This window comes from Nicotiana tabacum, chromosome 11 (assembly GCF_000715075.1).
Source record: "Nicotiana tabacum cultivar K326 chromosome 11, ASM71507v2, whole genome shotgun sequence".
NCBI classification, from domain to species: domain Eukaryota; kingdom Viridiplantae; phylum Streptophyta; class Magnoliopsida; order Solanales; family Solanaceae; genus Nicotiana; species Nicotiana tabacum.
Window position 1 is genome coordinate 81547780 of NC_134090.1, and position 72089 is coordinate 81619868.

Genomic DNA, 72089 nt, shown 5'->3' on the forward strand with positions numbered 1-72089 from the left:
TTTTGGAAAAGTAAGAGCCACTTGAATTGGGAAAGGAAAAGAAAAAGAAAGAAAAAAATAGTTGTATTGCAGTGAAAAAATATTCCTTCATAAGTGGTGACTTTTGATGTAATTGTGCTTAAAGAAGTATGGAGTTAATATATATTGATGTGAAGGTGGAGTTTGATTTGATATAAGTGGAGTTTAAAATGTTAAAATGTATGTATTAAAGTGCTTAGGGAGGTATAGTCACTCTTATATCTAAATGTATCTTAATCGTCTCGCAACCTACATTACAATCAAATAAAGTCCTACTTGATCCTAGACTGAATGAGCTCGATTAGTAGAGTAGTACACTACGGGCAAGCCTATGGTGCATCTTTTGTGGCATATCAATATTATTTCTGAGAGTGAGTGAATTCTTTCTATCCTGAGTTCCTAAGTGTTTTTAAATTTTATTCTGTGGAACTACTCTCTTTTTGTTGTGTGAGGGCACTTGATTCATGAAGGAAAGATAATGTCATTGACCTCTATGTTAGAGTAAGTGGGCGAGTGACTAATGCATGGTACTTTTGAGTCAAATCTTGAGGGTGGGATGTTATGATAAGGTGCTCAGTCTACTTTAATTATTCTTGGCATGATGTATCAGGGAGGTTATTTGATAAAAGGTTATCCCTAGATATAGTGTAGTTCAAATGCTCGAGGACGAACAATTGTCTAAGTGTGGGGTGTTGATGTTAGGCTAGAAACCCGTGTTTCAGCCATAGTATTACATTCCAATTACTGCATTTTTACGTATGTTTGAGCTCAAATGATAGTTAATTACACTTAGTACGTGTTTTATGCCTTGAAGGAAGTGACCCTGAGCTCAAAAGTTAATTTGGAGCTTTAAAGTCCGAATAAAACCCCAATATATTAATCCGGGATCGTGTTTGGAGGTCGTGTACCAAGTCTGGATGTTAAAAGAGGATGAAATAATTTCACTCTGAGGAAATTGCACTACCGTGCCACATGGGCACCATAAGGCGCGGTGCAGCAGTGTAAAAGGCTGCCTGACAAGAAAAGTGGAGGCTGCAGACAAAGTCCACTAATGCGCCGCATGGTGCGGTGCAGCGTGCGGCGCAGCTGTACAATTTTTACAGAGCCAAGTCCTATTTCTCGCAGGAAAGGGTGTTTTGTCTGGGCCCTACCCTACTTGGTATAAATACATATAAAAATGTTATTTTGAGGACTTTTGACATATCTTAGACCTAGGGAGACTATTTCGGAAGGGAGAAAACGTTTAGAGCAATTTCTGGAAAAGATTAGCATCAAATTCTTCATTCCTTCATCTTTGCTTGGTAATTTAATTATGCAAATTATTTGGAAAATTGTTACTATGAGTATGAGTAGCTAAATTCCTAATCTAGGGTTTTGATGGAACCTGTTGAAGGATGATTTTCTCGTTATGTTAATATAAATTAGTCATAGTATTATCTATATTTGTTAAACTATATGCTTATTGGTGTTGATTGAATGGCCCTCAATTAACTATTCCTATTTAGTTTGGATTACTCGGGAGAGAGTTCATGTTTAGGTAGTTGTTGAACATCATCACTCCTAACGTATATGAGGGATTAATACAAAGGGTTTAAAGGTGGGATTAGGGATAACGAAACCTTGGGTGCGATCTAAGTGAGTTGTACTTAAAAGCTAGCTAGCGTAATTCGGGAGAATATGTCTAGTATATTGTTGTAATTACTCGGGAGAGAGTTACGACAATTAGAGTGCTCATGATCGATAAAGAAGACTTAGGCGAATTTATAGCAAACATAGCGGAAAGGATTTCGACAACAGGGGAAATCAGAACCTTAGACCCTTCTAATTCTTGTTTACAAACCGTTCATAGTTAGTTCTTAATTACTGAATTTTTATTACATAAATATTTAGTTAATAAACACCCAAATTGTTGATCAAATATATCTGAAGATTAAATACGTGAATTTCTGTGAGTCTAATAGTTGTGATTGATAGGTTAATTCTCTGTGGGATTCGACACCGGACTTGTTAACTGGAATATATTTGCAGTGGCCATTTTGTCCTTTTTATAAGGCATAGTTGGGCGTGATCACTATACTCCTGACAAGAACCATTACCTCATTCTGAACAACCAAATGGTATTTGATCTTTAATATACTTCATTAATCCAATCACACTGATCCTAGATCCAATAATCTTATCTCACTCAGTACGAACTGCTCAAGCAGCAAGCCACCCCTGATATGACCAAAAGTCTCATATGATGCCACAACATGCCAATATGCTACAAACTTGATATATAAGGGAAACGAACTCTAGAAGGGACTACTCAACTCACGCCACTAATATGAACTTTCCTTAGAAAATTGGAAACGAAACACACAAAAAATCAGAATATAGAAAATTGTACTCATCATCACACTGTTGCGGCGTGCAACCTGATCCACACATAGAACTCATATAAGGAGATACACACTGAGCTAAATTGCTCATTACCACTAAATACCGAATATCGGTTGCAAGCACGCTAAGTGCATAATACCATCCCTGGGGAGACAGATAGAGCCATAAGCTACAAAACTCAAGTACAACTGAGATGCAATATATAATCTGAATCATAAGAGCCATCTTGCTCACATAACACCATTGCTACGCAGAACCTCAATACATAAGAAATTTATTGAACCGTTTTACTAATTACACTGCCCAATATATAATTACATGAAATAGCCGACGATGAGATAGCATCCAACGTCCGAATACTCCTTCATAAGGAGCGCTATGCAGAAATGAAAATATTTGGCCTGATATAAAGCCCACCTTCATGTTTAAATCCATCCAAAGACCTCAAGCTGGTTCTGATCGCACTGCACTAGACAAATAACCTTCCAAGGGTCCATAAATATCCCTTTTTCCTATAACTCACAAGAACAACCATCATAACATGAGTAAGTCTCCACAGTCCGCAACCCCATAAACTGGGTGCCCTTCAGGCATAAATTCTCAAATTAGCTATATTACCACAATCTTTTTACTTGGTTTAAATCTTCAATCAATCAAGTGACTACATGTCACACTATACAGTCTCCCCATGGAATACGCTCCCATGACCTTCCGCATTAGGTAACAAATCTGCACACTCATACCACCGGTCACACTAACTCTGTAAAGCAAATCAAGAATCCATAACCAGGATGCAAAGCCTCTTTCACAAAACACCAATCTCAAATGACGCTGAAGACAATATCAGCTTACTCTAAACATTCCAATCCCCTTCCTGCTCATTCAGGTTCGTGACATCCTCGTTAAACACCAAACTGCAACCTTGATCCTCACTTTAAAATTTCATACCGCTCACTTCACCTAATGTCACGCCCTTTTTTTCCCTCCCCTTTTTGACGGGGAAGAGGTCTGGGTTTCGACATTCATGGGCTGTAATGACTCATTTTCTTTTGGGAATTGGGTATTTGAAGAGTCGCCACCTAACGAGTTATGGTGCGTTAGGGCACCTAGAGTGATGAACTCTAAATTGGTTTGCATTACCAGAGATTAGGGTAAGGGGTCGAAGTAACCTCGAGGGGAAGGTGTTAGGCACCCCTCTTAGTCCACAATTGTGGGTCCTGGCTGAAGTTATATTTACAAATTAGTCCATATAAATAGTTGAATCAAATAAGTTGCAAGTAAATCACATTAGATAACTCAAGTGGCAAGATAAAGGTTTGAACAAGCTTAAATAGTGAGAGAGGATTTGGTAAAGAGGGGTCCTAGGTTTTTTATCCTATAGGATTACCCCACGCAATGTCCGCTAAACACTCCTCAATGAGGGGCTAAAGTGACATTAACGCGTAGTCATCATATCCCATGTCTACCCTTTCCATCCCCTTATTGGTCATGCAAAGCGAGTGTTTGGTCATTGATTCCTATTACGTGCTACTACTCGTCCCTTCATAATGGTCCCAGAGGGGGTTAGGACCCCTACCTATATGTAGTTCTAGACGTATCCCTAAGGTTTAGAAAGGCAAAAACTCTAAAGCGGCAGTCAAAACATTTAGGACTTTCACACATAATGGGAGCAAATAAAAGGCTCACAGTTTCCTCCTCAAGTAAACATACAAGCAGCATGACTCAAACACAATTAAGGTCTTTATTAATTAATATCCTAAAGCAGGATATCTAAGTGAATATGCAGAAACAGACAAAAACCTTTATAGCCAGAAGTTATAACCTAGCAGTTGCCTAAGGTCTCCCTTTTAAAAGCCTATTAGAATCAGAAACGCTAAGCGACAAAGACAACTTCAGGAAAAGGCAGTTTTAAAATCGCCCTAAGGATTGCCTATATGCAGTATACTGGCGTCTATGTTAATGCAGAAACAAGCAGATTTTTCGAAATAGACTCCTTTAATACCTATAGGCATGATATCTAGATGTATTACTGATTTTAGTCAATTTGCAGCAACATACAAAAAGACTTATTAGAACTAAATCGGAATTGAGTCCTATAGGCATGGCATCTACTGATTTAAGACATAATCGTTTGGAACCTATAAAGATGGTTTCTAACATGACAGAATGCATAACTTTATGAACATGATTGTTGTACAAACGAAATTAGAAGTGAGATCCTATAGGCATGATTTCTATTAGGAAAAGCAAACAGATTCAAAGAAAAGCAAACCTATGAGCATGTTTTCTACTTATACAAGCAGTCAAACTTTTAAAAATAATGTCCTAAGTGCAGGATTTCCACCCATATTACCCTTTAAAGCATACATCTACCCACCTTTTTACTAAATACCCCAAATATCTGTTTACAAATTATTACAGGCCAATGAATGAATTACATAAGTAGAAATAGAAAATCAAGAAGCTATTCTATAGGGAGCCTGCAATTAGTCCCAAGTTTCCCAAAGACTCCAATGGTCTCACAAGCCTCAATTCCATAGACAAATCAGAGTTTAGGTGCATCAAAGTTCCCTAAGGGTTTCAAGGACCCCGGGCAATGCTTACACCTAGACTTAGCAAGCAAGCATTGAACCAGTGCAGTGTGGAAAGGCTAGCCTCAGTATGCTATAGTTTAAAGAGCTATTAAGAGGATACCAAGGCAGTACACACACTAGAGGGGGTAGAACGTATTGGCTAAGAGTAAAGTGGAAGTGCAGGACACAAGTTGAAAAAGGTTTATTAAGGACTGGATCAGAAAGTCTATTTTTGAAAGCAATTAGTAAAGCAACAGAGATTGTTTGAAAAGAAGTTGGAGTAGTGAACAAAGCTCAAACACCTTAAGATAGGATCACACACAGCTAGTCTACAGAATCCAAATGAATTCAGTAGTCACACAAGGGTCAAAGGGTTTGGGACACATAGACGTGTGACTACAAACACATAACCCAGCAAGGGTCTTAGGACTGGTTTGGACATGCTCAGAAATAGTTGACACTTGTATAATCACAAACCAGTCAAGAAGAACACAAACACATAGAGGGGGATAGGGATTTGGGGATTCGTAAGATGGTAAGTACACAGTAAGTAAAAGACAAGTGACAAGGCATGTTTTGAAACACACTTAAAGGAATGCATTAATCTAAAGGGAAGGGGAGACATAACAATATGTTGATAATGTAACTTAACTACAAGTTTCAAAACAGAACCACAAGTAGAAGCAGACTAGAAATAAGAGAAACTGAAACAATAAGAAAAGCATGTTGTTGTTGAGGCTTTAAATTAAAACTAGGACATACTAGTGAAGAGAGAAGAAAGCAGAATGAAAGAACAAGAGAGCACAAATGATTAGCCTTGGCTTACAGCCGGCTAATAGTAGCAAATAGCACAAGAGAGAGGGGAGAGCAGAGATTTTTAGCAAGAGAGGTAGTTTTTGAAAAGCAAAATGTTTGTGTCTGTGTTAATGAAAAACTTAAGGTATTTATAGTTTTGAAAATAGGCAGAAAATAAGGTAACAAGTAAAGGTTCAGCATAATTATGGAAGTAATCACAATTAGAATCCAATTAAGACAAGTACTCCCCATTAACTCAAGGAATCACAGCTTAAACGGATACCAACAGGGATAATCAAGGAAAGAAAATCAGTTGAGAAAGACTATTTTTTACCATAAAAGGGGTAGTAAAAATATAGAGCATATGATTGAGTCTAAGTACAGAATACACCAATTAAGGAAAGGATTCAGTAAGAATGAAGTACCACAGCAAATAAGGAAATGAAATCAGTCAATTTAAACAGACGAGTAGAACATTAGGGTTTTGAAAGAAAATCTTGCAATCAAACCATCAATTAAGGAAAATAGAATCAAATCAAGAGAGGGTCATGATTCAATATTGCAACATATAAATAGAGAAGAATGAATAGACGTAGCAAACAGGCAAAGTCAGCCATATCGACAGAAAGAAGCAAGAGATGAACAAATCAAGATGAATAACAATCATACAGAGGTGATACAAATAAGCTAAAAACTCAGTAGAAAAACCCATTTGAAGCATAGTACCTAGCAGAAACATTAACATGATCAAGTAATCATGCTAACACGCAGAAAAAAACAAAAAAGGTCTTAAAAAAATTAGGGCTTTTTAACAGAGTCGAGTTAAAAAGCAGTAGGAACATAAGATCAGTCAAAACTATCAAGGAAAGAGGTTTAATCATAAAGAAAATCGGTTAAAACAAGTGTAGAAGAAACTCCGAGGAACCTTAATTTTTTTAAAGAAAGTAAAATGGTTTGAAGTTGAGGATCTTTCAGAAGACGTTCGAGAATAGTGCAAAACATAGGAAGAAATAGACTTAGAGCATAAAAATAGAATAGATCTAAGAGATTCAGACGAGAGTTAGGGTTTCAAAGGAAACCCAAATAGAAATCGAAAGAACCTGTTGTAAACTTCACCGATCGTAACATATACTGTGTGACTTTACCCAAAATCACACCGGAGAAGCCATTAGTAACAGAAACAGAAACCCTAGATCCAAATCGGCATGACCCAGGACCTTTGAAGGCCTTAGAGATGATGAGCAAGGCGGCGGAGTGACCATTGGAAGCTTGGGGTTGAAAGGTAGTCGCCGGAGATGACTGGAGAAGGAGGAGGTGGTTGAAGAAAGGTTAGGGTTAGGTTAAGAGAGAAGAGAGACGAGAGCATCTGAAGGCGGCGGGGGTTTGGAAATGAGTAGGGTTAGGGGGTCGTTTAGGAATTAAAAAGGAAAGGGTGTGTGCGGACCGTTGATCGTAGGTTTCGGGTTTGGGTAAGGTTTTATAGGGTCTAGATCGGGTTATTTAATAGGAAATTGGGATGGGGAGGGGTCTGATTTGGGCTACAATTGAAAGCCAAATCTGGCTATTATTTAAATAGCTAGTTTTCGCTATTTTAATTTTAATAAATAATAAGTAATTTCTGGAAAATAATTTAAGGTTCTAAAATGATTTAAAATACATAATTAACATTTTAAAAATATAGGAACCAATTTTACGCATATAAAATATAATTATATCTTAAAATGGGCTAACATTGCAATTATATGCAATTTAGCTTAAAAAATACTAAATGTAATTATAAAAATGCATGAAAATTATATTAGCCATATTTTGGCATAAGTATAGAAATAAAATAAATAAATTATCATAACAATAATTTTGAAAATAATTATTGGGAATTTTATGAATAAAAGAGGAGAAAATAAATCAACTTAAACACTTAAAATTATGGGAAAAATTATAAAAACATTGTGCATGCTTATATATGCATATATATGATATTTTGAAGGTATTTATATATATTTAAAATATATAGGAAAAAATTGGGTATCAACAGCTGCCTCTCTTTACCCAGGAAGGATGAAAGAGTTTTCGGGTAAAGAAATGATGACTAATTTTGATCGGATGGGATGTTTTGAAAGACAGAGGCCGAGTTCTGGTTTCCGAGTTGCCTACATATCCCTCATTTTACAAGAATCAAGCCTTGTGTAGTTCTGGATTCACCTGCAGAGTATGCTGATAAAATTATTGTAAGAATGGACATGAGATGTGGAAGCAGCTACGATGAGCGGTTAAGGCTCGGGACGGTTGTAGGGAACTAGAATGAGATCGCTCCTACTAGGATAGCAGTTTTTTGTTGGTTACTTGCAGATAACAGATGCTACAAACGTATTTGCGAAAATTTAAACATAATGCAAATTCTCTTTGGACCATGAAGGTTGTCTTTGGATGGTTAAGGATGATGTCATTGGACCATGATGTCCTGGGCCATGAATTTTTTAGTGAGGGATTCGCAGGCCATGAAATGGTGTTCTCGGGCCATGAAAATGGTGCGTCCGAACCATGATGCCTTTGAATAATTATACGCAAGTTCAAGAGATCCTCGGGCTATGGCATGGTGTCTTCCAGCTATGAGGATGACGCCTTTAGACTATGACGCCTTTGGACAGATTGGTGATATTTCAGCCCATTATATGCAATAATATGATGTAACAAGACAAGGTTTAGTCTCGCAAAGTATAGGGCAGAGTTAGCCCGATTGAAAAGCAAGTAGATAGTAGTAGAAAATAGAGCAATATTAGTGCAAAGAGGGATAGTGTTTAGTCCCGTACAAGCGGGGTGGCAAGGATTAGCCTCATGCAAATATGGAGTCAGGGCTTAGACTCATGCAGGTGTGGAGGCAACGATCAGCCTTATGCAAATATGGAGTCAGGGCTTAGACTCATGCAGAGAGAAGGCGGTGCCTAGCCTTATGCAAATATGGAGTCCGGGATTAGACTCATGCAAATATGGAGTCAGGGCTTAGACTCATGCAGGCATGGAGGTAAGGATCAGCCTCATGCAAATATGGAGTCAGGGATTAGACTCATGCAATATTGGAGACAGAGCTTAGTCTCATGCAAGGAGAAGGCAGCACTTAGCCTTATGCAAATATGGAGGTAGAGCTTAACCTCATGCAAGATTCGGGACAGGGCTTAGTCCCATGCAAATGGAAGGCAATGCTTAGCCTTATGCAAATATGGAGGTAAAGCTTAACCTCATGCAAGATTCGGGGCAAGGCTTAGTCCTATGCAAATGGAAGGCAATGCTTAGCCTTATGCAAACATGGAGGTAGAGCTTAACCTCATGCAAGATTCGGGGTAGGGGTTAGTCCTATACAAATGGAAGGTAATGCTTAGCCTTATGCAAATATGGAGTCAGGGCTTAGACTCATGCAAGATTGGAGACAGGGCTTAGTCTCATACAAATGTGGAGTCAGAGATTAGACTCATGCAAATATGGAGTCAGGGCTTAGACTCATGCAAATATAGAGTCAAGGATTAGACTCATGTAAATGTGGAGTCAAGGATTAGACTCATGCAAATATAGAGTCAAGGATTAGACTCATGCAAATATGGAGTCAAGGATTAGACTCATGCAAATGTGGAGTCAGAGATTAGACACATGCAAAGCAAAAATAGCATATAAGGATAGAGTATATCTTAGCTAGGATAGGTTCAGCGTCTAACGACCGGATGGATGGTGAATTTGCTTTGTGTACGAATGCTATCGTCAAATGTACCTGCATTCAAAAAAATCGTAAGTTTCATGAGGGGAGGTTGGTTCTTGCTTTGTCTGCCGGCCTTACTTTGCTCCACCCTGGAAGCCCCCTTCGAGTTCCCCTAGGTAGAACCTGACTGTTATAAATAATAGAATTTTCAAAAAATATGCGTTCATTGATAAAATAGGATTGTTTTGGAAGCATATTGATATATCAAGTAACTTTTGATGAACTAGCAACTGTGACACATTTCAAAGGCTTTGCAACTCTCTTATGTTGGAATTTTGAGGGTCCTCCTCAAAATTCTGCCCCAGTTGGTAGATGATTCTAACCGTTTGCGGATGGCAGACCTTTTTAAATCTTCTTCAAAATTTTGAGAATCCTTCTTAAAATTCTGTACCAGTTCTTGACTGACGATTGACTTCCTGGCATGTGATGGTGCTGGCTGAACTTGCTCCCGAATTTTGAGGACCCTCCTCAAAATTTTACCCCAGTTTCTAATTTTGGGGAAATAAAAATTTTATTATGATATGACCGAACCCATAAGGCTACCTACGTATCTCCTCTTAAATGGGAATCAGGTCAAGCATAGTTCAATTACATCAGAAAAAGAAATGTGAAATAATTTAGGCATAGTATCTCTTGACTGTATCTGAATTGATTGGTTTTGGCCAAATCTCTCCATCCATCTCTACAAGTATGAGTGCTCCTCCTGTTAGTACTCTGTGAACCATATACGGACATTGCTAGTTGGGAGAGAATTTTTCTTTGGCTTCATCTTGGTGTGGGAAAATCTTCTTCAATACCAGCTGCCCTGGTGCGAACTATCTTGGTTTGACCCTTTTGTTGAAGTCTCTAGTCATTTTGTTCTGATAAAGTTGGTCGTCACATACTGCGTCCATTCTCTTTCTATCGATAAGGGCCAGCTATTCATAGCGGCTCCTTATCCATTCCACATCGCTGAGTTCAGCTTCCTGTATGATTCTTAGAGAATGAATCTCTACCTCAGCTGGGATGACAGCCTTAGTACCATAAACCAACATGTAGGAGGTTGCCCCGATTGACGTGCGAACTGTGGTGCGGTACCCTAACAGAACAAAGGGTAACTTCTCATGCCACTGCTTGTGATTCTCTACCATTTTCCTTAGTATTTTCTTAATGTTCTTGTTGGCGTCTTCCACGGCTCCATTCATCTAAGGTTTGTAGGCAGTGGAATTCTTGTGCTTGATTTTGAAGGTTTCACATATAGCTTTCATCATATCACTGTTGAGGTTGGCGGCGTTGTCAGTAATAATGGACTCAGGAACTCCGAATCGGCAGACAATACGATCCTTGACAAAATTTGTGATTCCTCTCTTGGTTACAGCTTTGTAAGATGCAGTTTCTACCCATTTTGTGAAGTAATCAATGGCTACCAGAATAAACCGGTGTCTGTTTGAAGCCGTGGGCTCAATTGGACCAATAACATCCATTCCCCAGGTGGCGAATGGCCAAGGTGAGCTTGTTGCATTGAGCTCATTTGGTGGCACTTTTATCATGTTGGCATGCACTTGACATTGAAAGCATTTGCGGACATACTGAATACAATCATTCTCCATGGTCATCCAGAAGTAACCTGCCTTGAGTATTTTCTTGGCTAGAACGAAGCCATTCATGTGCGGCCCGCAGGTCCCAGCATTCATGTCCTCAAGTAGCTTAGAAGCTTCCTTTGCATTGACACACCTTAGTAAGCCCAAATCTGGAGTTCTCTTGTACAAGTTCCCTCCACTGTGAAAGAAATGATTTGACAATCTCCAGAGCGTGCGTTTCTGAGTGTGATTTGCGTGCTCAGGGTACTCTCCTTTTGATAAGTACTCCTTGATGTCAGGAACCAAGGCTTTCCATTTGCTTCTTCCCGACATAAGCACAATATGCTGGCTAATTATGGATCCTCACCGGAATGGGATCAATATAGTTCTTATCTGGATGTTGTATCATTGATGACAAAGTGGCTAATGCGTCGACGAACTCATTCTAAATTCTGGGAACATGTCGGAATTCTATCTTCTTGAACCTCCTTTTCAATTCCTGTACATGGTGCAGATATGGCAATATCTTGGAATTCTTGGTAGCCCATTCTCCTTGCACCTGGTGCACAAACAAATTTGAATCCTCGATTACTAACAACTCCTGAATGTTCATGTCGACTGCCATGTTGAGACCTAGTATGCAGGCTTCATATTCTGCCATGTTGTTGGTGTAGGGAAATCTGAGTTTAGCAGATATCGGATAATGCTGACTCGTTTTTGATACCAAAACTGCTCCAATGCCTACTCCTTTGAAATTTTTGGCTCCGTCAAAGAACATCCTCCAACCGTCATATGATTCTGTAATGTCTTCTCCCACGAATGATACTTCTTCATCAGGAAAATATGTTGTCAAAGGTTCCTATCTCCTCCCACTGGATTTTCAGTGAGGTGATCTGCCAACGCTTGTCCCTTGACTGCCTTTTGAGTTACATAGATGATGTCGAACTCACTCACCAGTATCTGCCATTTAGCCAACTTCCCCGTAAGCATGGGTTTCTGAAATATGTACTTCAGAGGATCCATCCTAGATTTGAGGTATGTAGTGTAGGCACAGAAATAATACCTCAATTTCTGGGTTGTCCAGGTTAAAGCACAGCAAGTGCGTTCGAGCAGAGAATACCGTGCTTCATAAGGTGTGAATTTCTTACTCAAGTAGTATATGGCTTGCTCCTTTCTTCCTGTCTCATCATGTTGTCCCAAAACACATTTGACGGCTCCATCTAACACGGATAGATAAAGTAGCAAAGGTCGTCCTAGTTCTGGCGTGACCAGAACTAGCGGTGTGGACATGTATTCCTTGATCTTGTCAAAAGCTTTCTGACAATCCTTGGTCCAACTTGTCTTGGCATCTTTCCTCAGCATCTTGAATATGGGTTCACATATTACTGTGGACTATGCATGAATCGGCTGATGTAGTTGAGCCACCCCAAGAAGCTCATCACATCCTTTTTTCTTTTAGATGGCGGTAACTCCTGAATAGCTTTGACTTTAGTCAGATCTAGCTCGATCCCTCGGTGACTGACAATGAATACTAATAACTTTCTTGCGGGGACCCTGAACGCACACTTTGCGAGGTTCAACTTCAAATTGTACCTCCTAAGCCTGTCGAAGAATTTCCTCAAGTTTGCTATGTGATCTGCGGCCCTCATGGATTTGATAATGACGTCGTCCACATACACCTCTATTTCCTTGTGTATCATATCATGGAAGATGGTTGTCATGGCCCTCATGTAAGTGGCCCCAGCATTCTTTAGTCCGAACAGCATCACCTTGTAACAGTATACACCCCAAGGCTTAATAAAAGTTGTCTTCTATGCATCTTCTTCATCCATCCAAATCTGGTGATAACCTGTGAAGCAATCTACAAAGGATTGGAGTTCATTCTTGGTGCAGTTATCGATCAGAATGTGTATATTTGGCAGTGAAAAATCGTCTTTGGGACTTGCTCTGTTCAAATCCCGATAGTCAACACATACTGTGACCTTCCCGTCTTTCTTCTGAACTGGCACAATGTTAGCTAACCAGGTTGGATATTCAACCACCTTGAAAACCCTGGCTTTGATCTGCTTGGTAACTTCCCTCTTGATTTTTAGACTCATGTCTGGTTTTAATTTTCTGAGTTTCTACTTGACTGGCGGGCACATGGGATTGGTAGGCAACTTGTGAGCTACTATAGATGTGCTCAAACCGGTCATATCATCATACGACCATGCGAAGATGTCCTCATATTCCTTTAAAAACGGATGTACTCTTCCTTTTCTAATGGTGACAAGTGAATGCTGATGTGGGTCTCTTTGACGATCTCGGCGTCTCCCAAATTTACTTCTTCTGTTTTATCCAAGTTGGATTTAGGCTTGTTCTCAAAATTCTCAACTTCTCTGATAATTTCCTCGAGTATCTCATCTTCTTCCTTTGAGTCACTATTCTTATGTTGCGTTGCCTCATTACATGTCACAGTCACTGGTTCATCAGGAAAAGTAATAATAACATTGTAGCAGGGAAAAAGTAAAAAAATAGTAATGAATAATGATAAAGTATAAATGCATTTGATTAAAACTGAGAAAATTGTTCAAACAAGGCTTGGCTCGGTGGATCGAGCATTTATTTTAAAACAAAATTGCTGAAAAATTTAAATATCTAGAACAGCTATAAATTCTGCCAAGCTACCCAGGGACTCGGCGGGCTCGGGATGGTGTGGCGGTCCAGTTTCTGAGAATAGCTCCCTTTGCCATGGTCTGAATGGAGAGGCCTTCTTCCTCCTCCTCCTCAATTATGGCACTGCAGCCCATATCCTCATCTTCCAAGAACGGGTCCTTCATCCCAGCTAGTGCTTTTTCTTTAGCAGTTCCCCATATTGTGTCTGCCTGATGGAAAGCTTGTTCCAAACGGGGTACCGATTGCTCAAGAGGGTAATACGGTCCACGCCATAGAGGCTCTGCATTTTCAATGTTTTCCTTTCGGATTCCACTTAAGTCGACCATATTTGATTTCCCTCTGCTTTTTGTATTGCTTGGAGGAGGAGGTGGTGGAGGGCCTCTGGATCTGGTATGATATGATGATGAGGCCAGTATGGATGAACCAACCTATGGGGATGGGAATAATAATAAAAAATAAACAAAACAAAAAGGTAACAAGTTAGTTGGGATTCTGAAATGTTTGTAGTAATTAAACACATATTGTGAAATGTAAACTCTTATCCTAATTTGGGAGCCTCGTTGTGCCTGAGGTAGGCCTAGCGACAAATAAATTTGGAGAACTTCAAATGCCAATAGATGTTTCATTTAATAATATAAAAATAGTTGAATCCCAAAATGACACTAAGACAAAAAAATAAGTCACTACTGGTAATTTGCCTTATGACATTTGGAAAGCGAGTAAACCTAATCTATTTAGTCTCGAAAGGGCCTTCCTCAGGTTGAATGCTCTCGTTGATCAAATCCTCCAGTTCGCGTAGGTTCACCAGTAAAAATGCCTTTTCCAAATGTTCTCCTTCATTTCCCCCAGCGTTCTGGCAGTCGGTGGCTCTCTTCTTCACTTTTCCTTCCAATTCCAACAGGCTATATTCCAGATATTCCAGCTTCTTGCTGGATTTGGAGGCCCTCTCTTTCCATTCATTGAATTGGTCATTTGTTGGAAGATTCCTCCACCAGTCCAGTAAGAGTGAGGGTTTGCTAGCCATACCGAAGCTGGGGACCTCGTTCCTCATTTTCTGCAAAACAAAAGGGTTAGACCTTACCCCTACCAAACTCGACTATTTATACATTTATGATCAACATATCGGCATTTAGTTCTCCAAAAAAAATGCACAAACATGGTTGCGTCCGTTGAGATTATGGCAAACCCGATGGACTTTGGATAAAGCTGATCTTAAAGGATCATTATGTGGACAACATAACTGATCCAACTAGGTTTGATCATGATGCATGTACAATTTTAACCAGAGTAAGGTTTCCATAGGGTTTTAGACTGGTACCCTCAAGCGGACAACTTGAGGGGGAAGGCACGGAACCATCGACTGCACCGCTGATTAACTAGTTTTACCGCAAATAAGCCTTTCCGAATTTAAGGGTAATAAATAGGAAGAGCGTAACCACTCATTAAAGCATTGATATAGGATTTGAGACGCACGAGTGGAATATGATATGGAGCATGATTTATGCAGCAGTTAATAATATGTAGGCAGGTATTTTCACGTAGAAAAAATAAATACAACATTTAAATAACTGAAAAGATAGTTACAGAAAAAGAAAAACAAGGAGACAAGTCAGTTTTCAGAGTAATAAAGGAATCATAAATGCTTGAAAAATAGATAGTTAAATTCAGATAAGAGAGCAGGGTACGGGATAAGCATGCTTGGACTAATTTGTAAAAGACAAGTTTGTTATGGTAAGAGCCTAAAAATATCCCCAGTAGAGTCGACATGTTGTCGCACTCCCCTTTTTGACGGGGAAGAGGTCCGGTTTTCGACATTCACGGGGTGTAATGACTCATTTCCTTTTAGGAATTGAGTATTTGAAGAGTCGCCACCTAACGGGTTATGGTGCGTTAGGGCACCTAGAGCGATGAACTCTGAGTTGGTTTGCATTACCAGAGATTAGGGTAAGGGCTCGAATTAACCTCGAGGAGAAGGTGTTAGGCACCCCTCTTGGTCCACAACTGTGGGTCCCGACTGAACTTATATTTACAAATTAGTCCATATAAACAGTTGAATCAAATAAGTTGCAAGTAAAGCATGCTAGATAACTCAAGTGGCAAGATAAAGGTTTGAACAAGCTTAAATAGAGAGAGAGGATTTGGTAAAGAGGGGTCCTAGGTTGTTTATCCTATAGGATCACCCCATGCAATGTCCAGTAAACACTCCTTAATGAGGGGCTATACGTGACATTAACGTGTAGTCATCATATCTCATGTCTACCCTTCCCATCCCCTTATTGGTCATGCAAAGCGAGTGTTTGGTTACTGATTCCTATTGTGTGCTGCTATCCGTCCCTTCTTAATGGTCTCGGAGGGGGTTAGGACCGTTACCTATAGGTAGTTCTGGAAGTACCCCTAAGGTTTAGAAAGGCGAAAACTCTAAAGCGACAGTCAAAACATTTAGGACTTTCACACATAATGGGAGCAAATAAGAGGCTCACAGTTTCCTCCTCAAGTAAACATACAAGCAGCACGACTCAAACACAATTAAGGTCTTTATTAATTAATGTCCTAAAGCAGGATATCTAAGTGAATATGCAGGAACATACAAAAAACTTTTGTACCCGGAAGTTATAACCTAGTAACCTAGTAGTTGCCAAGGGACTCCCTTTTAAAAGCCTGTTAGAATTAGAAACGCTAAGCGACAGAGACAGCTTCAGGAAAAGACAGTTTTGAAAACCCCCTGAGGCTTGCCTATATACAGTATACTGGCGTCTATGTTAATGCATAAACAAATAGGTTTTTTGAAATAGACTCCTTTAATACCTATAGGCATGATATCTAGATGTATTACTAATTTTAGTCGATTTCCAGCAACATACAGAAAGACTTATTAGAACTGAATCGGAGTTAAGTCTTATAGGCATGGCATCTACTAATTTAAGACATAATGGTTTGGAACCTATAAACATGGTTTCTAACATGACAGAATGCAGAACCTTATGAACATGATTGTTGTGCAAACGAAATTAGAAGTGAGATCATATAGGCATGATTTCTATTACGCAAAGCAAACATATTCAAAAAAAGCAAACCTATGAGCATGTTTTCTACTTATGCAAGCAATCAAACTTTTAAAAATAATGTCCTAAGTGCAGGATTTCCACCTGTAGTACCCTTTAAAGTATGCATCTATCCACCCTTTTACTAAATACCCCAAATATCTGTTTACACATTATTACAGGCCAATGAATGAATTACATAAGTAGAAAATATAAAATCAAGAAGCTATTCTATAGGGAGCCTGCAATTAGGCCCAAGTTTCCCAAAGCCACCAATGGTCTCACAAACCTCAATTCCATAGACAAATTAGAGTCTAGGTGCATCAAAGTTCCCTAAGGGTCTCAAGGACCCCAGGCAATGCTTACACCTAGACTTAGCAAACAAGCATTGAACTAGTGCAATGTGGAAAGGCCAACCTCACTATGCCAGAGTTCAGAGGGCTCTCAAGAGGATCCCAAAGCAGTATACACACTAGAGGGGGCAGAACTTATTGAATAAGAGTAAAGTGGAAGTGCAGGACACAAGTTGAAATAGGTTTATTAAGGACTGGATCAGAAAGTCTATTTTTGAAAGCAATTAGTAAAGCAACAGAGATTGTTTGAAAAGAAGTTGGAGTAGTTAACAAAGCTCAAACACCTTAAGATAGGATCACACACAGCTAGTCTACAGAAATGAATTCAGTAGTCACACAGGGGTCAAGGGGTTTGGGACACATAGGCATTTGACTGCAAACACATAACCCAGTAAGGGTCCTAGGACTAGTTTGGACATGCTCAGAAATAGTTGACACTGGGATAATCACAAACCAGTCAGGAAGAACACAAACACATAGAGGGGGGGTAGGGATTTGGGGATTTATAAGTTGGTAAGTACACAGTAAGTAAAAGACAAGTGACAAGGCATGCTTTGAAACACACATAAGGGAATACATTAATCTAAAGGGAAGGGGAGACATAACATCATGCTGATAATGTAACTTAACTACAAGTTTCACAGTAGAACCACAAGTAGAAGCAGACTAGAAATAAGAAAAACTGAAACAACACTTGCACCACATCTGTAGTATCATTACCACTACTCACTTCCCGATTTATAACCAACACTTCGCGTCGCATAAGATTGAATGGAAAGGAGATAAAATGAAGGCATAAGCCTCAAAAGGATCAAATCGCACGATGGGGAAATCAAGAAGGAAAGTGCTCCTAAAAGCCATGTAGCCTCTCGAAAATAAGTACAAACATCTTCGTACAAATCTGCAAGACTCTACTAGACTCGCTCATGACTCGTGAGAGCTAAGGGAACCTAATGCTCTGATACCATGTTGTCACAACCCAAAATCCACTAAGGATCATGATAGCACCGGACACCTCGGTCAGGCAAGCCAACATTAAGTGATCAGTTAAACTCTCATTTTAATATTTTTGAAATCATTTCTTTTATACATTAGACATTAAATAAGGAACTCCATAGAATAAATAATGATGTCTTTACAAAATTTAACTGCTTAATAATCCCATAATCACCCCAGAACCCGGTGTCATGAGTGCATGAGCAATCACTAGAAAATCTAATGAAAATACAATAATTGTCTGAAATACAAATTTGTACAGAAAGTAAATATAATACACTGAAAGAGACTGTTGGTTGTGGGTCGCCTCGAGAGATGCAGCTCACCTAAGCCTCCGTATCATCCATGTTGCTACGCCCATTAGGCCACTAGAGGTACATGTGCCTGTGCAACAAAAATGCACTGCAATTGTAGCATGAGTACGAAAATAACACGTACCCAGTAAGTATCCCGCCTAACCTCGAAGAAGTTATGACGAGAGTTCGACTTCGACACTTACTAGTGGTCCAATAATATAAAATACAGTAAAAGAAGTGGGTAAGTATGAAATAGGGCAAATATATGAAATAAGCACGGATAAAACACATGGCACCATCCCCTTCTTTATAGTTTTACACAAGTCCTCGGCTAGCAAGTTCCCTCCGTAACCGGAACATATATGTATAAGTATAGTGGATTTCATTAAGGAAATTATCATAATTAAATCAGGGAAAAGTCCCTCAGATTCACTGGCTTCTAGCCCAATGTCATGCACGATTCCATGAGGATTATCTATATGAAATGTCGAGGCGTATGGCCCGATCCAACATAAAAGTAAATTGTGCACCGTCAGAGGGTCGAATGACGCGAACCATAAATGCATCTATTAACCTGCCAAGGCGATCGACCCGCTCCCATGAGAGTAGTAAAATGTAATACCCTGCTCGCGAATCATTCATATGACGCGGTCAAATATAATTTAAGGGACTTCCCCTGCTCACAAATCATACATGCGACGGGGTCAATTATAGATTTCTTAAGTTATTATGATATTTATCATTTTTTTCGAAAATACGTAGTTTAATGGAAACTTTTAAAACCTCAATTTCCTCAATTTAAATTTCTTTCAACACAATTATTGCGCAACCAAAATCTCGGTTCTTCTCAAAACAAAAAATAAACATAAATTAACAACAATATCAATCAAGGCATGATGTAAGCCTAAAACTATCCGGACACAGGCATAACTAGTAGCTACGTACGGACTCTCGTCACCTCGTGCATACGTAGCCCCCACAAATAGGAGGACATATTTGATTAATTCATCTATGGGGTTAATTCCCTCTTACAAGGTTAGAAAAGAGACTCACCTCGCTCCTAAGTTCCATAACCGGCATTCCACGCCCTTCCGAAGAGTCAAATTGATGCATAACGCTTCAAAACTAGCCAATAATTATGCAAACCCATTAATATATGCTCAATTACTCATTATAATCCAATTTATAACAATTTCTAACCCCACTCAAAAAGTCAATAAAAATCACCTTCGAGCCCACGTGCCCCGATTCTGAAATTTTTTGAAGATAAAGTTTACCCATAACCTCACGAACTCAAATATATAATTTACTCTCAATTTCATGTCCAAAATCGTGGTCAGCATCCAAGAATACCAATTTCTAGATTTTTCTTCAAAATCCCAAATTTCTACCAATTTCCATGTTAAAAACTATACATAATCAATGTATTTAACTCATAATAGGTGGGGATGACTTACCTTTCCATTGATAATGAGAAGCCCTTCTTGAAACCCTCCAAGAATCGCCCAAACCAAGAGAAAAATGAAGGAAAATGGGCCAAATCTCGTTTTTAAAAGAACACACTGCCTCCAGCCTTTCCACACCTGCGGTCACTTGGCCGCTTCTGCGATTCCAACGGTGTGGCCCCACTACCGCATTTGTGGTCCTTCACCAGGCCCTCACTCCGCTTCTCCTTCCGCATGTGCGGTCCTGCTTCTGCAACAAGATGACCGCATCTGCGGTCCCATCCTTCTCTATTCTCAACGCATCTATGCTCTTTTGGCCGCTTCTACGGCTCCGCACCTGCAGCCAAGACCTCACAGGCGCGGTTACACCAGATGAGAGCAGGCTTCAGCTCTTCCTCCCAACTCCAATTCGATCCATTAACCACCTGAAATCCACCCGAGTCCCCCGGTACCCCGTCTAATCACCAATTAGTCTCATAACATAACGCAGACATGCTCGAGGCCTCAAATCACATCAAACAATACTAAAACCATGAATCACACTCAATTTCAAACTTGATGAACTTTAGAACTTCGTTTAACTTCTTCATTCGATGTCGAAACTTATCAATCACATCCGATTGACCTCAAATTTTGCACACAAGTCATATTCGACATTACGGACGTACTCCAACTTTCGGAATAGGAATCCGACCCCGATATCAGAAAGTCCACTTCCGGTCAAACTTTTCAAAAACTTTCAAATTTCTAACTTTAGCAAAACAACTCCAAAATGACCTACGGATCTCTGAATCCACTTTCTATCGCGCTCCCAATACCAGAATCACCATACGGAGCTATTCCCAGACTTAGAATCCCAAACGGACATCGATAGCATTGAAATGCACTCCAGCCCAAATTTATTAAATTCTTCCAATAATATTAACTTCCACAATAGGCGTCGAAATGCTCCCGGGTCATCCAAAACCCGGTCCGGATATACGCCCAAGTCCAATATCATCATACCAACCTGTTGGAACCTTCATATCCTGATTCCGAGGTCGTTTACTCATAAATCAAACCTTACTCAATTCTTTCAACTTAAAGCTTCCGAAATGGGAATTTTCTTTCCAAATCAATTCCAAACTTACCGAAATTCAATTCCGACCACGTGTACAAGTCATAATACCTAAAGTGAAGCTGCTCATGGCCTCAAACTGTCAAACGACGCGCTAGAGCTCAAAACAACCGGCCGAGTTATTATAGCGTTCGCGAGCCACAACCCCCGTTTGCATAGAGTAACAACCCCTCTCCCCCAGGATCCCACAAAGCTTACATTCACGGAGTGACGGTCGCGTTCGCCAAGGGTAAGCCCCCTTCCATTTTGCATTCGCAACTAGTTCCTCACGTTCGCAAAGATTAAATCCGCTCTAGCCCTAATTTCCCCTTCGCGATCGCAAGAGTAGCTTCACAATCGCGAAGCACAAAACACCAGACATGAGCAGATAGCTGAAACCAGCAACTTCGTAAGTCCAAAATGGTTCGTAGACTATCTAAAACTCACCCGAGCCCCTCGGGCTCCAAACCAAACATGCGAACAAGAGTAATAACATCATACGAACTAGCTGGCATGATCAAAATACCAAAATAACACCTAGAACTACGAATCAGACATCAAAATATATAAGATTTTCAAAGAAACTTAAGAACTTTTGAATTCACAACCGAACGTCCGAATCACGTCAAATCAACTCCATTTTGCACCAAATTTTGCAGACAAGTCATAAATAGTAAAATGAACCTATACCAAGTTGTGGAATCGAAATCCGAACCCAGTAGCTATAAAGTCAACCTACGGTCCAACTTTAAAATTCTTTAAATCGTCAAATTACTAGTTTTCAATAAATCACATCCAATCAAGCTAGGGACTTCTAAATTCAATTCCGTGCATATGACCAAGTCCCAAATCACGATGCGGATTCACCGGGACTATCAAAATACAAATCCGGATCCGTTTACATAAAATATTGACTATAGTCAACTCGAATCATTTTAAGGCCAAAATTCACATTTTCTTCAATCCTTCACTGAAAGAATTTTCTGGAATGAGCCGCGGAATGCACACGCAAAATGAGGAATGCTAAATGAATCAAATCGAGGTTTCGGAACACAAAAATAAAGGCTAAAACTCAAAATGACCTATCGGGTCATCACAAAGATTCACCTCCATAAGAGGTAATATGATTGAGAGAATATATACTCAATATTTTATTTTAAATTTGCTCCTGAAGTAGTAAAAGAATTGAAATTTTCTCCTGAAGCAAGAAAATATTATGAAACAATGTCTGTTTATATTAAAACAAAATAATGAGTTATTCAAAGTTATTTTTGAAGCATATTGTCATTCCTTGGAGTGAATCAAGAAATACCACAACTCACCTCCTGATGAGGTATAATAACAAAGGATATAAATATTATTTTTGTTGTATAGAGATTATTGCTGGATGTACCTGTTGTACGTCAAACATCTTCGATAATTTTTCATTCTAAGGCAAAAGGATTCTTGTAGAATACTTTCTATTATAACCACGTTGATATATTATGGTTAGTTGTTATTAACTACCCCGAAGAAAATAACAACTCATGTATCTTTTCTTGAAGGATGTAATGACTATCTGTTGCCGCTTTGATATAAAATATTCAGATGTTAATGACATTTCTCCCTGAATGAGATGTTTGTCACAAAGTTGGTGGTAAAAATACTGAAATTCTTAATTATTTTATTGTTCATTTGGTTATGATTTTTTCTCATGATACCAGAAGTGTCTGAGCAATATTTTGATAGTACAAAATATATCAAAAACTCCTGAAGAGCTAATTATTTATCTAGAAAACATATGGCACTAGTAGTATCTGAATAATATTAGATTGTGGATAATAAATGAAGGCTCTCGAAGAGCTTATATACAAATACGTCATTCATAATATATGATTATAATCAAAATATATATTTTAGTAAACCAGCAGTTTACTAATACAAATGGCTATCATATTGAGACTACAAATGATTGGAAGATTGAAAATTTTCATGTTTCCATAATCATAAGGGGTAAAATATTATGTATGTGAGACGTTACCCATCTTATTCTTCAATTTGTACTACATTACAGTAAACCAGAAGTTTACTAATGCAACAACAGTCACAGTAAACCAGAAGTTTTACTAAGGAAAAAGTAGCAACTGTAAACCAAAAATTTACTGATAAAAAAGTAGCCACAGTAAACCAAAAGTTTACTAATGCAAAAGTTTATGCCATAGTAAATTAGAGGTTTACTGAACGATAACACATGCCATAATAAACTTGAAGTTTTAAGTGCAAATAAGTTATCAGCCGGTATAACCGATATTGCCATTCGATTTAAATATGATGAGATAATTGAGTATTATGATAAGCATATATTGAGCTAGAAGATTCTTCAAAAATTCTCTTGTGTTGCTTGTACTCATAATATATTGATTATACCAGCTAAGGTTGTGACTAAGTCTCTTGAATTCTAGAAGATATAAAAGGTAAATATGGGCTCATTCACCTATCATGTGAATCACTTATAGATGCATATATAAGATGGTTACATGTATGTTTATTGTCAACCTGCAGTTTGGCATTTGAAATTGCTTTTCTCAATTAAGAGCATAATTTTCAGACTATGTAATCAAGACAGTTCATATTGATAATGTTGGTTTACATTCCAGTTGGTTTAGCATTGAATACCTCCTATTAATGGCTAAACTATTACTTATGAGAATAAAGCTTCATGTGCTGGTCTAAGATTTTTTAAATTGCATACAGTAGCACTTGTATGCATCAAAATAACAAGACATGATATGTCCTCCCCTCACAATTCGTTTAGGATCAGAAACCAAATATTTTTATTATCTAATAACTTTTGATGTGTGGTATATGATTAATTTCTCTAGAACAGCACAAAGATAGTTTTCCCAAAGAAAATTGGGGATATATTTTAGTTCTTCTAACATTTGGGGGATGATATAAGCAGCTGGAAAATATGTTATAAGAATCAAATTATCATTAATATGATCCTCATTCAGAAGATAATTCAAGTCAAATACCAGAAGCATTTGTTGAATATCATATTTCAACTGCAAATTCTCTTACTAAAATTAAAGTCCCTGAAGGATAAAGTTTACTACACGAATGAAACATAGTAGACCGATCGTTTCCAAAGGTAACAATCCTTGAAAAGGATAGGAGCAAAATGATCAAAATAATCAAAATGAGGAGAAAATGAGCTCTGGAAGTGCCCACAACATAACATTTCACGAAACTCCAAAAGAAGTTTAGGTACCTGAAAATAAAGAAAGTGATGAGATCTCAACAAGTTATGTCGTTTGCGAACCGATACAAAATGATAGTCCGACAATATATTTGATACAATATAGTGCACAATATTGTAAAAGATTGGAAGGATCAGACCTGTAGTCGAGACACCTGAAGATGTCATACTATTTAAATGCAAGTCATAACCTATATAACTCATTTGATTAAATCAATATGAAGATCCTTAAAGGAATTAAAATGTCTGAAGCATATATTTGTCACAATCCCAATTCACGATCCCAACTTCTCTCCGTAGGATGTCATAACGGCACCTAGTCTCCAAGACTAGGTAAGCCTAACAAGCATGCAAAATAACTGAATTAATAATCTAAAAGCTCAAAACATCAGCAACTGTATAAGGTAAAAACCGCAACTCAAAGTATATACAACTCCCAAAATTCGGTAAGAAAGAAGTCAAGAGCTCTAGATACAATGTTGCACAATCTTATACATTTGTCTCTATCAAGAACATTAAGAAAACAAGGAAAAGATGGGATAGAAGGGGACTTCGAGGCTTGCGGACGCGGCCAGGTGTACCTTGAAGTCTCCGATAAGCAAGTCACTCCACACACTAACACCGAGGCTAATAAGATGTACCTGGATCTGCACAAAACATGTGCAGAAGTGTAGTATGATTACACCATAACAGTACCTAGTAAGTGCCAAGCCTAACCTCGGTAGAGTAATGACGAGGTCAAATCAGGGCCCTATTGGAGATAATAAGAACAAGGCAGAAGATATAATGAAATAATAAGAATGACAGGGAAGTGAAACAATAGAGAATTTACAGAAAGTAACAACATGAAATCAAGAAACAACAAGTAGAAAATGAAAGAATACATGTTAAGGGAACAACAAACAACAATACAGCAGATAGACAAAATCAACAGGGGCACTCCTGAGGTACCGCCTCGTAGTCCCAAATGTAAAATAACTCACAATCTTCCCTTATATCACCGTGGGAGCCTTTATATTTTGTTTTGAAAATTATTTTCCCGAAATAACATCCCTTGTTTTAGCCCACCTTATCACATTGCATGACTTCTAGTAGTTCCCCTACTAGCCACGAGTTTCAAGCCCACCTTATCTCATCGCGTGTGTTTCAACACACAGACCTTATATCATTGCATGCGTACCAATAATCACAACAGCATGGCAAAAACCTCGTGCAACAATAACAACCACACGGCAGAAACCTCGTGCAACAATAACAAATGCAGGGCAAAAACCTCGTGCAACAATAACCACAACACGACAAAAACCTCATGCAACAACCAAACAGTCACCTCAACAATAATCATGAAAAACCAAAACATAATAACCGAAACAATGATATTTCAAGAATAGCAATTGCAAGTAAAGAATCCCACAGTTAAATAATGAATACAGAATCAAGAAAGCAGGTAATTCAACTAAGCATATAGTACTAGTTGCAATTAAGAGATAAGACAAGTAGACATGTGAAATTAGGCTAAACATGATGACTAAACATGCTAAAGTAACTCAATTAAGGCATAAAAAGGAAACTACTTAGCTAAAATCGTATTTTCAACATCTAGCCTGTGTACACACTCGTCACCTTGCGTACACGGCCTTCATATACCACAAGTTATCACCACAATACCAAATCCTAAGGGGAATTCTCCCACACAAGGTTAGACAAGTCACTTACCTCAAACCACGCCAAATCAATCAATTAGAAGACCTTTCCCTCGATTTTCCAACTACGAACGGTCCGAATCTAGCCAAAATAATTTTATACTATAAATATAACTGTAGGAAACTAATTTAAATAATGAAATACTAATTTTTGCAAAGAATTGAAAAAATACCTCAAAAAGTCAATCCGAGCCCGTGTCTCGGAACCCGAGCAAAATTAATAAAACCGAACACCCATTAGATATCGAGTCCAACCCAACAAGAATTATCCAAATTCGGCCTCATTTCGCCTTTCAAAACCCAAAATTTTAGTCTAAGAACTTCTACACTTTTTCCCAATTTTTCACCCCAAATCCCTAATTACATGATGAAATCAATGATAGATTAGTGGAGCTTAACCAAAAACGAGTTAAGAATCCTTACCCCAACACTTCCTCTGAAAATCCCTCAAAATATCGCCTCAATCCGAGCTCTCAAAGTCTCGATGCGAAATAAGAGAATAAACCCTCGTTTTGATTTTTAAAATTCTGCCCAAGTGTTCCTCTTCACGATCGTGGAAAGTCCCTTGCGATCGGGAAGAACAAAATAAGCTGCCTAAGAAAATGGCCTACGCGAACGCGAGGATCAAGGTGCGGATGTGATGGTTAGCATACCTGACCTTACGCGAACGCGTTCCAACCCCTGCGATTGCGTAGGCTTAAAGCCTGACGCCCATCAGTCCACTCCACTATGCGATCGCATTGACCCAATCGCGTCCGTGATGACCTGAGCCTTACGAAGCTACGCAAACGCGAATGCACCACCGCGAATGTGAAGAACAATATTCCCTAGCTTCCACAACAACCCTTCGCGATCGCGATCGCATATAAGGAAACCAAACCCAGCAAAATCAGCAGTCTTCAAGTTCTGAAATGCACCGATCATGGTCCGAATCACACCCGAGGCCCCCGGGACCTCAACCAAATATACCAAAAAGTCGTAAAACATGATACGAACTTAGTCAAGACTTCAAATCACATCAAACAATATCAAAAACACGAATCACGTTCCAATTCAAGCCTAATGAACTTAGGGGTCGTTTGGTAGGATGCATTAGATAAAATAATGCATATATTAGCTTTGTGTATTAATAATATATTGTTTGGTACATATTTTGAACCTATGCATTAATTATGCAAGCATTAGTTATACAACCTATTTGGTATTATCCTATGCATAGCTGATGCATAGAAAACAATGGTATTAGCAATGCAATGAGTTTTAATGCATGCATTAGTTTAGTTAAACACAAAATTGTCCTTCAAAATATGTTTGATTAAAATATGCTAGTTAGTATATTAATGCAAGTTCAAAATAATCCAAATAGTGAGAACTAAAATTATATCCCTAGTAAATAAATAAATACTTAGCATATTTTCTTTTTTATAAATAAATATTTAATTTTATTTTACAATATAGGTAGACAAATCAAATACTTTTTTGTAAACTTTTTCATATAAAAATATTTCTCAACATATGTTTCTTTTAAAAAGTTAGAGTGTGAACTAGTTTTGAGGGCATTTTTGTAAACAAATAATTCTTTTAGAAATTGTGCAATGCTTTAATACATCAAACCAAACAATGGATAAGAAATATGTCAGTATAACTAATACCAGCATAACTAATGCAAGCATAATTAATACCAACATTACTAATACACCCTATTCAGCATTATTCTTATGCACCCTACCAAACGACCCCTTATAGACTTTTAACTTCTACATTCGATGCCGAAACCTATTAAATCAAGTCCGATTGACCTCAAATTTTGCACACAAGTCATAAATAACATTATGGACCTACTCCAACTTTCCGAATCAGAATCCGATACCGATATCAAATAGTTCATTCCCTGTCAAACTTTCCAAAATCTTCCAACTTTTCAACTTTCGCCAATTTACGCTGAAACGACCTACGGACCTCCAAATCAATATCCGGACACGCTCCTAAGACCAAACTAACCATACGGATCCATTCGAACTATAGAAACTCCATTCCGGAGTCGTCTTCATATAAGTAAAACTACGGTCAACTCCTAAGACTTAAACTTCTATTTTAAATTATGTGTCACATTCCACTCTAAAACTCTTCTGAACCTGACACCAGTCATCTCGACAAGTGACTTAACTATAAAATAAAATAGAGGGAGCAATAAATAGGGGATTGGGGATAATACTCTCAAAACGGCCAGCCGGGTCGTTACAATAATTCAAAGTCTTAAGAAATGTACTCGATCAGATTACAAAGGTCTTTTTACGGTTTAAATTAACAATCTGGGCGTATGTGGTATAATCGCCTCAGTGAATATTTGCTAAAAGATAGTTATATAAATGATGTTATTTGTCCATGTATTTTTAAAAGAAAATGGCATCAGAATTTGTTATACTTACTGTTTATGTTGATGACATAAATCTTGTTGGAACTCCAGAAGAGCTTCAAAAGACAATTGAATATTTTAAGAAAATTTGAAATGAAAGATCTTGGAAAGACAAAACTTTTTCTTGGTATGCAAATTGAACATTTAGCATAGGGGATCTTTATCCATCAATTTGTCTATACAGAAAGGGACTTTAAATGCTTTTACATGGACAAAGCGCACCCATTGAGTACACTAATGGTTGTTCGATCACTTGAAGTGAATAAGGATCCATTCCGACCTCCAGAAAAGGATGAAGAACTCATTGATCCTGAAATACTCCTATTTTAGTGCAATTGATGCACTTATGTATCTTGCTAATACTACATTACCTAATATATCATTTTCTGTTAATTTACTAGCAAGATATAACTCTTCTCCTACACGAAAATGTTGGAACAGGATTAGACATATATTGCGATATTTAAAGGGAACTATTGATATGAGTTTGTTTTATGCTAACAAAGGTGGTGCAAATCTTATTGGTTATGCAGATGCAGGTTATTTATCTGATCCCTAGAAAGCTCGATCTCAAACCGGGTACGTGTTTACATGTGGATGCACTGTTATATCATAGCACTTCACAAAGAAATCTATTGTTTCTACTTATTCAAATCATGTTGAGATAATAGCTATTCATGAAGCAAGTAGGGAATGCATATGGTTAAGATCAGTGATTCATTTTATTCAAAATATGGGTTAGAATATGATAAAAGGCCCACAATTTTATACGAAGATAATGTTGCATGCATAGCCCAATTAAATGGAGGATTCATAAAAGGAGATAAAACGAAACACATTTTACCAAAGTTATTCTTCACACATGATCTCCAAAAAGAATGGTACTATCAATGTGCAGTAAGTCCGTTCAAGTGACAATCCGACAGATTTATTCACTAAATCTTTACCAACTTCAACTTTTGAGAAGATAGTATACATGATTGGAATGGAGAGACTCAAATATTTGAAACAAGGTTTTCATCATGGGGAGTAAAATACGCGTTGTACTCTTTCTCCCTTACTAAGGTTTTTCCCACATCGTTTTCCTTATAAGGTTTTTAATGAGGCAACTAGCAATGTGTATTACTAAATATGTGTACTCTTTTTCCTTCACTAGAATTTTTTCCACAGTATTTTTCTTAGTAAGGTTACAATGAGGCACCTTATCTTTTTAATGAACATCCAAGGGGAGTGTTATATATATATATTATGGATGTTCATTTAGTACTCCGTTATGGATAAATATTACTCTCGATAGATATATATACATATATATACACATATATATATATATATATATATATATATATATATATATATATACATATATATACACATATATATATATATACATATATATATATATATATATATATATATATATATACACACACATATATATATATATATATATACACACACATATATATATATATATATATATATATATATATATATATATATCCATTTAGTACTCTGTTGTAAAAAGCTTCTTGAAGAAGCTTATCCATATTGGACTTCGCCGTAAATATGTATATTTATTTAGTACTCTTTTGAAAATAAGCCTCTTGAAGAAGCTTATCATTTCGGTACTCAGTTATGAATAAATATTACCCCGGTAGAAGATTATCTATAGTTGGTACAATAATAGATTACAAGAAGATTACACAGCAACTTGCAGTAGGAGCTTACAAGCAGCTTATACAACAACTTGCAATAGCAACTTATAAGCAGCTTACACAACAACTTGTAGTAGCAGCTTACGCAAACACTTTCACAATAGCTTTTTTTCTTCTATAAATAGAGGATATTTTAGTTTATTATGTATGTCAGTTTGAAGTTGAATAATATATCAATCTCTCTCTGTATTTGTTTTTGGTTTATTTACTTTACAGTTTTTCTTTTATAACATTTTTTTCCTTCTTTCAAATCTCACATTGTCCAAAAAAATCTTAATTGACTTAACCCCGTTTGGCCAAGCTGCAAAAATCAGCTTATTTTGAGAAGTGCTTTTTCTCAAAAATATTTTTCTCAAAAGTACTTTTGGTGTGAACCAATTTGTGTTTGGCTAATTAATTTGAAAAACACTTCTGAGCAACAATTAGTGTTTGTCCAAGCTTTAAAAAAATGTTTCTAAGTGTACTTTTATCAAAAGTATTTTTCAAAAAAGTACTATTAGAGAGAAGCTACTTTTTTCTGCTTCTCCAAAACCGCTTCTGCTTCTCCTCAAAAATACTTTTTTTGCTTTTCAAAAGCTTGACCAAACACCTTAATTTTAGAAAAAATTATTTTTGACCCAAAATAATGCTTTTGACTCAAAAGAAGCTTGGCCAAAACAGGCTATTAAACTCAAAAGGGTACAGTAGTCAATTCAATTGTGAATTCCACAACAATTGAATGTTGTACTACACATTTCCTAGAGGAAAAAAAAAAACAAAAAAAAAAACTACACATTTCCTAGAAAAAAGCTTATTACAGTAATAACCAGAAGAGGAAAAAGGGGGAAAAGAAAGGAAAGGAAAATAAAAGTACAGAAGAGAGTTTGACGTACTGAGAAGAGAAGAGAAGAGAAGAAAAGAGAGGAAATCCATATGATTCAACGCTGCTAAGGAGATTTGTTTGAGTCCTTAGAAATTGATCTCATTTTTTCCTTAAACCTCTCCTACTCTCTGTCTCTTCTCAATTCTCATATTTAGGACCCTAGTTTTCTCAGAAATTATCCACTTTTGAGGTGAATTGCCATTTCCATAATTCAGAAGAATTTCTGAGTTTTTGAAGTTCTAAAACCCCTTCAGGTGCGTTTAGTTTTGTTGATTAAATTGATTTGGGTTTCTCTGTTTCTTTTCAATCTTAAATCCGATATTGATTTTTCTCTTCCTACACGCCGGAAAACATGGATGTTGTTGATTTGATATTTTGCTATCATTGTTTTCCAGAAGAAGAGTTAGGTATGTATATACGCATATAGGTCTCTGTGTCTGTGTGTGTGTGTGTTTGTTTATACTGAAGCTTTCACAAAAAAATCTAACTTTTTGACTAATTCCATGTATCTGTTCAATCTAGATAGTAAGACAAAAGTTTTTTTGATTTCTGTAACCTGTTATTCGGATCAAAACGTGGGTTCAGTATAGCTATATATAGATATGAACAATTCAAAGCTAAAAAGAAAAAAAAAATACTGACTTCTTCATCAAATTTTGGTGTTGCTGTTTAATATTCGAAATCAGGTGCAAGGTTTTAATTGACTGGAGCTGGGCTAATCGGCAAAAAATGGGAGTACCAGCATTTTATAGGTGGTTGGCTGATCGATACCCGCTATCGATTGTGGACGTGGTAGAGGAAGAGCCTAAAGAGGACAGTCATGGGCTGTTTGTTCCAGTGGATATTTCAAAGCCGAACCCTAATGGCATGGAATTTGATAACATGTACTTGGACATGAATGGTATCATTCACCCTTGTTTTCATCCCGAGGGAAAGGTGAATGAGTGTTTTCTTTTGAAAGTGTTGTCCAATCAAATTACGTGGTATTTGGTATACTTAATTCGTATAAGCTCTTGCACAAAGCATGTGAGAATTTGTTTTTACTAGTTGCTAGGGAAATAGTTTATTTGCACTTATACGGCTTTCTATGTTAAAGGGATGTTTTATTTTCTGTGACTGTACACTTGACATGTTTTTTAGGGGAAACATGCATGCATCATGATATGTAGTTCACAATAGGTAATTTATTTAACTTAGTCATAGCTGCTAACTGAAGATGTTGATTGGCTGTGAAGCATGCATAGGAGGAGATTGACTTCCTCTGAGTTGGTCTAGCAGGAAAGTGAAGGAACCACTGTTTATATGGCAAGAGACAATATTTCTTGTGCAATTCAATCCATTGCTTCTTTCTTTAGAAAGATTTGCTTGATGCATGTACCTCCAAACTAATGCCGCATCTATTATAAAAAAATGTGAATCCCAAGTGCATCATAAAATAATATATTATTTGGACAGCTACCCTAGTCATGTCCTGTTTGTATGTTTATGTAGATCCATGTACAGTCTACTAAACCTGTCGTTGCAAGCACACTCTTCTTGTAATGTACTTCCCATAATTAATTAAGACCCTTTAATAGATTAAACTTTGGACCAGTATATTGGCAGTCCAGATTTAGTTTTTTATCCCCAGCCTAAATATGTATGGTTTAGGATAGGATAAATAGCAAAGCGGCCTTCTTGTTTCCTCTTTCCTTTTATAGGGCTTTCATTGTTATTTGAATATTATCTGCAAACACTGCTCAAATTCAAAGGGCCATACTTTAAGAATTTTCCTTATAATTGTAGGCTGTCATAATTCAACACTCTTTCATTCAGCACTCTTTCATTCTTTAAGTTGGAAATTATCCTTGTTGAAATTCTTTATATGTGCTTTTTTGATGAAGAATTCTTTATATGTGCTTTAAGAGTATGAATTATGTGCTTGGCATGAATGGAATGAATGGAAGGCTCAAGCTTTGCATGGTTAGTTCAATTTGAGAAAGAAAGAAAGAACTTTATTTGATAAATAAAATCAATGAAGCAGAATAGAACCAAGGTTGAAATGCTATCAGAAACGAAGAGACGCTAGGTGATTTTTAGCATTTACTAAGTATCTGTAGTGTCACCAGATAATTGTGCTGGTAGGAAGTAACATGTACCTTGCTGATCTGGATATTCATTGTATGTAGTTTGGCGATTCCATAATGGAAAATAATTGAAAGTGATGCTTTTTATTCAAATCGGCAACAAAACCCCAACTTTCTTATCCGAAATCCCTACATCATTATACCAAAAAAAATTGCTAGAGGCAATAACATGACTCTTTTTGCCCTCAGGCTTTGCTCTGATTACTGTTTACCAACTTCAGAGTAATAGTTATTTTTCATTTGCCAAAGGTAATTATCGAAGGAGGTCACAACCCACAAGAAGTTCAATAATGAGAGAGAAAGAAGGTAAGATCAGAGACGAGTGAATTTGGAGATAGAGAGAAAATCATTATGGAGAAATCAAAGATAACTTATGGATGGAGGTATAGAGAAACCCAGAGGGAGAAACAGATTGAGTGAAAAGTGAGCCACTGTATGGCTACTGCTGAATGGGGAAGGCAGGGAATGAGCGTTAGAATTGCTCACATCATATGTGCAAGAGGCAAACACTAACATGTTAAGGAATCAAAAATCTTGTATTGGTGGGGCCCTATCGTTCGGGCAACTCAGTGATCATGATCGGCTCCGTGCATACTTGAGATCTTGAGTCATTTACACCTCTAATGTGAATTTTGTAAAATATGGGTACTAAAGTTTTGTATCTTTTTTCAGAGAATATGATGAAAGTTTCATGCTTTTGCATTTATAGCTGGAAATTAGGATACTGCTGTATTTTGTAAATATTTGAGGCATACTGGGAGTCTTAGAATGAGGGAATGTGGACCTTAGTGAGGAGAGATGTCTTGCAGTTACGTTTTCAGCTGTTTGAGGAGCAAAAACTGGTACTACTATTTCTGTAGGCAAGACCAGATTGGCTAGGTACTTTGCAAATATTATTTTCTTTAATTTTATGCATGTAGCAGGGTGTTAGTGCACTGGGATGCCCTTTTTATCAAAGATAAGTTAATGTAGACAAGTCGACAAAGAAACCCAATTTTTTTGTTGGCGGACATTTGACCTTTCTCTGGTCAATGAAAAAGAAGGATTTTAGCTTGAGAAGGTTCTGGAATTTAAGTCCTGTAAAAAATTGGTTTGAGAATCAGATATGATTCCAGTCAACTGTGCACAATTACCAGATGGAAGATGGATGGTGTATTTGATAATATAACAGTACTGGTTATTTATAATGTCGCAGATGTTGTATAGATGGATGACTGGGGGTGTTGAGGTACTGTTCCCCCTACCCCCCCCCCCCCCTTCCTTTTTTTTTTTGGTACAGAGAAATTATTAAGTTATCGCTGTTAGAATGCTCTTGGTTTAGAGTTAGATGTATCAAATTATTTCCTTTTTGTTTCAAATAATTGCGTCAAACTGTACAATGATATTGGTTACTAAGTAAAATTATTACTGTTATTATATTATGATATTAAGCTTTATCAGTCACAACTGAGATGCATATTTACAGTTTAGATGTGATATAGTTACTGTTACATAACAAACAAAGACACAAAGATCTAATGAGGTACTAAATGACTGATTAGTGACTTGTGATGACCAACAACTGAAGCATTAGAGAACTTTGCAATTAATATAGGAGTAATATGAGATTTTGCTTCCATCTTAATTATAACATGCATAATTTGGAAGTCACTTGATGCAACTGTGTGATGTTAGGACCTTTAACCGCTACCTGTGCAGCTATGGGAGTTTGGGAGGTGGTGGGGTATGATGAACTCAAACCTATGAGATAGTACATTTGGATTCTGTAGTGATACTCATTAGCCGAGGATACTAAAATGGTCTAAATATGAAATGAACAATTAAATATAAGAGACTCGAGAGTTTTGTAATAAAAGAAGCGACGAGAGCCTCTTCTCATAGTAGTTAAATACATAGGAAGCAACCTTCCCAAAAACCTCTCTCTCAGTACTTTCTTGGCACTGAATTTGTTATTAATAATACCTTTTACTTATCAAAAAAGCTTCCCAAAAAAGACTCACTTAAGTAAGATACCAAAAAGGTAAAAGATAAAAAATTAAACTTCATTTTCTAGTTGCAAGATACAGAATATGGAGCTTCCAAAATCAAGACATCCTAAAATTTTTGTTTGAAGATTAATAAGCTGCTTCAGTGAACCTGGATTCAAGGATATGCTGCACACTGCTTGTACCTGATAAGAACCAATAATGTTTGCAGGGCAGATTGAGCAGCTTAAAGTTATTAATTATTGTGAAATCATACAGTGGGACTGGGACAAAAATTTGCTAGAATTGCAATAAAGACGAGACAGGATCTTAAACGAGAATCAGCAGCAAAGTTATAGTGAAACTTTTCCTGAAGTGCATAAAGATAGAGATAGGATGGAGGAATTTAAGACATTTACTTGGTCATTTGTACATGAGAGCCGTAAACCAATGACCATTCACAGATTGGCAGAGTTTCTGCATTGAGTTATTTATGTGGCATTTACCTAAAAAAGTAGTATTTAATGAATCTAATGAAGGATGTGTCTATATGATGATGAATCTTGTCATTTGATGCTTGAAATGGGCAAATTTAGGTCCACAATAGTGAAAGAATGCAAGATATCCAATCAATGTACTTTATAGATTGGTCATTACTACCTTGAAATATGGAGTTAGCTTAGCTACCTCAATAGACGTTCTGGTCCTAACTAGGATTCTGATAATTTGTTGCAATTACTTGGTATATCTCCCCGTTTCTCTAGTGTTTTTCCTATAGTTAGGTACTACCTTTATATCAGAGTTTTCTTCTCCACCTTGCAGCCTGCACCAGCAACTTACGATGACGTATTCAAATCAATTTTTGTCTACATTGACCATCTTTTCTCATTAGTCCGTCCAAGAAAACTCCTCTATATGGCTATTGGTAAGTTCTGGCTACTGATGTTGCATATCTTTTTACTTTCAATGTTTAAAGTCTTAACTTCACTATCTATTTCTTAGATGGAGTGGCTCCTAGAGCTAAGATGAACCAGCAGCGAACCAGGCGTTTTAGAGCCGCTAAAGATGCCGCTGAAGCTGTATAATTTTTCCTTTGTCTATGTGGTTTAACACGGTAGAATTATGCATCTCATTCAATTTTCTATGACAGGAAGCTGAAGAAAAAAGGTTGAGGGAAGAGTTTGAGATGGAGGCTGCTAGTTTATTGCCTACAGGAAAGCCTGAGACATCTGATTCAAATGTTATTACTCCTGGTACTCCATTTATGGCAGTACTAGCAGTAGCTCTTCAGTATTATATACAATCGAGGTTGAATAAAAATGCAGGCTGGCGGTTTACCAAGGTTGTTCCAGTATAATCTACTAAAGTCATCTTACTTTAGTACAATCTTTTAAGATTTAAGGATCCTTCTGTGGAGTAATCCTTTCTGGTTATTTTTTAATGCCATTCTGATTTTCAGGATACCCTTTCTCTCCTAACTTATTTATTCGGCTGCATTGGGTGATTATTTGAAGGTTATCCTTTCTGATGCTAATGTTCCTGGTGAGGGTGAACACAAAATTATGTCCTACATCCGCTTGCAACGTAACCTTCCTGGCTTCGACCCAAATACCCGTCATTGTCTTTATGGCCTAGTGAGTGAAAGAGTTACACTATTGTTTATTAACATCTTAAATTCTTTTAATCCTTTTTTTTGTTGATAAGAAATTTATATGTCCTTTACCTATCCGAAAAAAGGAAAAAGAAAGAAAGAAAGAAAGAAAGAAATTGATATGTTTTTGACAGAATATGTGTTGTTCAACCTTGCTATTTTCCTTTCAACAGTGTTCCTGGATTTCTGTTGCGTTTATCTTGATTATCTCATGTCTTAATTTCTTCATGATTATCCAATTTGCTTTGTTTAGGATGCAGATCTGATTATGTTGTCTCTTGCTACTCATGAAGTCCATTTTTCAATATTGAGGGAGGTCAGTAACTACTACTATCCAGTGGCTGTGTCATCAAATTAATTCGTTCTCTAAAACTAAAAGTCTGATCTTCTCTACAGGTGATTACATCACCAGGTCAGCAGGAGAAGTGTTTTGCCTGTGGTCAGGTTGGACATCTTGCAGCTGATTGTCGCGGTACAAACGGAAACCAAGGCGAAGATGGAAAGGGTGTGAATGAAACACCTATTCACAAGAAGAAATATCAGGTTCAAATTTGCTTCCTTTTCTTTTGAGTTCCAATTTCAAGTTTCGTTTATCATCTAATATTTTGGTCCATCTTGTTGTTGCCTCTTTGTCCCATTCGCAGTTTCTCAACATCTGGGTGTTGCGAGAGTATCTGCAATATGATTTGGAGATTTACAACCCTCCATTTCGGATAGACTTTGAAAGGGTGGTGGATGATTTTGTTTTTTTGTGTTTTTTTGTTGGAAACGATTTTCTTCCCCATATGCCAACACTGGAGATTCGAGAGGTATGCAGTTATCCTGATGTAGGCATTTTCATCTTGATTGTTATATCTCTGGTAATAATGAGCTTTTCTATATGGATATTCTACTCTGATGGTTAAACAATCTTGGGCATACCATAATTCTTTTTCAGTCCAATGGCATTGCAACTGCTATTCCTTCTCTCCAACTGTTATGCAGCTGCTGATCATTCTACTTATTCAGTTAATGATTTAATCCTGTATACTTTTGTAGGGTGCCATCAATCTGCTGATGTGCATCTATAGAAGAGAGTTTACAACAATGGGTGGTTATCTTACAGATGCGGGTGAGGTAATTTGCTTTTCAACAATGCAACACTTCAAATTTCTGACAAGGATTCAAGCTATATGTGGTATACTGCCGCATGCTTGAATAATATAGATGTTTTCATTGTTCCATCAGATGAAACTTTTATCTTGTTATATCTACATTTCTAATGCAGGTACTGACTGCTAGTTCGTTTATTTTGGGTAATTTGGTTAATTTTATTCTCTGATGGTCATGAGTATTATCCGCACTCCTTTGCAAAGCGTATATTGGTAATATGTTGTATCTTTGCAGTGTCAAATGTCCAAGGTTTACTGGCTAATGTAATGCCTGGGGAACAAGAAACTTAGGTTACTTTAGGGGCTATTAAGACTTCTAGAGACAATTAGACCTTTTTATATGCAAGTGCAGGTGGTTATGTTCAAATGTTAGACATTTGTATTTCCTGCTCTCCATCTCCTTTTTTTTGGGATAGATTGCTTTCCATCTCATTTTTACTGAGGTGGTTAAATGGAAAACAATTTGCTTTTCTATTTGATCATATTTCACACCGAGTTCATTGTGGTTCTGGAAGCTTGAGCTAAGTGTGCTAATGAGTCCTTTGAAATTGAACTTTAAGACTTGCATCTGTCGAAGATAATGTTTTTTAGTTGTCAAAATCAGGGACCTTCTAGGTGGCCATTTTTTTTTTGAAAAGGTAACATATTATGTATAAGTAAAAGACTACACAAAAACTGTGAAGTCACCCATAATTAAAAGGAGGCCTAATAAGAAAAGACACTCCTAAACCTTCTAGGTGGCATTATAGCAGTGTTGTGAAGAGTGTGAAGCGAGGAAAAGCGACAAAGGCCCTTTTCTCTTAAAGCGAGAAGCGAAGCACTCGCTTTTTTGAAGTAAAGCGGAATTTAAAAAATATATATCAAAATAAATGCTGCATAGACAGTGAAGAAAAAGAAAGGAGAATGACAATAAAATAAATACTGCATAGACAACTAAGAATAAATGATATGAAAAAAATGGGAGTAAGTATGCCAAAAAATGGCAGTATAACTGAAACGAAAGATGGCAGCATTTTGCCGCAATTTATCACTGAAACAGTGAAAGAAAATGAAGAAGAAGAAGACGAGAATGGCAAAAAGAACTGAAGGGGAAAAAAAATTTCGCCAGCATTTCGTTGCTATTTGGACACTGAAACAGTGAAAGAAAAATAAAAAGAAGAAGAAGAAGAAATCACATACCTGGGGCCAAACTTGATGATCTTGAAGTTAAAAAAGAGAGCCTTTCTAATTAATTAACGTTGGCAACCCAGTTTTAAAAAAGCGCTCGATTCTGTCGCTTTGTTCGCTTCTCGCATTTTTCAGGGGAAGCGATCGCTTTTGTGTACCTGATACGCTTCAGATCAGAGAAGCGCCAGATGCCTCGCTTTGCGTCGCTTCTCGCTTTAAGCGAGGAAGCGGTCGCTTTTAACAACACTGCATTATAGTAATGTTTTATCTATTTTCACGCTCTATGCCTCTACCTGACTTGCCCGTTGCCACTTACTTTCCTCAAGCTTCATTTTACACACAATTGTATGTAAAACAACTTTATATTACAGGACAGTTCGGGTAACATATCCGATAGTCCTTATGTTTCATTTACTTCTAAATATTACCACTTTGATTCAAGGACTTTGCTTCATTTTGTGAGATGTAATTAGCTTGAATATTGAAGGCTAATATATATAAGGGTTTATTATGTAGTCATACGAGACACGACTAGCTTTGCAGTGTTGTTCTTTTTTTGCATTAGCTAGAGATACTGTTAGTTTCTCTGCATTGCCGGTTGTTATGTTTTGAGTGAATAATATGACCATTCATTTACAGGTGTTTTTGGATAGAGTAGAACATTTTATTCAGGCGGCAGCAGTTTATGAAGACCAAATCTTTCAAAAGAGAGCTAGGATAAAGCAGGTGGACTCTTTAATTCCTGCCTAAAAATCATAGCACAGACAATGATACACAGAAGATCCTATGAAGAAATTAGAATTTTTAAACATGTTTCTGGTTATCTAACCATGCTTATAGAGCTGTAAGATATTTATTTGTCAGGGATATCCAATATTCGTTTTCCTTTTTAGTTATGCGCCTCAGTAAGGGTGGTTTCTTATGTATCTGACTAGTCTAGGTTTTTTTTTCTTTCTGAAACTCGTAGTATAACCAATGTTTGGTCTTTAGTTTCGGTTGAAATGATGTTTTAGCAATGTGTTAGTTACTCATACGCCTTTCTTTCTTGCTGCCTGTTTCAGAAAATTCATACTTAAGTTTTCCGTCAATTTCACCAGACTTCTTGGCACCGCCTGAATTGCTTTGCCAATTTGTTACAAGTCACTGCACCTTCTTTTATGCTAAATCCTGGATGTAGTTACAATTGAACTAGTTACTCTACCAAGTTTCTGTGAAGCAGTAGTCTGTTTTGCTTTTTTGGCTCCAAAAGTTAAAGCCTTTGGTAGCAAGCATGCTTAATATTGAACATGATCTACGGCTTATTTGCTCATCATCTTCATTATTATTGTTACCATGACCATTGTTTTTGTTGGCGTTCTTGTTGTTTCACTATTGTTATTATAATATTTTATACTCTTTTGATTTTTTCCCCTTACTGCAGTCAATAGAAAATAATGAAAGAGCAAGAAATGAGGTTAATGCTCAGCCACAGCCTCCGGCGGAGGACAAGGTGCTTCATCTGTCTTAAATGTTACACTTCCTGATACAGGAGAGTCTATTCAACTGATCAAGCCGAAGTTCTGATTCTGCTTGATTTTGATTATCAGTACTTTGTCCCAAAATGAATAACCGAGTCCAGAGAATGAGCTTGAAACTGTCTAATCATGGGTTGAACATCAACTCAACGTTTTTCCAAAAGCGAAGATTACATAGGCTTATAGCTATGTTAAAGTACTATAGATCAGATTTTTGAAAACTTACCAATATTTAGGGAACATTCAACTGTAGAAGGAGTAGATCAAGTGTGATTTCAATACCTTAGTTAATGTCAAAAATTCATCAAGTAGTTGATAATATCTTTATTCATAGTATGGTTTGGGAGATGACTACCTTTTTATCCCTTATATTATTCGTTTTTTATTAGATTTGAACTTCTCTCAAAAACAATCTTTCTGTTGAAGGTCTACAAGTTTATTCGTTTAGATTATGAAATTGGAGAGCTATGGTCTTCCGTGCTTTACTTTGTGTTTTGTGGTTCCCAATAATTTCTTGTCTTTACTTTTGACCTATGTTGCTCGGACTCGGGTGCGGGTATTCGATACGGATGTGGATATAGAGGCCGGATTTTTCATCACATAAATTTTAGGATTCGGGGGTTATGGAATGGATCCAGAGTGCGGATAGGGGTGCTAGGATATGGCCAATAAATATATATTAGGTCTTTTGAGACAACTTCCTTTTATGATTTTAACAACTGCACTTCTACGGCATTAATATTGTTGAATAATGCCTTTACCTAACCAAAATTAAAAAAAATGTTGAATAGTATGTTTTATACTTGAGAAAAAAGGAAGAATATGATGAAAATCTTAAATTTGATAACAAACTTCTGAAGCAACAGAATGTACTGAAATAGAGAAGAGAAATAAACGAGGAAAGCAAAAAGTGTGCTAGATATAGTAACCGTATGGAATTCAGAAATCTTGCTTTAAATTACCACTCAATATGATTGGAGGCCCTCCAACTTTTGTTGCTTTTAATGTTTCAACCCATTGTAGGAGTTGTATGTTACTTGATTGTGAAGGTAAAACTAGATTTCCAAATACTGTGACGTGTTACTGTCAGAAAGACAGTTTGTTTGCACTGCTGCCTGCATATGTGGAAAAGGAAATTTGTTTGCACGGCTGCCTGCTTATTTAAAATAAATGTAAGTTGCGTCATGAATGTTATTTAAAGTCCATTACCTTTCAGGTGAAGTTAGGGGAGCCTGGATACAAGGAAAGGTACTATTCCGAGAAATTTGGTGTATCAACTGCAGAGGGTATTGATGAAGTCAGACAAGATGTAGTAAGTTCCATCATAGAATGTTGTTAAACTCTTGTTACCCTCTCATAATTTATTCATTATATCAAGTGGTTTACTTGCCTCTACATCTGGGTAGTACTCCCTCTGTTTCATTGTATTAAAATGGCGGTGTCTTGGTTAAGCACAGAGTTCAAGAAAGAAAGTGTACAAGATACATACCAAAAGTACCTTAAAACATACAGTTTTAAACATGCCATGATATTTCTATGGCGATAAGAGCATGACATTAAGGGTAAGATGGGAAGTATAAATATAAGAGCTCCAAATATAGAAATGTGTCATTCTATGAAATAGATTAAAAAGGAAAGAGCGTCATATAAAATGGAACATAGAGTATTGCTAAGTTTCATTGTGACATATGATCAGTAGAGTGCTGTTGGCTCTAAACTGAAAGACTGTAATAACATATCATCACCTCTGGCCCTTGCTATAAAGGCTGCAACAATCAGATGCTATTTCTAAATTCATGTTGAAACTATTTTGTGAATATTAAACTTTAGATAAGTGACATCTGGATTAAAACGTATTCTATGTTATGATGTGCCAGCAGCTTGGTGCTAGACAAGTAAAAGCTATGAAGCTTAGGACAAGGATAGCAACTTTAGTCTTTCCCAATTTTTGTGATGCACTTTCCTTTTTAGTATATCCCAAAAAGAATGATACCTCTCTATATTTAGAAGTAATTTAACTTTAAACTTCTCATTTTATCCTTAATGAGATGATTTATAGCCACACAAATAGCTATGGCTTGCTTTAGATCATAAGTTTCAAAAGTTTTTCTTTCTTTCTTAAACTCCGTGCCCAGTTAAGCAACATCGCATAAACTGGAAAGGCGGAGTATTTAGGAGCCACAATTCATCTTGCGGCTCGTTTTGTTCAAATGAAGAAGCAATATTATAATAGTAATATGCTCATCTGTTCTGATAAGTTGGTCGTTGTGTTCATTCTTTGTTTGAGTTATATTTCTTCTAGAAGTGAAGAACTAGGTGCCTTTTAGGTTGGAGTGTTATACAGTTCTACCTTTCCGGTCCCAGTTTCTTGACTGTGACGGGTTTGTAGTTTAGGAACAAAATGTTTGACAAATTATTAGGTTGATCTGGTAGACAAGTGGAGAGAACTAGGTGATTTTTTAAGTTGGAGTTACTCCTTTCGTCTCAAATGCTTTACCCAATATGATATGCATGGAGTTTAAGCGTGTTTGTCTGATTTTCATTTCTATATTTTTGTACACACACTTAAAAAGTTGATACTATTATTTGATTCAGTTGTTGTTCGTTCTGGTTACTGTCAACTGCTGTTGATCTTTGAAGCCATAAACTCTAATTCCTTTATCCGCGTCTGACGGATTGTATATGTTAATTACTCATATAAATGAAATTGTTTTCCTTATGATAAATAAATAAACAAAATTGAAATAAACAAGATACTTATGCTCATATTTATGCATAAACTAGATATAGCTTCAAAAGCCATCAAAACAACTTTAAGACATATTTGCCCTTACTCAATTCAAGAAAATAGGATACATTTGCCTTTCCTTCAAAAATATGAAGTATTTAGGTATCATCTGCATATAACAAGTGGTTATGATTGCACAAGTCTTGCTGTCATTTTGCACCTTGAAGCCACTATTCTAGCTCAACTTTAGTGCTCTCACCAACATTTATTCAATCTTCCCATCATCAAGATGAAATAGAGAGGCGACGGAGGATCTCTCTGTCGAAGTCAGGTTTATGAAGTAAAGAAACCTATTGGGCTCCCATTGAATAAAATGGAAAAATTAGGAGGTGGACATACAATATCTTGTCCAGGTGATCCATCTTTCATCGGGACCATGTTGTTGTATATGTTGAGTAAAAGATTCCGGTTTATATGATAATAGGCCTTATCCAGTGTCCAGCTTGCATAAAACTCTTGCCTTCCCTTCTCTCCCCCCATTTGGTATCTCATTTGCTATTAGGGGAACTTTTAAGTAGTTAGTCATGTATAGTGTCCCACATCGGGAAGTAGATACCTATTATTATATATTCACCGTATATAAATAGGTTGTACAACACTTTATATAGTCAATAAGATTTTTCTCCCGTGCATTCTCACATGGTATCAGAGCAACCGTGAGAAATTTATCGCTGTGAATAAATTCCAGCAACTCTGGGAAGAGAAAACAGTTAACCGGAAGCCCTTTTTCCACAAAAACAGGTTTGTCCGCAAGAACCATACTATCCGTTGGTGTTGTGCAAAAACCACCACTACCAGGAAGTAGATCAGAGCTCGGTGACCAATCCTGAGGAAAACCTCTTGAAGAAAATAACCCACGCGCCCTCATGCACCGCCGAAAGATTTTTTCCAGCGAAGTTCTGACGTCCACGCGCCAGCGCGTGAGGTTATTTCCGACCAGATTTTGGGAAAATTTCTTCAGAACAATCTCTTCTCTTCGCAAATCCGAGCCTACCCATCCAATTAAAATTAAATTCCGACCACTTTTATATTTTTACGGCGTGAACAATGAGTTTTCCAGCGAGAACAGTAATTCCCAGAAATTTTTTGCCTTTTCTGGCGCAATATTATAATGGAATTCGTATCAGAAAGCCTTTTAACGCATAATCCGTTGGATCCAATGCATTGAATCCAATCCAGATGGTTTCTTTACCGGATTATATTGAGTTCCTTCAGTACAAAGCATGTAAACAGACATCTTCAGGGATAGCTTCCTTTCAAACAGATAGTAGTGTGACTTGTGTTTCCCAATCTTCAACCTCTGAGTCTTAGGTCATTGATTTAGGTGCATGTGAACATATTTCTGGTAACAAATCTCTTTTCACTACTATTTCATGTACTCAATCTCTCCCAACAGTCATAATGGCCAGTGGGTTTTAAATCATGGCAACTGGAATAGGTCAAGCAAGTCCACTTCCTTTCTTACCTTTAGATTCAGTTCTTTATGTTATCGGTAGTCCTTTTAATCACATAGCCGATAGTCGCTTAGCGAAACCACTTAAATGCTTTGTTTTATTTCTTGATGACCTCGTTTTTATACAGGAACACATTAAAGGGCGGATCATTGGTACCAGGCGTGAATTAGATGGACTTTATTTACCTTATCCTTGCAAAATCACATGGACTCACATCTTGTCTTCTTTCAACTTGTCCTGTTACCGATTCACCAGATTTATTACATAAACGGTTGGGGCATCCCAGTTTGTCAAAACTTCAGAAAATGGTACCTGGTTTATCTTACTTGTCTACTCTAGAGTGTGAGTCATGTCAGCTCATAAGCATACCCGCTCCTATTTCCCTTGGAGTCTTGATAATCGAGCAGAGTCACCTTTAACTTTAGTCCATTCAGATGTTTGGGGTCCTAGTCGGGTCAGTTCTACCTTGAGATCCTGCTACTCTGTCAGTTTCATTGATGATTATTCCAGGTGCACTTGGATATTTTTGATGAAAAATCAATTTGAGGAGTTCTCTATTTTCCAGACGTTCCACGCTGAAATTCAAAATCAATTTGGGGTTTCTATCTGCACATTTCATAGTGATAATGCTCTAGAGTATTATCTTCCCCATTTCAGCAGTTTATGAACTCTCATGGGATTATTAATCAAACATCTTGTCCGTACACATCTCAACAAAATGGGCTAGCTGAATGAAAGAATGGACATCTTATTGAAATTGCTCATACCCTACTCATACAATCTCATGTTCCGTTGCGTTTTTGGGGGGATGCAGTTCTTACATCTTGCTATCTTATTAATTGTATGCCATCTTCAGTTGTCCAGAATCAAGTTCCATTTTCTGTCCTGTTTCCCCACTTACCTTTGTTCTCTCTTCCACCCCGTGTCTTTGGAAGCACCTGTTTTGTTCATAACCTTACTCCAAGAAAAGATAAGTTAGTTCCACGTGCTTTTAAGTGCATATTTCTAGGTTACTTGAGAACGCAAAAGGGGTATCGATGCTATTCTCCTGACCTCCAACAGTACCTTATGTCCACTGATGTTATCTTCTTTGAAACCTAATCATACTTCATAGGTCCAGGTAATCACTTGGATATTTCTGAGGTGCTACTAGTTTAACTTTTGGAGATTCAGTCACTATCTCCCATTCATCTTCCTCTACAACTCCAGCTTCAGCACCTACAGCTCCAGTTGCAGTTCCACCACTTATAGCTCCAGTTCCACCACCTAGTCCAGTTCAATCTTCTGCGGCTCCACCACTCTTGAGTTATCATCGTCGTCCACGTCCAACATCAGGCCCAAGTGATTCACGTCCTGCATCAGATTCTGCACCTACTGCGGACTTGTCTCCTCTTAGTCAACCAATTGCACTCAACAAAGGTGTACGATCCACACTTAATCCTAATCCCCATTATATCAGTTTAAGTTATCATCATCTGTCATCACCTCATTATGCTTTTATATCATCTTTGTCCACTGTTTCTATCCCTAAGTCTACAGGTGAGGCACTATATCATTCAGGATGGCGATAGGCTATGATTGACGAGATGTCTGCTTTACATGCGAGTGACACTTGCGAACTTGTTCCTCTTCCTTCTACTGTTGGTTGTCGTTGGGTTTATGAAGTCAAAGTCGGCCCGGATGGCCAGGTTGATCGGCTTAAGGCTCGTCTTGTTGCAAAAGAATACACTCAGATTTTTGGTCTTGATTATAGTGACACTTTCTCTCCCCCGTGGCTAAAGTAGCATCTGTTCGTCTCTTTTTGTCCATGGCTGTTGCACGTCATTGGCCTCTTTATCAGTTAGACATTAAGAATGCTTTTCTTCACAGTGATCTTGAAAAAGAAGTTTATATGGAGCAACCACCTGGTTTTGTTGCTCAGGGGGAGTCTAGTGGTCTTGTATGTCGATTGCGCATGTCAATATATGGTTTGAAACAGTCCCTTCGAGCTTGGTTTGGTAAGTTCAGCATAGTTATTCAGGAGTTCGACATGACTCGCAGTGAAGCTGATCACTATGTGTTCTATCGGCATTCTGCTCCTAATCTGTGTATTTATCTGGTAGTTTATGTTGATGATATTGTTATTACTGGCTCAGGATAGTATTACTAATCTGAGCAACATCTCTTTCAGCACTTCCAAACTAAGGATCAAGGTAGATTGAAGTATTTTCTAGGTATTGAGGCCGCTTAGTCTAGCTCAGGTATTGTTATTTCACAGCGGAAGTATGCCTTAGACATTTTTGAGGAGACTTGAATGATGGGCTGCAGACCTTTTGACACTCATATGGATCCGAATGCTAAGCTTCTGCCTAGACAGGGGAGCCTCTTAGAGATCCTACGAGATATAGGAGGTTGGTTGGCAAATTGAATTACCTTACAGTGACTAGAGTACTAGACCTGACATTTCTTTTCCGGTGAGTGTTTTAAGTCAGTTTATGGATTCTCCCTGTGATAGTCACTGGGATGCAGTTGTTCGCATTCTTCGGTGTATAAAGTTAGCTCCATGCAAAGGATTACTATTCGAGGATCGAGGCCATGGGCAGATTGTTGGGTACACAGATGCTGATGGAGCAGGATCATCTTCTGATAGACGTTCTATGTCTGGATATTGTGTAGGAGGTAATTTGGTCTCTTGGAAGAGCAAGAAACATAATGTAGTTGCTCGATCTAGCACCGAAGCCGAATATCGGCAATGGCTATGGAAACGTGTGAGCTAGTGTGGGTAAAACAGTTGCGCAAGGAGTAGGAAGTTCGGAGAAATCAGCAACTGGTGAGTGATAATCAAGCTGCTCTTCATATTACGTCAAATCCGGTTTATCGACTGTCACTTTGTCATAGAAAAGATACTCTCAGGAGATATTGTTACAAAGTTTGTGAAGTCGAATGATCAGTTAGCAGATATTTTCACTAAGTCTCTTACTGGTTCTCGTATTAGTTACATCTGTAACAAGCTCGGTACATATGATTTATATGCACCGGCTTGAGGGGAGTATTAAGTAGTTGGTCATATATAGCGTCCCACATCGGGAAGTAGATACCTATTATTATTTAATCACCCTATATAAATAGGGCGTTGTACAACACTTTAGATAATCAATAAGATTTTTCTCCCGTGCATCTTACAACAGGAACATCAGTAATCTGCTTCTTTTATGAATGCATGCAGTGACTTAGAATAAGGTTTTTCTCAACCTTCTTCCTTCTTTCTTTGAACAACTTAGACACAATCTTATATACACTTTCGACGAAGCTCATTGGACTGTCTCCTAGTGGACCTCTTTATTGGAAATGGTTGATATAGTTTTTAGTGCATCTGCTCTGATGATATCAGAATATCTTTGGTAGAATGCTGTTGTGTACCCATTTGGCACAGGTGCTTTTTTAGGTGAACAGACGGTGATATCATTCAGCCATTCACTACCTTCTTATTGTGAACAAGGTCTAAGAGGCCACACCTTTTTGTCACTTGTTTATTGGGAGACTGTCATCCACATATCTTGGCCTCCAATTCTCAGTCTCTATGAACGGAGAAGTGTAAAATCTCAAATTACAGAGTTGACAGCTCAGTCTTTAGCCTTCTTCCTATTGATCAATGCAGTTCTTCTTCTTCTTCTTCTTCTTCTTCTTCTTCTTCTTCTTCTTCTTCTTCTTCTTCTTCTTCTTCTTTTTCACATCAGCCATCCTCTGGGAGAAACTATGTTCCTATCTCCATATTTTAGCCACACCCCTCTTGATCTTTTTCTGAAAGATGTTTCCTCAGCTTTGGTTAAAGAAAAAAATCTCCTCAAATATACCAATTGATCCATGTTATCCAATTTCTTTTTGATCTGGCTTTCTCTTTCCTAATCTCCAGAAAACAGTTTCATTCATGTCCTCCATTAACTTGTGAAGGATAACTTGGATGTTAATAGGTCTACTCATCTGAAGAATGAGGGCCAAAAGAAACTGCAATAACTGCACGAACAGACCAATGTGGTTTGAGTAGAATTTGGAGGAAATGATTTCTTAAATGGTTTTTCATGTTATAGAAGTTTGGAATGTAATTTTGAGTAGGTTGTAGATAACTTCTACTTATATTCAGAGATTTGCATGATATTACCATATCTATGAAGACATGGGTGATTAGTTTCATTGCTTCGGCTGCGCTGTATGCCTGTAACTGCTTGCCTCTGGTGATTACAGTGCTAGTGGATAGTTTATAAATACTACCAAGTTCTGTTCCCAATATCAGAAACTGTAGTGAAACTGAAGTCCCATGCATCCATTTTATCACAGATACCATCATATGACAATCAATTCACATCTTGCACTGCTTTCCTAGATGCCTTAAATTATGGTATTGCATCGTGCTTAACCAAGGATGAAACTATGGGCATACGTGTCATTTCCCTCAACTTATAGAAAAACTTATCTGCTGCGTCAAGCTTCATTAATTAGAGTGAGTACATTATCTGCTGAAAAATCTCATATGGGAGAACAAGATGCTTATGATTGTAGGAAGTTCTTGTTTTTGAAGTATATTAGATCCTGGTATCTTTTGTGAGAGAAATAGCATGGCGACCTCAGCTTGCTTACGTCCTTTTCTTTTGTGCACCACTTAAGCTCTAATTGCACCGTTAGATAAAAGGTTCTCAATAGACTTACATGAGGGTGCATTATATTATATAGAAAATGCAGATTGAACTTGTTATAGTATGGGGTACATAAGTGCAAGAAGTTTCTCTTTCCTAGATTTGTATAATTTGGCACTCTCTCTTGTGCTGAGAGATTCCATTTTCCTCTTTGCGAAATCTGCGATTTTGGGAAATCTGTTTACATGTATTTGCTGTGCTTATTAACGGCCGACTAGGAGAGATGGGTCTGCAGGGGAAGATCTTTCTTTGAGGGGCAGGCCAACTTCCCTTTTGGCCTGCCTTTCTCTTGCAGTTAACATTATTTTGCATCCTATAGCTAGTAATATGATTGTAAAATTTAGTCTTATTCTCAACTTTTAGATGATAAATGTCAAAATTTCAGGTTCAGAAGTATGTGGAAGGATTATGTTGGGTTTGCCGGTATTACTACCAAGGTGTTTGCTCGTGGCAATGGTTTGTTGTTTTCCTGGATAAATGAATAGTATTTTTGCACTTCATATTTACACATTTCTTGTGAAGTTATTGCTTTATTGAATACTTTGTGGTAGAAAGATGGAGCTTCTTTCTTCATGCAGCATGCCACATATATAATATTGATTACTTTGCACTTATCCTTGTGGGGATGTTGTGTATGACTCCTATTGTAATAATTGAATTTTCTATTATTCAGATATTCATTCTTTTAACTTTTTATTTATTTTTTGATTGGAGATGAGGGGTTAGTGGTTGGAGTTGGGAGAATCTCTTCTTCCTACTTTTTTTACCCCTCATCAATTTTGTGTGTGTCACGCGTACAGTGGAACCTGCTTATTGATGTCTAATGCACTGATTAGAAGTTATCAGCTAGTCCCACTTTAACACTAGACACAGAGTTTAAAATTCTAGTTTCACTTAATGAATTATATTAGTGATAGTGGAAAAGATATTAAAGAAATGGTTGAAAGTTAGTTTGGTAGAGAAAACATCACCTCAAAGTTTAAAGTTTGTATAACTAAATGACTTTGAATTCTTGAAAATTGTGAAAGTTGTACAGAATAATTTGTTAGTGGCATGCTGTGAAATATTTTGGGATGTCTCAAAATGGAAAGTTGTCATATTAATTGGGACAGGGGAGGATCTTAGTTCTTCTAACATCTGTTCGTCCTTCCTAAATTCTTGGTGGCTCAAGTGGCAATGTGCACTTACAATTCACTTTTTTAATAGGTTTTACCCATATCATTATGCTCCATTTGCTTCTGACCTCAAAGGTCTGGCGGACTTGGAAATTACTTTCTTCCCAGGGGAACCATTTAAGCCCTTTGATCAGCTAATGGGTGTTCTGCCAGCTGCAAGGTTATCTTTAAGTTCTTCATACTCCATATTGAAAGATTTGGCAAAGGAAGCATCTTTTATCCAGAGCTGGTGATTCCTCTACATTAGTGGTTGTTTATGTTTCTCTTCCCCCCCCCCTACCTGTCCTGCAGTGCAAATGCTCTTCCTGAAAAGTACAGGATGCTAATGATGGATCCATCATCGCCAATTTCTGATTTTTACCCAACAGGTGTCATGTCAACATTTTACTGCAGTTCAGTTTACTATATATCTCTCCTTGTTCAGAAGTCAATCATTCACCATAAATTCTTTTGTGCCATCAGATTTTGAACTTGACATGAATGGAAAGCGTTTTGCATGGCAGGTATTTTTACTGCAATATTCGAATGTCTAGTGGTTTTCTGATATGATTTTAGTTGTTTACTTATCTGAAAGCTTGATATCTGTGGAGTAATTGTGATTTCCTCTGTAAAACAGGCTGTTGTAAAATTGCCGTTCATCGACGAGAAGAAGTTAGTTGCTGAAACTAAAAAGCTTGAAGACACGTTGTCGGTATGAAAGATAAGATTATTTTTAGACCGTTTACCATCTTGCCTCTTGTTGTTAATAGAATCTATTATGAAATGGTGAACTTGATTTCCTCAAATGTCAAAAGAGAGCACTTAACTACTACTTCTTTTACCATCTTCATGTTATGTTACATCCAATTTGACTGCTAATGCTGCTATCCTTGCTGTCAGTATCTTTGTCATGAGACACGTGCAGTTCTAGTAGGCTTGATTGGTGAATTGTTGCATTGGGACTTAGATTTTATTAGTTAGGAAATTACATCCCATTAAAGAAGTAGGCTACTGAGGTCATAGATGTGCTCGACTTTGCTCAGTTTGAGATGTCATTGAGTTTTAATAAATATATGGCTTTTCCTAGATTGTTTCTACCCTTGGTGGAAGGGGATGAGGATATTAAGTTGTCATTATTCCCTTCTACTCAGTTGTTGGCCTATTTCAGTTTTAGATCAGCTTGACCAATTTCAAGAGAGATCAGGCTAATTAAGCTTCAGTGTGCAGACAAAATTTAGAGATTTGGTTTCTGCACTATTTTGGATTTTGATACTTAATATCTCAATAATGTAGGAAGAATATTTCCTGTGGTCTCAAGAAAACTAGGAAAGCAGGTAGTGATGAAATATATTTTCTCGCCTTGCGGTCCAATAGATGGAAAATGAATCCTTCTTGTGAGGTGGGCAGAGTAGTTATTTCTTCATCTAATCTTTATGGAATTTTTTTGTAATGCATCAGAAAATCTTTGTCCCCGATATCTCTTGGCAACACATTTGACTACTAGAGCTATATACTTTGAGACTGAGTGGAATACCTGAAACAAGAGAGGATAAGTGGAGCAGTTTCTGTAGTTGGTAAGTTGGTTAGGATAATGCATTAGTAGGTATAAATATTGGAGAAACTCTGGAGCACTTTCTATAGTTGGTTAGGATGAAGTGTCAATAGATATATTTGGAGAACTTACTTTCAGTTTAAGTCATCCATTCTGTGTCTCCCACCATGTTCAATAGTGATTTTTTGGCAATTGAAATGGCACCTAACGGATCCATAATAATCGATAAGAAAATCACTGGCCACCCCAGCGGATCCATGGTTTATGTGGCGGTGCGCTGGTCATAATAGATCGACGTTCGTGTTGGAGCAAGAATTAGCAAGCAAGTTCTCCTTCTCTATTTTTCTAAAATGCGCCTACCTATCCTGGTATTTCTACTTATTTTTCTTTCAGTGACTTCATTTTGCAACATCTAACCAAGTTTGATAAAATTTCAAGGCATTAGTTTGTGAGGTTTGTTAATTGGAATCTGATCTGCTGCAATCTCCCTAGTGATAGACTAAGTTACATGAAAACTGACATCAGTAGCTTCATGTCAGACCTCAAGACATGAAATTTTTTAAATTTGAGGGACATAACTCGAACTAGACAAAACAATAAACATATACGTAAAAGGAAGAAAGTCGATAGCTGTGAAGTAAAAATTTTTTGTACTCTGCTAGATTGTAATTCCAATGCTAAAAGAAATAGGCTGAGCTTGTTTGAATGGAAAAAAGATTGACAAAGTACCCTAAAGAGTCCCAACCTCTAAAACAGAATGCTAAATGCCTATTGAAGTCTATAGTAAGTAATACGAATGATCCTTTTATTGGAATTCATGTACCTCATTGTACAGTGTCCAAGGGAGACAAATGAATGTCTCAAAAGGTGCATATATATATATATATATATATATATATATATATACATATATAATCTCAAAACAAAAAGTTAAAAAAGAAAGAGAAAAAGGACAACGATTCTTCATTGGATTCATGTTCCAGTCCTATTGATTGTCTCTTCTTGGATTACAGTATGACAGATATACACAGCGTTAGGTTTGGTGTATGTGATTCCTAGGTAGTAGAGGCAGCAGCGAGTGGTCTGGAAGAGGCTTTTAACAGGAGACATATTCTGATGGGGTTTCCATGTTGATGCCAACAGCCAAGTTGCTGCGCAATGTAGTCCCTTGCCATCTTTTGGTGGTCTCTCCAGTCTTCCTTGCTTAAGATATTATGTAGTGAGTTTCTTATTTCTGGGGAAAAGACACCTCCCATTTGGATAGAGATGATATACCTTTATAATGTCTTAGTCAACTATAGCATGTTAAATATCTGTATCAGTTTTACTAAAACTTGAAAAAAGTAATATTTAACTTGCTTCTTTCAGTTAAATATTATTATTTGTCAAGGAACTATCAACAATCTCGATCAGATGAAGCCATAATAGTTATGAAAAAAATATGAAATGTTAATTTGACTCTCAAGCTAAGTTGCCCGGTCTCTTTACTTTCGGTGCCGCACCCCTATCGACACGACATGTGTGTGGATCCGTACCGGATCTTATTAACTGATTTTGGGTACTTTGACCAAAACCGACGGAGAAATTCGAGACATATACAATGATTTTGAAATCGAAACAAAATCTATGGTGAAATTGAAGAAATGAACTTTTATCGTCAACATCAACAGAGAGAGCCGCTCGATAAAGGAAGTCAGCTTTGGGAAAGCATCGCACAACCTGCCCGTCTACTGCTAGTGCCGGGCGAGGGCGCCGCTATGCCCCTTAATGAATCGGGTGGTCCTTCGACCTTCATTTGATTCCACGGCTGGCGTAGAGCTAGAAACCCTAGCCTTCGGCTCCATACTGAAAAGGCCGGCCACGAAGGGACATCACGACTATCCTTTCTGGGAATACCAGGCTTTATATGATCCTGATCAGTGATCAGTATATTTTAATATTCTGAATCCTTATGTGCTTTTTTTTTTTATACTAGCGACGGCAGATCTGTTAGTATTCACCATTTTGCTACTATATAACAAGGACCAAGTTACATCAGACTCTTTCTATTTTGAAATGTTTCATGTCTTTATTGCTTGGTAAGTTTTATTGACTTCAAAAGTTTTTTTTTACTGCATACATTCTATTACTTATAGAAATAGTCATGCCAATCTTCTCGGTAAAGAAGAACTCGTTGAAAAGAGGCCTTTCAGTTAGTTCAAAGGCACTAGGGACGAGCCATTATTACATGCTTTCTGATGCTTTTGGAGTTCACTCATATCGAATTGACCAAAAGCTCATGACCTCTCTATTCCCGAGAAACTCGGTGATCTCGAAGTTTTTTGACGCCTGGTCAGAGTACGACTGGTTAGAGGGGCATATGGGTTTACGAAGGCTAAGCTAGGTTTGGGAATATCCAAAACAAATGAAAAGAGATCAGGGTCGATAGGTGGCAGTTGGCAAGGAACTTGATCCCCCCCCCCCCAAAAAAAAGGGGGAAGCCGCGGTCGAACTCTTATTCTGGAAATAAGTCGGGGCCCTTTTACCAAGTCTACTAGATAGAAGATGATAGAAGGCCAACTATGGTTGCCTTGCACAAGACGATGGCCTTTCACTTCGAGTTCCTTCCTTCGTAGTCAAATCTGATGATATGCTTCTTGAACCCTTCTAAGCAATTAGAAGAGAGAGGAATTGGACCTCCCTCAAATAGATGGATCTGGGATTGATTATGTCAATCCTTTTCCTTTTATCTCCTTTTCATATTCTCCTCTTGATCAATATTTTCTCCTTCTCGGAATATCTTGTACGTTTTTCACATGATGTTTCATAATTTAGACTTTTGTATAACTCTATTTTTGGATATTTTAATTATTTTTAGTCGAATCCCCACACCCATATCCGTACTTGGATTCGTACCCGCGAATCTCAAAATTTCGATCATGAAGGATTTGACCGCTAGATCCGCACCCGTAGAAGACACCCGCGCTCGAGTCCGAGCAACTTAGCGCTACAACAACAACAGCAGCAGACCCAGTGTAATCCCACAAGTGGAAAATATTCTGTATAAAGCGGAGGTGTATTTTTAGCGTCTGCTTCTTGTTCAATTGCATCCAGTTATCTAGTTTCCCCATGTGCCATTGAAATCATTACTTCAGAATAATGTGGGTTTCATCGTGGCTATCTCTGATCGTCTCAGTTAATTCACTGATGTAGTATTTATATTTTATGCACCTACCCTAAATAGCTGCTCAAAGCTGTGATGTTTGTAGTTTAACATGGACGTTCATTGTTCAGAAGTCTCCCCTTCCTTTGTGTTGTCCATAAGCAAACAGTCATATCAAAGAGATCAAACATTCAGAGGATTTTTCATGGCAGATTAGAGTGCTCAGGAGTATCCATGTCCCTATTTCGCAGTGTTATCAAAGGCGAAAAGCGTAAAAAAGCTCTAAGGTCGGTTGGGGTTTTAAGCGCAAAGCACAAATAAAGTGGGGGCTTTAATGAAAAAAGACGCTACGGGAGCAAAAGTAAAAATATGTATATGTAGTCCAAGGCTAATAGTTATAAGCATGAATAACAAATATATGGACAAAGAAATTGAAAAAAATTTACGATAAAGTGAAAATCAATTGTTTAATGTCGCCTTTTCATGATTACACTCATTGGCAAGGAATAGTATGCCTTAGAGCCTTGATGCGATACTAAAGCGCCCACAATGCGAGGCAAAGCGCTCAACATGTTTTGAGCCTCGCTTCAGGGCTTAAGCGCGCCTTTGACAACACTGCTATTTCGTTGACTTGGAGCTTAACTGGAAAAAGATCCTGGAAGATGGGGTATTAAATAATTTATAATGCATATTAGAGTTGTTCTTGTCTCATTCTCAATTTTGTATTTTTGCAGGAAGAGGAGCAACTCAGGAACAGTGTAATGTTCGATTTGCTCTATGTTCATCATCACCATACTTTGGCTCCATATATCATTTCGTACTATCATCACAATAATAAGGTGCCCCCAGGGGAACAAAGGCCATGGCTAATTGATGCAAATCTGAGGTTGGTCATGTGGTCTACTGCTGTAAATTTTCAAGTTTCTTTTTTTTTTTGGTTGTTTTTTGCTGGTTCCTCAAGCATTCTTCTATTCCCTTTTTCACAGTGGTGGAATGAATGGATTCATTTGGTTATCTGAGCGGAATGGCCTGAGAGATAGGGTTTGTTCCCCACTCAATGGATTGGAAGATATTTCAAATAATAAGATTTTGTGAGTTCTGTTCTGGCAATTCCAGACCTCTAACCTTCTTTCAAATTGTGATTATGACATTCAAAATATTTCAACTGCTTGAGAAAGTACCTCTTCTTATCTTTTCTCTTGTGTGGCCAGAAATATTACCTTTCTGAATCCAGTACTTCATAAGCATATTCCGAAGCCTCCAGAAGGAGTATATATGCCCAAAAAGGTTTGTAAAGAATCTGTAATTTGCTTAGTTGCAGTTGTACATTTGGAGCATTCTGAAACAATAATACCTAAGTCATAAAATTTGCTTGACCATTATGTTCTTGAGCAGAGATAATCTAGCGGGAACATATATTGTAAATTTTCAGTTTCTTTTATGTGAATGCGCGTGGATTTAAATAAGTAGGTTCCAATTCTAGTCTTATTTAGTCAGCTATTATTTTGGTGGTTTTTCCTGCTGTCGATAGAATACTCCCAACCCACTTTTTTAACTTAAAAAAGGTGCCTATTCTTTTGAGCTTTTCCTGATCTAAGGGAGCTTGAATTTAATTAATTCTAATATTTATTCTGTAGTTTCTGCTGAGAGTTAATCTGCAGTTCATTTTTTCTTGTATTTTGAGGCACATGGCTTCGGTCTGCTACATTGCTTTTGCTGTTTGTGGTTTAGCGTCTGGTTGAGTGTGCTGCATTGCTGCTTTTAGGAAAATTGTGAGTGAAGCTATTGTAATTTGTACTGCAGATTTTGAGAGCTGTTGATATAAAACCTTTCCCTGTATTATGGCATGAAGATCATGGTACCCGGCGTCAGCTGGGCAAAGATAGGTAAAATCTCATCTCTTTTTGCCGTGTCTTGTGGTATTTGCGTGTCTTTTCTTTTCACAATCTTAAACCTGCAACAAGTGTTAACAGTAATCTTGTCTTTTGTGAGTGATGAGCTTGTGAATGTAATTTCTTTTTGCAAGTAATCAACTGATAATATGAATGTTTTCGGTCTTGTGTGTTATGCAGGGGTCCAGTACCTGGGGCTATAGCAGGGCCTTCTCTGGGAGAAGCAGCACATCGGTTGCTTAAGAACACATTGAATATCAAACCCGGTGGAACAAATTCTGGAGTGTTGGAGCAATCATATCCTCGAAATTTCCTCGGCAACCATGTTCTGAATAGACCAAGGCCAGCTGGACCGTCTGGCTATGAAGGTGGATTTTATGATCAAATGAGTTACAGGAATTTTTCTCCCAATCACCGCCCACGATTTCCAGGACCAGTTGGCCGCGCAAATGGTTTTTTTGAGGATCCTTCTTATTTATCTAGCAATTTTATGCCTCGTGGTGCATCTGGAAATCCCAGATATGCTCCATCCCCTTATGAGTTGCAAAGCCCTAGGCAAAATTTCAGGATGCAAGACAGGCATTCATATCAAGATCAGTATCATAGCATGAGGAATGAAATGTCTGTGTTGACAATTGAAAGTGGTTCAAGAACGAGGCCTTATTCAGCTGTGCCAAGGATGCCAAATTCAGGACAACTTTCTAACGTCCGCCCACCGCCATTCACACCAAGTGTGGGTCCACTTCCTTCACCCCCGCCGCAGTGGATTAATAAACCTGCAAGGGGAACTACATCAATGCACTTAAAGCATCAAGAGACTTTAAAAGGGCCGGGGTACGAGAAGCAAGTCAAGCAGGTTTACCAAATCAAAAGCCGACCAACTCAGAGTCCCCAAGAAACAGGAACACAACATTAATATTTGAATTGTTTTGAGCTTTGCTTTTCCCGTTGATAGTCAATCTCCGTAGACGTAGTGAAGGATATCCGGATCCGGATCCTACCATGAAGGATTCTTCTCGTATCTTTCTTTTACCATTATAGATGGATGGAGCCATTTTATGTTCAATTGTAGCAAATATGGTGGAGTTCGTTTCACAGTCCCCATGTATGATAGGCCAGTTTGAGCTCTGGCAAGTATGTTGTACCAAATGAAAGAGAAAATTTCAAGGAATAGTCTTTGTTGCCTTGTTCTTGTTGACTGAATTGGCAGAACAAATCCTGCAGAGTTATAGTAGGATACACATAATAAGCAAGATATGAATTTTTTTATTCCCAACCGGATGCCGGGTAAGTTTAGTTGGCTGTAACAGTGTTCTGTCTATATGTTTTTTTTTTCATATTTCAGCATCGAAAAAGAAATACCATTGCATGTGGTAACATGATTTGTGAATTTGGTTCCGTATGTACTTTTTGTGGTTATTGAATGTTGTGAATTACTACACTTAGCTTCTCGTTGAAATTAGATTGCTGCTGATTTTGCATGATCAATGTTAAGCTATTGTATAAAGTTAATCTTTCTGGAGCAAGGGAACTGAACAGTCTTCATAGTCCAACCAAAGCATGCACCTTCTGATCTTGGTCTCTCTAAAACACTATCCCTATTTTCTAAAAGCGAAGTTGTTTTTAGTGTTTGGTATGACAAAGGAAAATAGTTTCTACCAAAAGAGGAAAAATGACCTGGCTTATGGACACAAGTTATTTTCCTTTATAACTATACCTGCGTACCATCACTTGCTTAACATGACTTGTTCCATTCAATAATTATTACACTATTCAATCTTTAATGTCTAAAACCTCACAAAAACTTTATTCAATTTGCTGGTATTATTATTAATGTATAGTCTTAAAAAATACTCCCTCCGGTCCAAAATAAATGATTTTTTAGCCTTTTTCTTGTGGTCCAAAATAAGTGATTTTTCCAGATTTCAAGAATGAATTAATTATTTTTTTCCTACATTGTCCTTGGAGTAACTAGTGTTGGAATATGTGTTAGGAGTGTTTATGTGAGATAATAAAGGTTAATATGGTCAATTTCATTGCTAATTAATGCTAAAAGGTGGATTTCTTAATCTGTATGAAAACATCAAATAAATCACTTATTTTGGACCGGAGGGAGTAGTAGCTTTTACTCACCAATTTGTTTGTCGCTTTTTTGAAGAAAATACTTTTTAAGCAAACATTTTTTATTGAAAATATTTTTTTTTCATTCCAAATTGTGTTTCGAATAATTTTTCAAAATTCTACAAGTTCACTTCATTTTAGAAAATAGTTCAAGATTCTTATTTTTTTAAAGTGGAAGGGATGGAACCGTTCATCTCCGAACAATAGTGCAGTGGAAGGTTCTATTGACGGCTCGTCTAGCAAATTGGGAGCAATTAATATGATATGATTGTGCTAACCGCAAGTTCCCCTATTATATATATATACTTCTACTATTAACAAATGTAGCTCAAAGTAACAATATACACAAAAAGATAAGTAATAGAATAAGAGAAAAAAAGATAACTTTCTTATTTTATCAAGTGTTCAATTGTGTCCCATATCATATTTCATGTCTCTATTTATACTATTACATAGAATGCTACAAAATAATTGTCTTAAACATGAAATTAACAATTGAGATCATGGGGGAAGATCATGGGGAAGGGTTACGGGGGTGTGGGAGTTACAATCATAATAGTGATGAGTAGCGAGAGATTATTTACATCATGGTGAAAGTAATGGGAGTAGTGGACATCTACATTTACTAATAGTTTTATAACACTCTCCCGTGGATGTCTAAAAATAGATAATATGCCTCGTTAAAATCTTACTAAGAAAAAATTCCGTGGGAAAAAATCTCAGTGAAGGAAAAAGAGTATACATATCTATAATACGCTTTATTTGCTGCCTCGTTAAAAACCTTACCAGGAAAACTCAGTGGGACAAAACCTAGAAAGAAAAAAAGAGTACAATGCAAATCTTACTCCCCCTCATGAAAACATCACTTTATTTCTCGAAGATGGTGCATTCCAATCTTTTGTCTCAACTTCTCAAATGTTGAAATTGGTAATGCCTTAATAAACAGATCAACCAAATTTTCACATGAACGAATCTATTGAACATTAAACCATTTTGTTGATGATCATGCGTGAAAAAGAACTTTGGTGAAATGTACTTTGTTCTGTCTTCTTTGATGTATCCTCCTTTCAGTTGAGCAATGCAAGCAACATTGTATTCATATAGTGTAGTTGGATTATCTTTTAATAAGAAAACTACACATTTCCTGAATATGTTGAATTATTGATCTCAACTAAACACATTCCCGACTAGTTTCATGAATGACTATTATCTCAGCATGATTTGAAGATGTGACAGCTATTGTTTGTTTCATTGAACTCCATGATATAGATGTACCTTTATATGTAAATAAATAGCTTGTCTGAGATCGGGCTTTATGTGGATCAGACAAATAACCTGCATCGACATAACCAATCATTTCTGACTTGAATTCATTAGAATAAAGCAATCTCATATCTATAGTTCCCCGAAGAAATCTAAATATATGCTTAACACTAATCCAATGTTTTCTTGTTGAGGAAGAGCTGAATCTTGCTAATAAGCTTACTGCAAAAGCATATCTGGTTGGGTATTGTTGGCAAGATACATCAGTGCCCCAATTGTACTAAGATATAGAGTTTCATCACCAACAAGCTCTTCATCATTTTCTCGAGGACAAAATGGGTCTTTATTAATGTCAAGTGATCTCACAACCATCGGGATACTCAATGGATGTGCATAAAATCGCTTAAAAACCTATTTTGTGTATGTTTATTGATGGACAAAAATTTCATTTGTTACATGCTCAATTTATAGACCAAGACAAAATTTTATCTTACCAAGATCTTTCATTTCAAATTATTTTTTCAAACACTCTATATCCTTTGGAAGCTCTTTAGAAGTGCCAATGATATTCGAGCCACAACATACATAGTTATGATGACAAATTCAGATCCAGACCTCTTAATAAAGACATAAAGGCAAATAGGGTCATTTTGTACCTTTCCTTTAGCAAATACTCATTAAGGTGATTATACCACATCCTCTCTGATTGCTTCAATCCGTATAAGGATTTATGAAGCATTATTGAACAAGTTTCCCTTGAACTTTTATGTGCTTCAGGAGCTCTAAATCCTTCAGGAATTTTCATAAAAATTTCATTGTCCAATGAGTCATATAAGTAGGTTGTGACAATATCCATCAACCGCATATCAAGCTTTTCATGGACTGCCGAATTTATTAGATACCTGAAGGTAATTGCATCTACCACAAGAGAATATCTTCATATAATCAATTCCAAGCTTTTGCGGAAACCCTTATGCCACAAGTCGTGCTTTATATCTTACGAACGCAAAAACTCATTTGTACCCGACTGGCTTGACACCTTCAGGCATTCAGGCTATTAGTATGAAAACTTCACATTTTTTGAGTGAAGCCAATTCCGCTTGAGTTGAGTTTTTCTATTTTGGCCGATCATTTCTCTGTCTACATTCATCGACAGATTTTGGCTCAAGATTCTCAGCTTGTTGCATTACTTCAACTGCAAATATTATAGGCAAACAACAACAACAATATTATTTCGGTTCTACCTTTATCCTATAGAGACATAACTTATTGAGATATATTTATTTTCATCATTTTTAGGTACTTGAACCTCCGGTGGGGTCTTATCAATTATTATGTCTTTATGCTCTTCTTGAGAAATTGCCTTCACGTTATGATCAACTTGATCATTTGCTCCTTTTCTTTTTCGGGGATTTTTATCCTTGGAACCGATTAGTCTACCACGTTTAAGGCGTAGCCTAGACTCATTTGTATTACCATACTATCCAGCTGGGACATCAACTCGAATTGGAGCATTTACAACTGGAATATGCGATTTAGTAACCCGTGGAAGGTTAGTAAATGCATCTGGCAATTGATTTGCAATATTTTACATATAAATTATCTTTTGAACTTCTTGTTCACATTGATTTGTACGAGGATTCAAATAAGATAGCGATAATATATTTCAATCTATCTCTTTTTCAAGATATTTATTTTCTCCCCCTAATGTTAGGAAAGCTGATTCATCAAAATGACAATCAACAAATCTGGCTATAAATAAATCTTCTGTCATAGTCTTGTAATAACCCGAATGGTCGTTTTGAGTATCTACACTTCGCTTGGTAGTTTTAGGGCTTGAGTATCTCGGCATGATGTAATATGACTTGCGTAAATCGTCAGTGTTGGTTTTCAAGTTATCCAGAATCGATTTGGAAGAAGGAACTTCAAGATTTAAGCTCTAAGTTGGAAGAGTTGATCAAGTTTGACCTTATAGCATTGGACCTCGGAATGGAGTTTTGTCGGTTCCGTTAGCTCTATTGGATGATTTGAAATTAAGAGTGCATCCGGATTGTAATTTAGAGGTCCGTAGTCGAATTAGTTTTGAAATGGCGAAGTTGGATTTTTAGGAAGTTTGATCAGGAGTGGACTTTTTAATATCAGGGTCGGATTTAAATGTGAATCGTTTGCAAAATTTGAGGTCAATTGGACGTGATTTGTTAGGTTTCAGCATCAGTTGTAGAAGTTGAAGATTCAAAGTTCATTGATTTTGACTTGAGTTGCGATTCGTCGTTTCCAGGTTGTTATACGTAATTTGAAGCCTTAAATAGATTCATTTTTTCATATAGAACTTGTCTGCAAAATTTGGCGCCATTTGGAGTTGATTTGATATGGTTCGGACGCTTGGTTGCAATTTTTAGAAGTTCTTGAAGTTTACTTTGATCTTTATGCGTTTTGGCGTCCGATTTGTGCTTTTGGAGGTTATTTTGATGATTTGATCATGCAAGCGAGTTCGTGTTGTGTTTCTGGACCTGGGTGTATAGTTGGTTTGGAGCCTCAGGGCTCGGGTGAGTTTCAGATTTGATTCGGAATGATTTTCATGATTTTGAGTGCTGGTACAGTGTCATCGCATTTGCGATGTTTTTGTCGCAATTGCGAAGTAGCCTCGCATTTGCGAAGCTGGGCTGCTCAAAAGGGACTTGCATTTGCGAAGAACTTTCCGCTTTTGCAAATCCTATTGAGTTCGCATTTGCGAACACAGTAAGGCATTTGTGATAAAAGGCCTAAGCTGAGTTAGTTCACTTTTGCGACCAACTGGTCGCTTTTGCGAAGGATCAGTGTTCGCATTTGTGACCTTTTTGGTAGCATTTGCGAGGGCGATAGAGAGTTTCAAAACTTTGCTTTTGCGATGAGTTGTTCGCATTTGCGAACCCTATGTCGCAAATGCGACATTTGCAGCCTGCATATAGCTGAGAATTCCGAGACTTAACTTTATTTTGTTATATTTTAAACCCTAGCTTCGATGGGAGGTGATTTTGTGAAGGGATTTTCAAACCAAATCATTGGGTAAGTACCTCTGATCAATTATCAATTATATTTCATGATTATACATAAAATTTAACATCAAATTCATGAAAATCTAGGGAAATATTTGGGGATTTTGTCAAAACTTTGAAAAATTTAAATTTGGGATTTGAGAGTTGAATAGGACTCAAATTTGGATACAAACTACGTATCTGGAATCGTAAGGCTATGGGTAGTCAAGACCTACCCTTGGACCTGGGTTTTGACCGAGCGGGCCTAGGGGTTGACTTTTGTTGACTGTTAGAAGTTGTATAAAAATCATAGCTTTATTAATTGAAATTGTTTTCTCTTGCATTGTGTGATGTATTTAAGTCGTCTTTGGCTAGATTGAGCCAAGTGGAGGTGAATTTGTAAAGGAGAAAGCTAAATTGAGTATTGAGTTAGTCGAATTGAGGTAAGTGTCTTGCATAACTTTGTTGAGAGAATTTTTCCAATTATTTTACATTGTTTGCTACATGCGAGGGTGATACAAATATGAGGTGACGATCATATATGCATGTGCTAGGGTTAATCATGCTTGGGGGTAGATTATGTTATAATTGTGTCTTGTAGAACTACGTGACCTTCCCGCTTCCTGTCTTACCTGACTCCTAAATCACTAAAATATGGAATTGAATGTTAGGAACTAAACTGTAGTTATTTATAAATTGATTAAAATTGGACGGAATTCTGAGAAACATTGATGTGTCAAATTTGAACATCATTATGCTTAATCATTACTACATTACTTCGGCCGGTATTCATGAGATGCTAAATTCTATGTTCGTGCTGTAGATCATTCTTGAGATTTGTTGAAATACTTGAATAATAAAGCCTTTGAGGGTTTATTGAACTATTGTTGGCTTGAAAGTCGTGATTGGGGTTTCATTTGGAATACTTATTTAAGCACTCTCCTTGACGTTCGTTTAAACACTCTCCTTGATGTTATTTATGCTTCTAACCTTGCTTGTTAATGATATACATGTGCTTGGTAAGGAAGAGTGTAAAGCATGAAGGGTGATGCCGTGCCATTTCATATATATTATCATGTGCGGGAGAGTGTAAAGCACGAAGGGTGATGCCGTGCCATTGTATATATATTATCATGTGAGGGAGGGTGATGTCGTGCCATGTTATGTGAGTGTAAAGTACGAAGGCTGATGCCGTTCCATATCATTGAGAGTAAAAGCACGGAGGGTGATGCCTTGCCATGTTATGAGAATGTAAAGGACGAAAGGTGATTCCGTGCCATTTCATTTATATTGTTATGCTTTTATATTATCGTGAGATCATGGCACTATGGGTACTTCTGTGCAGGCGAGGATGAGGGGCATGCATTATGTTGTGATGTCTATTTCCCGTGTCTACGCTCATGTCTTTACCTTGAGTTCTTATTGTCGTAATTATAGATATGATGTGACTTGTTGCTATTGTTCTGTCATTGATCTCTATCTCAATTGTTGTTGTGTTGCTCATACCTTCTACTTGCTTAACTTGCAAATACCATGCCTATTTCCTACTTTATAATTACACTCATGTCGTATCTATTCTGTTGCACTTTAGTACAAGCCTTCTACCATGCTAGTCATTCATGCCTCTAATTGTTAACTTGTAAAGATCATGTGTTCCTTTCTTATTTGTTATGCTTGAATCTCGGCTTCCACCATACTAGTTCATTGAAGGGGATATTCTGTGTCTCCTAATTGCTATCATTACTTATATGCCCTCTGCCTAGTCTATTTCTGTTGCCCACATGTATATCCTCGTTCATTATTTCCACTTGCATATTTCCTACTTTGTAATTCCTTTTATCGATGTTTCTATCATCCAGTTGGTACTATTATACGTATATTGGGTGAGGATGAGATAAAAGCATGAAAGGTGTTGCCGTATAATTGACTTGATATCTAAGTACATTCCTATGCTGTGAAAGTTATGGAATGACTATCATGGTGTATTAGTTTTCGTTCTAAGGGAAAGATTGGTCGAGGTATTAGAAGTAGCTAAATTGTGATCTCTGTTAGCACTCAGTTATTGTTTTGTATATTCGTTTCATGTGTTCCTTTCTATTGTATCGTAGTATAGTTCTATTGCTTGTTTTCTGTCCTAGTTTATCAGTGAGTATCTTTTAACTAAAAAGCTTCGTCACTACTTCGACGAGGTTAGACAAGATACGTACTGAGTACATGGGGTCGGTTGTACTTATACTACACTTCTGCACCTTGCATGCAGGTTTTTGGAGCGGAGCTGCTGGTGATGTCGGGAGTTGACTCTGAAGATGTCCCTGCATTCCGGATATAGTTGCCACTTGCCCTTGTTAGCTTTAGATTTTGCTAATATGTTTACGTATTTTTCAAATATATAGTGTAATTATTTGTATAAGCTTTGCAAATTCCAAGTCTTAGAAGCTCATGATTCGTACTACCGGTTCTTGGGTTAATTTGCAAATGTTCAAATAATTCTTCTCTATTTTACCTATAATCTCATTTGGATTGTATTAACTATTGGTTGGATTACCTAGCGGATCGAGTCAGGTGCCATCATGACTAGTGATTTTTGGGTCGTGACAAGTTAGTATTAGAGCTATAGGTTCATAGGTTTACGAGTCATGAGCAAGTGTCTAGTAGAGTATTGCGGATCGCTATGCTGACTTCCACACCTATCTTCGAGAATCTACAAGGCATTTAGGATAAAATTCCCGCCTTTCTTTCCCTGTCATGTGGCATTGATTCAGCTTAGAGCGTAACTCTTTGAATTCCTTCCACGCATTCGTATGCGCATGTGAGCGCCTCGGTATTGGTTGTGCATCAGCGACTTATGATTCCATGGATGAGGTGCGAGATGTGATTTCTTTATGCTGATGATGAGTCAATCTGGAGGACTTGAGGCCGAGTTTTGATTGTAGCTTGAGCACGAGAATTTCAGTTGTGTGTGCATGTGCTTTTGGACTTATATGTCCGGTAGTGTCCCTATGAGTGAAATTTATGGTCAGCGAGTGTTTGGATGACTAAATGATAAGTAGGATGTGACTGCGGGCTATGTTAAGATGATTTGAATGTGAAGAGATGAGTTTGCTTGAGGTGTAAAAAAGACTAATGAGTGCTTGATTTCTGTCTTCATGTGACGTGTAGTCTCGAGTTATAAGTGTTTTGAAAGGTTTTTCATGTTGTTTAATTGTGAGACAAATTTGATTCTCATGTCTCATTGATGAGTTCAGACTCATGAAGATTAAGTGATGGTATAGTAGTTGTGGCTAGAATATAAGATTTACATTGGATGGTGTCGAGACTCACGATATTTCTATATTGTTGTGGATTATGCATTTTAGTATTAGGAAGGTGGAGGAAACGACTTTAGATTCATAGAAGGTCTCTTCACAGTGAGTGTCTCGGTTGTGGTACTTTGGGGTGCTAAGAGGGACTGTATCAGCTTATAGGCCTTAGGGCAGTGAGGTTTTTATGTTAGAATCTCTTACAGAGAACTTTGGGGTAAGGATCATGGTGTTCTCGCAAGGAGGGGTATCAACATGAAGGTAATTTGGAAGGAACTCAGAGAAAATATGGCAGTTTGATAGTAAATTGGATCAACATGATAATGGTATGATCGGTTCTTTGGGTACTTATGATGTGGTGTCTCCACAAGTGTTTCGTGGCAATGCTCATGGGTTTTAGGCAACTGCGTGGCTTGGTTGAGTTAGAGGGATTCAGTTCTGATAGCTTGGTTATGTGCAAATAGATTCCAAGGAGTTCTCAATGATTTCTATCATGGTTCGAGGTGTATATTTCCTACTGGTGTAGGGAACCTACCGCATATTGGGATTTCCTCCTAGATGAGATCAAATAGAAGGCTTCTGACTGATCAGTATCGAGTTTTGCATGTGCAAGGTCACAGTTCAGTTTTGAAGGGAAGGTCATGAATTCTTAGACAACACAGACGGTTTCAGATGTCTAGATGAGTGCTATTACTACTTGGTATTACCTGAGAAGGGTGTGCATTTCAGAAGGCGCATTGTGTTTTGACATCATTTATATTGCGGTGCTCGCCTAGTTGGTCGACTGCTGAGATTTGGATTTTGTTATGTGGCATGAAAGAATTATAAAAGTATTCCTCGTGGGATGATCGTATGCGAGAGATGTGTTAGACATTTCCGCGGTGGAGTTGGGATCAGGTAGGCTGATTCGTGTGTTCTATGGACTTGAAGACTGGGAATTCTCAAAAGCAGATTGTTTCGTGGTTGTGGACTGTGAATATGGCCAAGACTAGCTAGATGACAGTATGTGTTATGGTTATGTCGTTGTGGACTTTTTGAGGGCTATTTGTCCATTGGGGGATGGCCGGAGTTGATTTGGGGAGGGCGGCGGGGGGGGGGGGGTGGCATTAGTAGGCCCAATAAGTATGTGTATTTTATATTGGATCGAACTTGCTTGCTCATGCGCGGTTGTTACCACAGGTATATTATCGGGCAAAATAGATGTTATTCACGCCTTGGTCTATGCTATGTGTTCCTCTCTATAATATGACAGTTTGTGAGGGTTACATGGATCTTTGCACGCATATTGTGATTCAGTTTAGGCCTCATGGCGCTATGGGCGAGATAGCCTTCATGATGTTGATTTGCTTATTGCACCATAGTTGTGCTTGTCCTTCTCAGTATTGTTTGTTCCTAATAATTTTCCTACAATTATATTTTAGGAACTCTATTGTGCTTGATATTGACGCACATGTGATCAATGCGTTTGAGTATTATGGCTCGATGGGTACCCTATGTGGATTGATATGATGGGATCGGGTTGCACGCCGCAATGGTACTGTGATGACATATAACTCTTGATGCTTACTTCGTGTATTTCTGATTTCACCTTGTTGAAAATAGTTCATAGGATTCCCCTCCTGCTTAACTTGTTTAGTAGTCTTCTTATTTGAATCTCTTACTGTTATATGTCATGTCTAAATTATTACTTGTTGGTGTACGGAACTGGGTTATGTGGGGTTCCATATGATTATTGTTGATACTTTTTGGTGGGGTTGCTTGTGTTGACTAAGATGAGGTTTCTAGACCTGAGATTCGTACTATTGTATTAGAGTGAGGAAGGTTTGGAAGAATGATACTATATTTTGCTGAGGATTTGGGCAATGGCCCTGGTCGGACGAGTGAGTTTCTTGGCTTATTGATCAGATGAGGGGTTAAGAGGTTATGCGTGTTTCTTTCATCATCGACAAGGTATGAAGGTTTTGAATGAGGTTCTAATCGATATGAGGTTTGCTACCGACACCAGATTTGTTTTTTGGGCAGTAATAGTGGTCAGCAGTTCCTGTTCTGAATGCCAGAGTGATGTGGTATATCATGTGATTATATCTTGTGTTATGGATATGACTTAATACATCTTGTTTAGATTTTATACAATGTGTAGATGTGAGATTTAGGTCATGTGATGAAATCTCGATGATTGAGATTGGTTTGTAAGGTTTAAGGACAATATTGTATTAAGGATCTCTAGTTATGTTGTGCTGGCGGGCTTAAGTGGAACATGGTGACATGGATCACCCTTGGGTATGTGCATAGTAAGGTTACACCGTGATTTTATAGCTTTGAAATGACTCCTGGCACGTTCGAGGACGAACTCATCTTTAAGTGGTGGAGGATGTAACACCCCGACTGGTCATTTGAGTATCTGCACTTCGTTCAGTATTTTGAGGGCTCGAGTCTCTGCATGATGTATTATGACTTACTTAAATCGCCGGTGTTGGTTTTCAAGTTATCCAGAATAGATTTGGAAGAAGGAACTTCAAGATTTAAGCTCTAAGTTGGAAGAGTTGACCAAGTTTGACTTTTTAGCATTGGACCTCGGAATAGAGTTTCGTCAATTTCGTTAGCTCTATTGGGTGATTTTGGACTAAGAGCGCATTCGGATTGTAATTTGGAGGTCCGTAGTCGAATTAGTCTTGAAATGGCGAAAGTTGGATTTTTAGTAAGTTTGATCGGGAGTGGACTTTTTGATATCGGGGTCGGACTTTGATTCCAAAAGTTGGAGTAGGTCCATAATATTAGATGTGACTTGTATAAAAAATTTGAGGTCAATTGGACGTGATTTGTTAGGTTTCGGCATTGGTTGTAGAAGTTGAAGATTAAAAGTTCATTGATTTTGACTTGAGTTGCGATTCGTCGTTTTGAGGTTGTTATGTGTGATTTGAAGCCTTAAATAGATTCATTTTTTCATATAGAACTTGTCTGCAAAATTTGGCGCCATTTGGAGTTGATTTGATATGGTTCGGACGCTTAGTTGCAATTTTTAGAAGTTCTTGAAGTTTACTTTGATCTTTATGTGTTTTGGCGTCCGATTTGTGCTTTTGGAGGTTATTTGATGATTTGATCGCGCGAGCGAGTTCGTGTTGTGTTCCTGGACCTCGGTGTATAGTTGGTTTGGAGCCTCGGGGGGCTCGAGTGTGTTTCGGATTGGATTCAGAATGATTTTCATTATTTTGGGTGCTGGTACTGGTGTCATCGCATTTGCGATATTTTTGTTGCAAATGCGACTATCACAATTGCGAAGCAACATCGCATTTGCGAAGTTGGGATGCTTGGAGGGGACTCCCATTTACGAAGAACTTGCCGCTTTTGCGAAGCCCGTTGAGTTTGCATTTGCGGACTCTGTATCGTATTTGCGATAAAGGCCTAGGCTGAGTTAGTTCGCTTTTGTGACCAACTTGTCGCTTTGTGTAGGACCAGTGTTCGCATTTCCGACCTTTTTGGTCGCATTTGCGAAGGCAGCAGAGACTTTCAAAACTTCACTTTTGCGATGAGTTGTTCGCATTTGCGAACCCCATGTCGCAAATGCGACATCTACAACCTCCATATAGCCGAGAATTCCGAGACTTAGCTTCATTTTCTTATTTGAACCCTAGCTTCGATGAGAGGCAATTTTGTGAAGGGACTTTCATATCAAATCATTGGGTAAGTACCTCTAATCAATTCTCACTTATATTTCATGATTATACATAAGATTTAACATCAAATTCATGAGAATCTAGGGAAAAATTTGGGGATTTTGTCAAAACTTTGAAAAATGAAAATTTGAGATTTGAGAGTCGAATAGGACTCGGATTTTGAAACAAACTGCGTATATGGACTCGTGAGGCTATGGGTAGTCAAGACCTACCCTTGGACCCGGATTTTGACCGGATGGGCCCGGGGGTTGACTTTTGTTGACATTTTAGAAATTGTATAATAATCATAGCTGTATTAATTGAAATTGTTTTATCTTGCATTGTGTGATGTATTTAAGTCGTCTTTGGCTAGATTGAGCCGAGCGGAGGTGAATTTGTAAAGGAATAAGCTAAATTGAGTATTGAGTTAACCGAATTGAGGTAAGTTTTTGGAAAGTTTGATCGAAAGTTGTATTTTTGGGAAGTTTGATTGGGAGTGGACTTTTTGATATCGGGGTCGAACTTTGATTCCAAAAGTTGGAGTAGGTCCGTAATATTAGATGTGACTTGTGTAAAAAATTTGAGGTCAATTGGACGTGATTTGTTAGGTTTCGGCATTGGTTGTAGAAGTTGAAGATTCAAAGTTCATTGATTTTGACTTGAGTTGTGATTCGTCGTTTTGAGGTTGTTATATGTGATTTGAAGCCTTAAATAGATTCAGTTTTTCATATAGAACTTGTCTGCAAAATTTAGCGCCATTTGGAGTTGATTTGATATGGTTCGGACGCTTGGTTGCAATTTTTCGAAGTTCTTGAAGTTTACTTTGATCTTCATGCGTTTTGGCATCCGATTTGTGCTTTTGGAGGTTATTTTGATGATTTGATCGCGCGATCGAGTTCGTGTTGTGTTCCTAGACCTCAGTGCATAGTTGGTTTGGAGCCTCGGAGGCTCGAGTATGTTTCGGATTACATCCGGAATGATTTTCATTATTTTGGGTGCTGGTACTTGTGTCATCGCATTTGCGATGTTTTTGTTGCAAATGCGACTATCACAATTGCGAAGCGACATCACATTTTTGAAGTTGGGCTGCTTGGAGGGGACTCACATTTACGAAGAACTTGCCGCTTTTGCGAAGCCTGCTGAGTTTGCATTTGCGGACTCTGTATCGTATTTGCGATAAAGGACTAGGCTGAGTTAGTTCGCTTTTGCGACCAACTTGTCGCTTTTTTGTAGGACCAGCGTTCGCATTTGCGACTTTTTTGGTCGAATTTGCGAAGGTAGAAGAGAATTTCAAAACTTCACTTTTGCGATGAGTTGTTCGCATTTGTGAACCCATGTCGCAAATGCGACATCTGCAACCTCCATATAGCTGAGAATTCCGAGACTTAGCTTCATTTTCTTATATTTTGAACCCTAGCTTCGATGAGAGGCAATTTTGTGAAGGGATTTTCATATCAAATTATTGGGTAAGTACCTCTAATCAATTCTCACTTATATTTCATGATTATACATAAGAATTAACATCAAATTCATGAGAATCTAGGGAAAAATTTGGGGATTTTGTCAAAACTTTGAAAAATGAAAATTTGAGATTTGAGAGTCGAATAGGACTCGGATTTT

General features: G+C 37.5%; 1 protein-coding gene across 1 annotated transcript; it reads left to right on the forward strand.

The window, feature by feature from the left end:
• Nucleotides 1-30726: 30726 nt before the first annotated feature.
• Nucleotides 30727-58395, forward strand: LOC107808663 (5'-3' exoribonuclease 4). Its single transcript, XM_075225249.1, has 23 exons — nt 30727-31148; nt 31581-31830; nt 35807-35909; nt 35987-36063; nt 36135-36326; nt 36499-36618; nt 36889-36951; nt 37032-37178; nt 37280-37444; nt 37674-37751; nt 39593-39679; nt 40374-40442; nt 41684-41779; nt 49765-49835; nt 50586-50714; nt 50846-50922; nt 51017-51057; nt 51171-51245; nt 55962-56113; nt 56214-56318; nt 56439-56514; nt 57031-57113; nt 57300-58395. Exons 2-23 carry the CDS (start codon nt 31624-31626, stop codon nt 58033-58035), a joined length of 2949 nt encoding a protein of 982 aa, XP_075081350.1. The 5' UTR covers nt 30727-31148; nt 31581-31623; the 3' UTR covers nt 58036-58395.
• The last annotated feature ends 13694 nt before the right edge of the window (nt 58396-72089 follow it).

Coding starts and splice junctions, on each gene's coding strand:
- LOC107808663 (XM_075225249.1), top strand. CDS start 31,624: ATGGGAGTACCAGCATTTTATAGGTGGTTGGCTGATCGATACCCGCTA. Junction 39,680..40,373: donor AGAGAGCTAGGATAAAGCAG/GTGGACTCTTTA, acceptor CCCTTACTGCAG/TCAATAGAAAATAATGAAAG. Junction 40,443..41,683: donor AGCCTCCGGCGGAGGACAAG/GTGCTTCATCTG, acceptor ATTACCTTTCAG/GTGAAGTTAGGGGAGCCTGG.